At 51.4% G+C, this 69,748-nt stretch overlaps 2 protein-coding genes across 5 annotated transcripts in view; both read left to right on the top strand.

Moving 5' to 3' along the window:
* Window positions 1-35,347, top strand: part of LOC144948348 (hemicentin-1-like) — a 127,411-nt gene extending 92,064 nt beyond the window's left edge. The window contains exons 59-107 of the mRNA XM_078877775.1: window positions 1-134; window positions 547-628; window positions 1,209-1,340; window positions 1,531-1,680; window positions 2,036-2,198; window positions 2,588-2,712; window positions 3,668-3,851; window positions 4,751-4,848; window positions 5,334-5,513; window positions 6,100-6,240; window positions 6,828-7,030; window positions 7,441-7,522; window positions 8,275-8,411; window positions 9,315-9,456; window positions 9,643-9,787; window positions 10,056-10,183; window positions 10,547-10,703; window positions 11,316-11,437; window positions 11,799-11,963; window positions 12,568-12,675; window positions 13,268-13,402; window positions 13,686-13,820; window positions 14,206-14,481; window positions 14,979-15,196; window positions 15,880-16,093; window positions 16,642-16,776; window positions 17,013-17,203; window positions 17,734-17,815; window positions 17,942-18,214; window positions 18,508-18,681; window positions 18,974-19,144; window positions 20,061-20,231; window positions 20,654-20,827; window positions 21,093-21,263; window positions 21,765-21,914; window positions 22,270-22,407; window positions 23,056-23,177; window positions 23,368-23,653; window positions 24,183-24,245; window positions 24,736-24,855; window positions 25,798-25,932; window positions 26,649-26,768; window positions 27,000-27,131; window positions 27,720-27,848; window positions 29,618-29,803; window positions 31,299-31,469; window positions 32,508-32,627; window positions 33,671-33,797; window positions 34,649-35,347. The exon at window positions 1-134 is cut by the window's left edge and continues 81 nt beyond it. Coding sequence (XP_078733901.1) covers window positions 1-134; window positions 547-628; window positions 1,209-1,340; window positions 1,531-1,680; window positions 2,036-2,198; window positions 2,588-2,712; window positions 3,668-3,851; window positions 4,751-4,848; window positions 5,334-5,513; window positions 6,100-6,240; window positions 6,828-7,030; window positions 7,441-7,522; window positions 8,275-8,411; window positions 9,315-9,456; window positions 9,643-9,787; window positions 10,056-10,183; window positions 10,547-10,703; window positions 11,316-11,437; window positions 11,799-11,963; window positions 12,568-12,675; window positions 13,268-13,402; window positions 13,686-13,820; window positions 14,206-14,481; window positions 14,979-15,196; window positions 15,880-16,093; window positions 16,642-16,776; window positions 17,013-17,203; window positions 17,734-17,815; window positions 17,942-18,214; window positions 18,508-18,681; window positions 18,974-19,144; window positions 20,061-20,231; window positions 20,654-20,827; window positions 21,093-21,263; window positions 21,765-21,914; window positions 22,270-22,407; window positions 23,056-23,177; window positions 23,368-23,653; window positions 24,183-24,245; window positions 24,736-24,855; window positions 25,798-25,932; window positions 26,649-26,768; window positions 27,000-27,131; window positions 27,720-27,848; window positions 29,618-29,803; window positions 31,299-31,469; window positions 32,508-32,627; window positions 33,671-33,797; window positions 34,649-35,087 — 7,736 coding nt within the window. The 3' untranslated portion in view covers window positions 35,088-35,347. The remainder of the gene's footprint in view (window positions 135-546; window positions 629-1,208; window positions 1,341-1,530; window positions 1,681-2,035; window positions 2,199-2,587; window positions 2,713-3,667; window positions 3,852-4,750; window positions 4,849-5,333; window positions 5,514-6,099; window positions 6,241-6,827; window positions 7,031-7,440; window positions 7,523-8,274; window positions 8,412-9,314; window positions 9,457-9,642; window positions 9,788-10,055; window positions 10,184-10,546; window positions 10,704-11,315; window positions 11,438-11,798; window positions 11,964-12,567; window positions 12,676-13,267; window positions 13,403-13,685; window positions 13,821-14,205; window positions 14,482-14,978; window positions 15,197-15,879; window positions 16,094-16,641; window positions 16,777-17,012; window positions 17,204-17,733; window positions 17,816-17,941; window positions 18,215-18,507; window positions 18,682-18,973; window positions 19,145-20,060; window positions 20,232-20,653; window positions 20,828-21,092; window positions 21,264-21,764; window positions 21,915-22,269; window positions 22,408-23,055; window positions 23,178-23,367; window positions 23,654-24,182; window positions 24,246-24,735; window positions 24,856-25,797; window positions 25,933-26,648; window positions 26,769-26,999; window positions 27,132-27,719; window positions 27,849-29,617; window positions 29,804-31,298; window positions 31,470-32,507; window positions 32,628-33,670; window positions 33,798-34,648) is intronic.
* A 3,637-nt stretch (window positions 35,348-38,984) lies between these two features.
* LOC144948434 (SUN domain-containing ossification factor-like) lies at window positions 38,985-66,518 on the top strand. Of its 4 annotated transcripts, none has more exons than XM_078877899.1 (21): window positions 38,985-39,209; window positions 44,284-44,374; window positions 44,873-45,033; window positions 45,886-47,285; window positions 48,220-48,335; window positions 49,302-49,369; window positions 49,724-49,831; window positions 51,487-51,592; window positions 52,463-52,483; window positions 54,165-54,220; window positions 55,365-55,453; window positions 56,153-56,218; window positions 56,311-56,379; window positions 56,895-56,967; window positions 57,667-58,788; window positions 59,687-59,774; window positions 60,907-61,011; window positions 62,301-62,443; window positions 62,937-63,022; window positions 64,364-64,395; window positions 64,569-66,518. In XM_078877899.1, exons 1-21 carry the CDS (start codon window positions 39,160-39,162, stop codon window positions 65,010-65,012), a joined length of 4,494 nt encoding a protein of 1,497 aa, XP_078734025.1. In that variant the 5' UTR covers window positions 38,985-39,159; the 3' UTR covers window positions 65,013-66,518. The 4 variants fall into 4 exon arrangements, with proteins under 4 accessions (XP_078734025.1, XP_078734024.1, XP_078734026.1 ...); XM_078877898.1 differs by having other exon boundaries at window positions 55,350-55,453; XM_078877900.1 differs by lacking the exon at window positions 52,463-52,483 and having other exon boundaries at window positions 55,350-55,453.
* Window positions 66,519-69,748: the final 3,230 nt, after the last annotated feature.

Genomic DNA, 69,748 nt, shown 5'->3' with positions numbered 1-69,748 from the left:
TGGCGCTGGAGTGCGCCGCCGAGGCGTCGCCGCCGCCCCTCGTCGCCTGGTTCCACAACGGGCGCCGCGTGGGCGACTCGGAGGGCGTCGTCCTGCGGGAGGACGGGCAGCTGCTGCAGGTGGCACGAGCGCAGGTGAGAGGTGAGGGGGTGTGGGGGGCACGCGGGGTCTCGTTTCCGTGGGCCCCAGCGCGGTGCTGACGTTGATGATGACGATGTTTATGACGATGATGATGATCACGATGTTGACGATGATGATGTTGACGATGTTGATGATGATGACGATGTTGATGATGATGTCGATGATGACGATGTTGATGATATTGATGATGATGTTGATGATATTGATGATGATCACGATGTTGACGATGATGATGTTGACAATGTTGATGACGATGTTGATGACGATGTTGATGATGATGTTGATGATGACGATGTTGACGATGATGTTGACGATGTTGATGACGATGTTGATGATGATGTTGATGACGATGTTGACGATGATGTTGATGATGATGTTGATGCTGATGTCAATGATTACCTTCAGGTGTCACACTCGGGCCACTACGTGTGCAAGGTGTCCAACGTGGCGGGCGAAGTCGACCAGGGCTTCACGGTCAGCGTCAACGGTGGGCAGTGCCGCCCCCTCCAGCGGGCCCGGTCACCAAAACCACCACGGGCCTTGAGTCTCCGTGGTGGGGTGGGTGCGGGGAGTTGTTGAACGTAGAAGTGCCGTTTCCCCGTTACGCTTTAACTCACAAACACAACCGTTGGGGGGGGGGGGGGGGTGATTGGATCTTCTCGACCAGCAACTGATTCCAGCTCCTCACAGTCCATTCGGGTCCTTGCCCTTGTCCACACGTGGGTTACCGTCATGGTTGCTATTGTCGGGAAGATGGAAGGGTCGTTTGGGATGTTATTCTCCGATATAAATTCGTTATTTTTTTGGGAACTCTCAGTTTTAGGGCAGACCAAAAAAACAGAGCTCTCTTTTCACATTCTCGAGACTCGTTGAGGATTCCCTGAATTGAGATTCCAGATGGCGATGAAGGCATAATTACAATAGCTAAAGGTGCAGCCCTGCAATTACTTGCTCATGTTACTGTTTGCTCTCTAGAGCTGCCCCTATCGTTGATAGATGCGTGTCTAACAACACCTCTCCCAACAGTTCCGCATTGTCCACACGGGGCTCTTCGTCTTTGTTTTCAGTTCCCCCCAGCATCGACGGGCCCCCGGAGGAGTCTGTGACCGAGGTTTTGGGAAATCCCACAATCCTCGGCTGTGACGCCGCCGGCGTCCCCCACCCCGCCGTCTCCTGGCAACGGAATGGCTTCTCCATTGGTAAGGGCCCTGACGGAGCAATCCATGTATTTTTTTCTTTCGTTTTTATAAATCCGAGTTGTATTATTATTGTGATTGTATATTTCCTTGTATGAGCCCTTGTACCCGGGTTCTCCGTGATAAAAGATACCAACCGCCCATAGTGTCTCAGTGATGGCCGCTGAGCGAGCGCGCGACCCTCCTTGCGCAGGAAGCACAAACTCGCTGGAGCGGCAGGTGCTCTCGGGCGGCAGCCGCCTACAGATCTCGCGCGTCCACGTGTCGGACGCGGGCGTTTACTCCTGCGTGGCCACCAACTCGGAGGGGGAGGCTCGCAAGCGCTACACCCTCACCGTGCTGGGTAAGCAAAGAGGCCCCGCTCCTGAGAAGGCGGCGACGCGGGATCGGTCGTTCACGCTCAGGACCTGCGCGTGGCAGGGCGGTGGCGCGGTGGTAGCGCCGGTGCCTCGCACAACAAAAGCACATGGGCTCTATTCCCGACTGCGGTGCCTGCCTGTGCGGAGTCGGTATGATCCCCCCCTGTTCTAAATGGCTTTCCTCGGCGTTCTATTGTTTCCTCGCTCACCGATAAATAAAAAAACTAGAATGGGGCAAACATTGTAAATTAACCCATCGCGAATGCCGACAATGACTCGGTTGACCGAGACAGAGCGATGACGAACACCACTGCCGTACTTTGTGCTGCGCGTGCGAAGTGCCGCCCCGCATCTCGGGCTCGGAGCTGCCCAGCGACGTGAACGTGGTGGTCGGAGAGGACGTGCCGCTGCGGTGCTCGGCCTCCGGGCAGCCCAGCCCGGCCGTGCGCTGGCTGCATGACGGGCGGCCGCTCGCCGGCGCCGCTGCTGGCGCTCGCATCCGGTGAGCACCGTGCCGGGAGGTCGCCGCGCGGCTCGGTGGTCGCTAGCGCCGGGCCACTGTAAATGTCTCTCGTCCGCTCCTTGTGTTCTGCTGCGTACGTATGTTTGCTCTGGGTTAGCGTTTTGGGGGGTTAGCGGATCGGGTTAGGGTGAGCGTGAGGCGCTACGTTAGTGAGGATAAAGTTGCGGCCGAACTGATGTTGTTAAAATAACTAAAACTGTACCGAAAGCGAACGGGCGGCAGTTTCACGACTACGTTTGGGAAGTGCTCCGCAAACCCTTCCTCCATCTGACCGGATTGCAACGGCTCGCACCACGGCACGTGGTCTTAGCGTGGCGTCCGGCTCGTGCGGAGCCCGCCGGTTTAACGCACCCCGATCTCCTGCCCAGCATCTCGAAGGACGACGCTGTGCTGACCATTGCGAGCGTGGAGATCTCGGACAGCGGGAAGTACACGTGCGTGGCGACCAACGCAGCCGGCGAGGAGGAGCGAATCTACACGCTGCACGTCCACGGTGAGGGCGGCTCCCCCCCGGGTCTCTGTGTGAAGAGAAACATCAGATGTCGGATGCCACCGCTAAACCACCTGGTGCGGTGGCCACCCTTGCAAACAAGGGAAGCACTTCACTCAATCGTCGTCACGCCACATCTGGTCGCCGCATTCACGAGTGGACGATCAAAGGGAGGCTAGAATGTGACTGCTGAGACCCGACCAAAATCGCAGGGCACATTGTGAAACCGGAGAACGCCTTTTACAGCACGGCGCGCCTTGCGAACCGCAGGGCGCATTGTAAAACCGTGGGGCGCTTTGCAAGCCACTGCAGAGGTCTTAAATTCATCAGCGGCAGCAGCAACAGCGGCAGCAGTAAAAATTAACTCGGCGTCACCTGAAGCCACGTGACTTTCACACTTGAACATGTACCTTTAAGTTGCTATTCATGAAGCCATAATATTCAAAAAGCAACGATTTTTTTTTTACAAGTGTGTATTTTCTTTTGACATCTTCTGCCACGTTGCTCAACGATAACGTGTGGGGAACGTTTCAATTTGCTTGCACCTCCGTCGTCTGCGATAAAATCACCTGGTATGCGCCAGCTCGAGTCACCCTAGATCTCGCTAGATCCGAAGCAGGGTTCAGGCTGGATGGGTGACCACCAATGCATGCCAGGTCGTTCATAGGTTGCGGCGTGCCTAATGTTGTCAGCAGGGAGCAGTGCAGCATAATCCATTACTGCAGCATTCTCCACGTCTTAAGCAACCCTCACTGACCAGGGTGATGGTTCAAATAAAATGCATACCCTGCACTGCCCTCATCCAGCAGTGGATTGACAAAGGGGCACTTATATAGAAACGCCCGCGTTTAACGTGATGTTGTTGCATTCAATATTCGCCTACCATTGTTTGTGCGCTCGTTCGACAATATGAGATTGTTTCCTCTCGTCCGTCCGTCCGTTTGTGCGTCGATGCCAGTTCCACCGGTGGTGGAGGGGGTCCTGGACCAGCCCCTGGAGGTCTTGGCCCCCCTGGATGGGCCGGTGAGCTTGGAGTGCATGTCCACTGGCTCACCGCCCCCACAGCTTTCCTGGCTGAAGGACGGGCTGCCCCTGCCGCTGTCTGCCCACACAATGCTGCTCTCTGCCGGGCAGGTGCTCAGGTGAGCACCAGGCTTTCTGGGCCTCTGATAGTTTTTATTGTTTTTACAAAGTTGCTGAACAGGTCCAGAGGCCAGAAACAAAGAGCACGATCATAGTTGTAAATATATCCAGGAAGTATGTTTTTTAAAGGAAGCTATTTTGACTTCCTGGACCTTGTCTCGATGATGTGTGACATAGTGTAAAATGAAACATCCTATCTGATTGTAAATATCTGGCTGTGAGGCTTGTTCTTCAACTCACTGATGATCCAGAGCAATAATAATCGGTGTGTTAAGTACTCGTGCATGCGACTATTTCATTTGTTTGGATGTGTCCAGGTAATCAACAATGCAAATTTGTCCCAGATTGTGTGTGTGGTGGCCCAACCAAAAATCAGATCTTGCCATTTCAACCCAACAGGCCTTCAGGAAAGAAGGCCCACTTCAAGGAATAATTTCCGAAAGAAGGTTTCTCCTGAGGAAATCTCAGATGGAAAGATCTTTGTTTCCTCACAGTGATTGTAATCAAAATTATCTGCGAATATTGAAGAGCATTTTATAAAAGATACCCAGAAAACATGAAGGCTCTCAAACCACGAGAAGCCACAAGTAATTCAAATACATGGCCCCAAACAGTGAGCAGTGAGGAGGAGCAAGTGGGCCAAATACGTAAACAAAAATAACCAGATTCTTGGTTCTTTCGGTAGAATCACGTAGAAGGAAAATAATAAAATAATATAAATATTAAAAAATACAAATTTTCACGACGTTTCGACTGCAACACAAGAACTAACGAATATGAATCCCTGCAGTCACGAAAGCTTTTAATAAAAAAAAATAACCAGCTTCTAAATTCGGGCAAAACCACACGTCAACATTCTCAATGCCCGTCCTGCGTGGCGTGACCACAACGTGCGCAGGATCGCCCGAGTGCAGGCGTCGGACAGTGGGACGTACACGTGCGTGGCCTCCAACCGTGCCGGCATCACCCAGAGAGAATTCACCCTCCGGGTGCAAGGTGAGCAACAAGTCCCCCATGCTCACCACCAGAGTTGTAATCTACAGAAGCCGGGCCAAAGGCAAAATGGGACGTCGTGAGGGTTCGTTAAACCAGCATCAACCACGTGGCCTCATTTACTTCCTTCTCTCTATCCCCACCACATCTATCTCCACCTACCTATCCGCTGTTGCCCAGCGTCTGATACTGCACTTTCACTGGCGTGACGACGCGCATGCTGTCCGGGTGCGACGATTAAAAAGTAGCTAAAAGCTGTGGTTGAAAAAAATAATCTGTTTTAATTAATTCATACAAGGAATATGATTTTTTTGTATTAGGCACTGTGGCATTAAAAAAAACGATTCCGGTTTAGTGAGTCAGATATGTCGTTCGCAACAATCAATGCCGCAGGGCGTGCGTCGTCTAACCCTGGCACTGCCAACACAGGGGGCGGAGTGCCACGGGAGAGCGGTCCTCAGCCAGCACGTGCCTCCCCCTTTGCCCAGTGCCCCCTCTGCTGGAGGGCGCGGGAGACACGGAGGAGCTGCAGGTGCTGGCTGGCGCGTCCGTCACGCTGGCATGCGAGGCCACCGGCTCTCCGCCGCCGATGCTCACCTGGCTGCACGAGGGCCGGCAGCTCTACCCGCCCGGCGGCGGCGGCGGCGTCGTGTCGGCGCTCGCACGGCGTACGTACGGTTACACCCCCTGCCGCAAGGGGGGGGGGGGCACGGCCAGACAGAGAAGAAATAGCTCACTCGTGCACAAGCACAGGGTGAGAAACGGTTCTTTGATTCAAGGGCACCTTCATTTTTGAGGTGGCTCGAGTGAGAGCACTGAACCCTGCAACTGCTGAGGCCTGGGTTCACATCTAGGCAGTCTTCTGTGATCAACAATGACTCCACGCAAAAAACTTGTCACGTAAAATTTGGTTCTCTAAACAAATTATCTGAATTCCGTCCCTCAGAAGAAAGCAGACAAATTTGACTGCGACCCAATGAGCATTATTCTCTGTAGCTGAGTGGATGGGAAAGTGCTAGCCTCTTTCTGTGTGATCTTAGAATTTGTTCTGTGAAGAGCGATCGGTGTGCGTGTGTAATTCCACGCCAGAAATAGTTCCCTTTCATGCCAAATTAGCGTAATCAGATTTTAACTAAACGTTATTTCCTTTCAGAGATTAAACAAAAACCTAAAACCACTTAAATGGAACGCTTCACCAAACAATGGCATCACGATGAGAGTCTTGAAGCACGACGGTCGTTTCTGTAATTGTAGCCGAGACCTCGGCCTTTCCTAGTGAAGAGGGCCTGCTGGTGCAGATCGCGAACGCCTCACCCGCGGACGCCGGAGTGTACAGCTGCGTGGCCGTGAACGCGGCCGGACAGACCAGCAAGCACTTCCTCCTCACCGTGCAGGGTGAGGCCACCTCGCAGCTCACCCACTCACTCGCTCAACAACGAACAACAAAGACCGCCATTCGTCACTAAGTGGCGGTGACGTCACCACGGCGCATGTGCCAGGCTATGTTCACTTTAAGGGCACGTGAAGTGTCCAACGCCCGCTGGCAGGAGGTCACTGGACAGACCCAGCTGCCATGGCTTGACTGAGATGACTGGCCGATGCATCACTCACCCACCTGCCTTCTCACTCACTCGTACACACAAATTGGTATTTATTTAATGGAGAAAATACATTGAATGTGTTATTATTCTTATTTGAAATGTTGGAACTTTTTTTTAACTATAGATGTTTGGACTGCCCCCACCCTTGGCAGTTTTTAGATCTGCCTCTGCCAGGACACATGGCAAGCTGGCAGCCCCTCGCAATCCGAGAAAACCTCTGCAATTACTCAGCCTTACCCTTCAGAGTTTAGACTCATCGCTGTCACTCTCTCTGTGGTCGCGTGGGGGAGACTCGGTTTGCCTGCTGCGGGCCAGGTGGTTGATTGGGCTCACTGTGAAACCCCCCCTACAAGCTGCTTCCCCTCCTCCTCTTGCCATCAGAGCCGCCGGTGATCGAGGGGTTGGAGGAGGAGGAGGCGCGGGAGCTCAACGTGCTGCTGGGGGGCTCCTTGGAGCTGACGTGCGTGGCCGCGGGCAGCCCCCCACCCAGCCTCACGTGGCTGAAGGACGGTCGCCCCCTGCCTCATGCGCAGGGCCTCACTGTGCTTCCGGGGGGGCAGACCCTGCGCATCGCCAGCGCCACGGTGAGCTGGCGGGCGTGCGGGCAGGCAGGCGGGTGGGTGGGTGGCTGGGCGGTCGGGCTGATGCCAGTATATTTCAGAGACGTCGGGTGATGCCAAGGGGACAGATCAGTGGACGCGTTGATTGGTCCTCCCAGATCAACGTTATCCAGCAGCAATAGTTTAAGTGGCAGGCTTCTTATTGCCATATCCAATATCGCTATTCAGGCCTGCAAGGCACTCCAGCCTCTATGCTCTCTTTAAATATATTGTTTCCAATGGGGTTCTATTTGTTTAAGTATAGATCACTCTCAATGTACGTTTCAATATGCAAAGCCATCCTTCTGTTCGCATTTAATAATTTTTGTATCTTGCTTCCTTTGTTATCGGAATGCGATGACCGCAATAATGTGAGTTTGGAAACTCTCAACCAGGTGGAGCACGGTGGCCGCTATACCTGCCTGGCCTCCAGTCCTGCAGGCGACACAGAGAAGGAATTTCTTGTTCAAGTGCACGGTGAGTTGCACTGTCGATCCATGCTCGTAAGTGACAACCGGGTAAACCGGGTGAGACCTTTTGCAGTTTCCCGTGCAAGTGTATTCATGAATGCACCGATTGGTACGTGTGAATCTACAAATGGCATGGTGGCCCAAGTACATCTGTTCAAGGGTAGAGTTGGCACCGTGTAATTGTTTGTTTGCTTACGCCACGGCTGGTGGAGGAGCCTCCACTGCAGGCCATTCTCTCCCCATTTTTGTTCAACTGCCACCCTGGGAAATGGAATCACGCTGGTGACCTCTGGATAGCAAGTCCAGTGTGCTAACTATCACACCATGGCAGCTGCCATTAAAACAATCTGCAACAAAACCAGTCAAAGTTTTGTGTTCTGTTTTTTTTATGTCGTTGCCAGTAGTGCAAATGTACTGATATCAACAATGCTGTTTCAGGGTTAGAGGAAGGGACACTCAAAAACGATTGAGTTTTATTTCATACAATAATCAAAATAATGTCTAAATCATCACGAACAAAAAGGTTAAGACTAAGATGATGGAGGGGAGGCCCAGGATGGGGCCATTTATGGAAACGGCGATGGTACCTCGAATGCGTTAAAAGTGTCTGGTTGAGTCTACGAAAAGGGAATCAAATCCGCATCCACCCAGCCGGCGATCCCTGCGACAGAGCCCCCGAGCGTTCCGAGGTAGGAGTCTGCCGTGAGAACCGGGGGAGGGGGGTCGAACCTGTCCCTCCGCTCCCTCCCTTCGTTGCAGTGCCCCCCAACATCGCGGGCAGCGTGGAGTTGCAGGACGTGAGCGTGACGCGCGGCGGGCAGGTGTCGCTCGAGTGCCGGTCGGACGCGTCGCCCCCACCCACGCTCGCCTGGCTCAAGGACGATGAACCCCTGCAGGTCTGGACACTGCCTGGGCTCCTGGCCTGGGATCCTGGCCTGGCCTCTTGGCCTGGGATCTTGGCCCAGGCAGCGGCAGGCAAAGGGGAAGGGGGGCCCCTTACGACATCAGAGCGCCCAGAGAAATCCCCACGCATATACTAATAATCGTACTCGAATTGTAAATGTTGTGGGGTTACTCTCACAACCCACCGGTGGGCTGAACTAGTAACAAATTGGTCAAACCTTACTCATTGGCTGTCTGGTGGTGGCGGGCTTAACAACACATTTATATTTACGCGATCTAACCCAAAAACCTCTGTTACGAATAATAATTGTGGTCGTCGGCCATGATCATTCCACTACTGGGTAACAGGGCACCTCCTTCAAATGCGACACTTTCCATGAATTGTGGGACGCCCGTCGCAACAGGATAATACGTTCAGGACGAACACAAATAGGCATCGCAACAACATAGTGTGCCGTTCACAAACATAACATACATGCCGTGTGACCATCGCATTGCACGTACAATACTCTCAGCCTTGTCTAGACCACCAACTCAAGAGATAAAGCAACATGCTAAGCGTGTTCGCAAACGGCAGGAAGACACGACTCCCATTCCTATGCCTTGCTTGTCACGTTGTTATTGCTAAGAAGCACCTCTGCTGAACCGGCACACGTTTCCCGTGCGGTGAACTGACAGTGCATGCTGCCTCGTTACCAGAGGTGGATCTATACATTTACCAAGAGGTTGCGGTCCCAGAATTTTAAGCTCTTGAAATAGAAATAAAATAAACATTCAATGCATATTCTCTGGTTAATATAAATTTCCAAAAACACATGCTGGTGGTGGGCACCTTCCCGCTTGTAACGAACGTCCGTCGCCGCGCCCCCGGTGTCCACGGCTTCCCGGCACGGCAGGCGTCCACCCGTGTGAGGATCCTCGCGAGCGGCCGCTACGTCCAGATCAGCGGCGCGGACGAGGAGGACGCAGGCCGCTACGTGTGCGTCGCCTCCAACGTGGCCGGCAGCTCGTCGCGCACCTTCACGCTCGCCGTGCTGGGTGAGACGCGCCCACTACCCCCCTCCTCCCACCCTCCACACACATACCTGCGGGCTACACGCTGTCTCTCCCTCAATCCATTTTAGTGTTTTTCCATAATTTAATCCTACTACGAACCGTTTTTTTTACACGGTTGCGAAATCGGGTGCCGTGCGATCGACGCTGCATCCGGTTGTGCGCGTGCAGTGAGCCCCAGCGTCGTGGGGGGCTTTGGCGAGGTGAGCGTGCGTCTTGGGGGGGCGGCCGTGCTCCCGTGTGCCGCCATGGGATCCCCGACCCCAACCCTCAGCTGGAGGAAGGACGGGGCCCTCCTCTCGGATGACAATGCCAGGCACGGTTTTGGAACCTCGCACCACGCGACGCTTTGGTTTCCTCACGAAGATTTAAAATTATGATTATAATAACTTACAGGTGTTTGTCAGCCCACTGCTGTTTCAATAATACAATCATTCTCTCAGCTCTCGATAAGAATGACTTTGGCGGCATCCAAGCAAATGCCGTACTCTTGCGCGCATCTCGGAGTATTCTTCTTGTGTAATGGGAGCGGCTCTGCTCGGCACGCGAGAGGCTCTTTTAACGAGCGCCGATGCTCACCTCAGGTTCACGCTGCTGCCAGACGGATCGCTGGAGGTGGTGTCGGTGCGAGCGAGCGACGCGGGGACGTACGCGTGCGTCGCCTCCAACGCGGCCGGATCGGACCGCCTCACCGTCACGCTCACCGTGCTCGGTACTCGTTGCCCCAGGCCGGACCGCGGTGGTGATCCGCGATGTCCCCTGCAATGTGGCTTCCGATCCACTGACTCCCCCACGTAACGTTCACATTTGTTTGTTTAACCTGGTAAAGAGCTCAAAGAGGCCAGGGTGAGTGAGTTCATTTGCAAGTGTGGGACAAAATGTCAAAGGCAATCAAGTAAAATTAAAGTACCGCAATGAAGCAAATACAAATCTAAGGAAAGTCAATTATAACGTACGAACATTTTTGAACTGCAGCAATGCATTTAAAATCTGAGCCATGCCACAATGTTTAAACTTTTAAAGTATGTTTTTTTTTTTCCTTGTCTCACTACTCAACCGAGGTTTGCCTTCTCAGTGCCCCCAGGGATTGCACGAGGCCCCACGAACGTCACGGCCCTGGTGGGGGGCCAGGCCACCCTCAGCTGCGAGGCCTCCGGCCTACCCAAGCCTGCTGTCTCCTGGAAGAAAAACGGCCGCCCCTTCGGTGTGGACAGGCTGCAAATCACGCACAGGTACACTTGCCAACGTGTGGGCCTTCAATGCCAAACAGTCGGCATGTAACACATAATTTATGAATTAATAAAAGTTTTTTTATGCTCATGATATAGATGTGGAATCTTCCGTGGTCAATTACTGATAGTTTCCCAAGCTTACATTGAAACTTAACACTTAGGTTATCACAACCAATATGATTCATATTTGATTTGTAGAGTTCGATCGCGTAAGTAAAATATGTGTTGTAAACCCTCCTCCACCCGACATGGCCAGTTCATGAAGTTGTCACTTGACAGTGGGCTGCGTCGCCTGGAAGAGGGTTGATGACACATGTCTTATGTATCTTCGTGAAGTGGTTCAAGGTTACAAAAATTAGGCTGAACGGATGACACAGACAATATGAATAAGAACATTTCAATGAGACAAATGACAATTCTCAAATTGAATTGTGATCTTCAATTCAGACAAGTGATTAAGTCACAGGGGCAGCAAATTGTTACATGCCTGCCAGATAGTAAATGTTTATCAAATGTAAAATGTATTAGTGGGAATGCTTTATTTTTCTATTCATTTTAAAAAAACCTCACCGTAGATATTTAAATTGCAGAACCATGTGTATTGTGTTCCAGGCTGCTGTCGACAGGATCACTGCATTTCGCGTCGGCAGACCCCGAAGACACGGCACAGTACGAATGCACAGCAGCTAATGAGGTCGGAGAGGAGCGGATCACCATTGACTTCACCGTGCTAGGTATTAGGGCATTGGATCTTCTCCACAGGCACAAAGGACATGTCGGAGCGTTAATAAGGAACATGATAACGGAGTGTTTTATTTTCATTCCTCCCTTCTCCCACGGTTATTATATAATGTTCCTCCTGCCTACGCTGTTACCACCACTGCCATCCACTTCCTCGTCTCCCGAACGGCCGCCCCCTTTCCTACGAGCTCCATTGCTACCCTTCGTAACTGTCTCACCTGCAGCCCCCTTTCCATGTACATCCCCTCCACCGCCCTCTTCCTATCCCCTCTACCACCACCCACTTCCACACTGCTTCTAATCACTCCCGCCCACCTGCCTTCTAGCTGACGCCGTCCTCCCTACCCACCCCAGTGCCCCCGTCGATCGCGGACGAGGCCGACGACCTGGTGGTGACGCACGGCTCCCCCGTGCTGCTCACGTGCCACGCGAGTGGAGCGCCCGAGCCCAGCGTGCACTGGAGCAAGGATGGCACGCGGCTGCCCAACGCCGGCGACGGATTCGCCGTGCTGTCCACCGGTAACCGTGGCGACGTTTTTTTTTATAACAGCAGTGGCATCTCTGTTTAAACGGCCATCACTCTGAGGTCCATGAAAACGATGTTGGTGTGATGTTATCTTCCTTGCCTGGTATGCAGGAGGTCGGGGGTTTGATCCCGACCCTGACGCCTGTATATGTGGAGTTTTCATGTGTCTCTCCTTGTGGTCGAGTGGATATTTTTCCGGGTTCTCCGGTTTTTCCCTCCACATTTATAAACATGCATTGATATTTATCCAATTATTTTGATGCTATAAATGTCCAAATGTTGGGCCACTTTGTTGAGCTATCATTTTTGGCCATTTCGTTTCTGAAAAATAAGTTAGCACCTCAGTGGGCTTTGCCTGGTAGGATGGGGATGGTTTAGTTTTACTTGTATGTGTTTGGGTGATTTGTTTACTTTGTACTTTGCACTACTGTCATGTTTTTGTATTTTTTGGTTGTTGTAACGTTCTTACCCGGTGCCCCTACTGGACATCTGTGAAAAATATCTTTAGAGCTCATCCAGTCTCGATAAAATGATTCCCATTCTGAGTACAGAATGTTGTTGTCCTTGTTGTTGTTGTTGTCGCGCCGTGTTCCCCAGGTACAGTGGAGGTTCCGGCGGCCACGCCGAGCCACGCGGGCCGCTACACGTGCACCGCACGCAACGCGGCGGGCACGGCGCACCGGCACGTCTCCCTCACCGTGCAGGGTCAGTTGCCGCCGCCGCCACCGGCAGCCCACGGCACGTGCCGCAGGGATTGTCGGGATGATTTTGATTCTTTATCCTGGAATCCTCAAGGGGTCGGCAGGCAAGATGGCGCGCCCCTAGGACCCGCCCCTGGAACCTGCCCCTGTAGTCGTTCGTACAAACATATTCCTTCAGCGGCGATTAGATAATTACAGAAAATCACTCGGTCAATTAAATGGGGCAATCTCAGATATGGGCCGGCCAGTGTTAGAGTGAGCCGCTCGCATTGGAGAAGGTTGAGAGTTCAAGTCCCAGATGGGAGTTGACCCGGCCCATTATCCCTCCAGGGTTCCTCCTGTGTGAATAGCTCTTGTTATATAGCTGCTTATTGTTGGGTATTGCAAGTCACTCGGTCTGTTTCTTTTCATTTTGGAGTTAGCCAAATATAGCAATATAGGACCACAAAACTTGTTGGTGCCGGTTCTGGCTGCCTTCCCGCTCGTCTGCGGTTGCAGCACTCGCAAGCGGCGCTTGCTCCAACAGTCTGTGAGTATGGAGCCGTTAATCAAGGACGCATTTGTCTTTGTGCCGTGCCCCCCCCCCCCCTCACCAGGGCCCCCCATCGTGACGGTGCCCCCCTCGGCCGTGGAGGCTATGCTGCACTCGCGCACCACGCTCTCCTGCGAGGCCTCGGGCAGGCCGCAGCCTACGCTGTCCTGGCAGAGGGAGGGCGTCGACATCGTTAGCGGTGAGCCTTGAGGGTTTTATCGGCACGGAGATGGTGGCGAGAGATTTTCACTCACGATCAGTAGCAGTGGCAAATATTTGAACCAGTTCTGGGCCTCCTCTAGGTCGACTCAACATTAAATGAGTACTTGGTGCAGTGTGTAAACATCACCACTGGGGAGACAAATGTGGTAGAGCATGGTGGTAGCCTCACCACCACCCTTGTGCCGTATCACTGATGGCACTTTCCCCAACCGTTTGTTAAAGCTACATTGGGGAACTTTGTCTTTGTCTGAGCATGGCAGGCGGCCGGTTCTTAGTGCAGCCGGGCGGCTCGCTGCACATCTCGCAGGTGGCGCTGTCCGACGGCGGCACGTACGTGTGCGTGGCGCAGAACGCCGCCGGCACCGTGCAGGCCAAGGTCAAGCTGCTGGTGCACGGTGGGTGCCGCGTCGCGCTCACTCACACCACTCACACCCCGCACCCCACTCACCCCACTCGCACCACTCGAACCACTCGGGCTACGCACCCCACTCACACCACGCACCCCACTAACACCACTTGCACCACTCGCCCCACACACACCACATTCATATTCCTGCCAAACCTACCGAGTCAAACGAGAGGCTGCCGACTTTCAAACCTTTTTTTTCCCGCAAACTAGTTTTCAAAGCTCATCGTACGATGTCACTTGCTTCATTATAACACGGCCGCTGAACACAGGCCCAAATGCCCGATCCACGCGACAACGTAATATGTTCGTCTCTGTCCGCCGGTGGTGGCGGTACGGAGGATCGTAACGTCGCCACCTGATGCTGCCCGCAGTCCCCCCGGCGATGAGGCCCTCGGCGCGGGAACCGGTGGTCGTCGCCGGCGCGGTGGCGATCCTCCCGTGCGCCGCCGAGGGCAGCCCGGCACCCGAGCTGGCGTGGCTGGGCCCGGACGGCCGCTCCGTGCGGCGCGACGGTGCCCGTCACCGCCTCATGAGCAACGGCTCGCTGCAGGTGGGGCCGGCGCGGCCCAGCGACGCCGGCCGCTACACCTGCACGGCCTCCAATGCAGCTGGGACTGCCAGCGTGGACGTGGTGCTGACCGTGCACAGTGAGTGGCCGCTCCACGTTTCTGCGCGTCGATGCATCCGAAAGGATGTCCGCTGTGAGGATGGAGCAATGAAATCGGTTTGTGCGCAGGTGCCGGATGGATTATTGTATAGCAAGGTCGTAAGAGGTAGCAGTGGCCAGGTAAGGTCTTCATCCATCAGTAGATTGATCATGGCTGACGGTGATGACTAAGTTTAGGCGCTGTATGAATCTAAATTTTATTGCACTGCAAGTATGAAGTTCTATGTTGAGCCGCATGTTGAGAATTTCATCTCTCCGGCTTTCTCCAGGTACTGCTTACCGCGGGCATCTTCAGATGTCTAATTCGATGCCCGCAGTAAGCAGTGCATGGCAAAATGCTCGAAAGAGGAAATGCTGCTCACGCAGCCCGACCCCAAATACCGTCACTTGGATTACGAGCGGCCGCTAAACGTCACGCGCGCGGTGCGGCTCACGCGAACGTAACCTGGTCACCGCCTCGCTTCCCCATTGCGCCAGCCCCTCCGAGCGTCCGCGGCGCGGCCGGAAGCAGCGGTGGAGGCGGTGCGGGGGCGAGTCTCGTGGTCACCGAGGGCTCGCGCACCGTGCTGCCCTGCTCAGCCGACGGGAGCCCCGCGCCGAAACTGTCGTGGCGACGCGACGGCGATGTCCTCCGCGAGCGACCGGGCAAGTTCACCGTCCTGCAGGCCGGGGACCTCATCCTGGACGACGTGCAGGTGCCCGCGTCGATGCCTCAAAGTTCTTGTTTTTTTTTACTTTGAATTATAGGCCCAGGTAATGCTTCGTTGCTACGTGCCAACCTTCATAGGTGCTCACTAACCGCACTTGCCCCAATAGTCTGTTAAGGCTTTGTTTGACTATGAGAGTAGGCACTAAAAGTTAGGTCTCCACTTTACAATAATTATTGGATCTAGCAGAAAGTAGCATCCAGGGCATTAGCCATGGTGACCTCTTGGCTTGAATGATCATCAATTAATCACAATACATGCATTGACAATTGTCTGCGTAAGACCCTAATTGTGTTCCACAAGAATTGAGTATTTTTTTGTTGCATCGCAACCCCAAATTCGTTGAATCTAAACGCACGACTTTTCCCCAATACGAGTCGGGCACCGTCACTCCGCGTAACCGTCGACGTCAAACCGTGGACCTCGCGAGCATCAACACCACTGCCCGCTTCGATTGCTCGCCGGCAACGATTCAGATACCCGCCACGGGGGCTGCTCGTGAAGCCGGCCACCGTGGCGACGCGAAACACACATCGCACATCGACGACCAACTCTCCCGCCACGCGCGACGGCAACAACAGCAGCTACGACAATCATCGTTCACGTTCGCGAGGCGAATTTCATTCGTAAATCCCAATGCGCCCGACGTGGGACCCGTGCGTGTGCCGCAGGTGGGCGACGGCGGGGAGTACGCGTGTGTGGCGACGAGCGTGGCGGGCAGCGACGCGCGCACCACCCGCCTCGTCGTGCACGCGCCCCCGGCCTTCACGGAGAGGCCCGGCGACGTGTCGGTGGGGCGCGGCGAGCGGCTCACCCTCACCTGCGCCGCCACGGGAATCCCCGCGCCCACGCTCACCTGGAGCTTCAACAACCGCGGCCTGCCCGGTGAGACCGGGGGCAGCACGGGGGCGCGCGCGGCACCTCAAGGTGGACACGTCGATAATTTGAGATGGAGTGGAATCGGCGGGGACTGGCCACGATGGTGACCCAGGTCGCTCCTGCAAAAGAAACTCATCCTTGTCTCCTGAGTTCTCACCTGGTTCAACAAAATCAACTTGAAACTTCACTAGCTCAGGGTTAAAGATGAATGCTCACACGTGTCAAATAGTCCAGGTGGCAAAAAGTGTAATTGTGACCGTAGGATCGTGGCTACAAGGACATTGAGACAAATGTGTATTCTAGCTTCACCCTTGTTATGCATCATCAGTCGCAATATAACCACCATTGCAACTTTGTACAAACCGGTTGCTGTAGACTGTGGATTGTGTAGTAGCAGTGATGCACGTGGCAGCGGCGGCAGCAGCGGCACCGACAGTTGTGGCAGCAGCAGCAGTAGCAGCAGTGGCAGCAGTGGGTCGGCTCTATCTCGTCTGTCATTTCCCGCCCCCCTCCTCCCATCCCCATCATCGCCGTGGCGGCGGTGGCCGGGGCAGCGCGCGTGGACGAGGAGCGCGGGGTGAGCGAGGTCACGATCGAGCGCGCCACCAAGGACGACTCCGGCACGTACGTGTGCACGGCCGAGAACGAGGTGGCTTCCATCCGCGCCATCGGCTTCGTCTACGTCAAGGGTGAGGGAGGCCGCCCAGCGGAGCTTCCTGCTGCTCGTGCGCCATCGACGCCGGCCTCGCATGTTGGGCTCCCGGGGATCTGGGAACGATCGGAAACGGCTTCACGTGCCTCTTGTTGAATTCAGCTTGCGTTGCGTCGTTGCGGATGCCGCGGTCGATGTGTCCGGCCGCGCGCGATGCGACCGCGTGATTTTGATGCTGCGCGGTCTGCCGCCGTTGTTTTTGCCCGCCGGCAGAGGCCCCGGTGTTCCGGGGCGACCTGCACCCCAGCATGGTGGAGGCCATGGGCGGCAACGCCATCCTGGATTGCGAGGCGCGGGGGGACCCCCCTCCCAGCATCCACTGGAGCCGCATGGGGGGCTCCATGCCCGGCAGCAACCGTGTGCGGCAGCTGCACAACGGCTCACTCGCGATCTACGGCACCGTGGTACGTGGTGCCGTCGTGAGCGGCCGCGGCAGTGGCAGTCAAAATTACAACCGCCGGTGTGACGCTCACCATCGCTGTCATCGCTACTGATAGGAGAAGAAGAAGTAGCAGCAGCATCATCTTCTTCAGCAGCAGCATGATTATTATATTCTTGGTTCTTTCGGTAAAGCCACGTGAATTGAAAACAAAAAATCTAAAAATGAAAATGAAAGACAAATAATAAGATAAAATTTCAATGAAAATAATAAAAGAAAAATAATAAATTGAAAATAATAAAAGCAAAAAAACCCATGACGTTTCGATCGCAACACAAGCGGTCTTCTCTCCGCCTAAAGCAGCATGATTGTTTAACAGTCGCGATATAATCCCATCATGATGCATTTACATTATCCTCATAGCTGTTACAGTCAGCGTCGTCCATGCTGGTGAAAGTAGCAGGCACAGCAGTGTCTCGTCAGATAGGAGAAGAAAAGTGCAGCTTGCCGTGCATGACCTCTGCACTCCGCCCCATGTGACCCCGTCCCTGGCAGAGCGAGGACTCGGGCGACTACAAGTGCGTGGCGACCAACGACGCGGGCGCGGTGGAGCGCATGGTCACCCTCACCATCCAGAGTGAGTGAGCCGACCCGCACGGTCGAGCAGGCCGCCACCATCACCCTCACCGCCATCACCGTCGCTTTCCATCGGCGTCATCGCGCGTGACGTAACCAACGCCGCGCCGGCCGTCTCCGACGACAGGGGCGCCCTCGTTCGTGACCGAGCCCAAGGACGAGGTGGTGGAGGCCGGCGGTCGCGTGTCCCTGCCGTGCCGCGCCGACGGGCGGCCGCGCCCCGCAGTGGAATGGACTCGGGACGGCCGCCCCCTCCCGGCCGGCGACCCCCACGTCTCGGTGCTGCCGGACGGCACGCTAGCCGTGGAGGCGGCGCGGCCCGGCGACGCGGGGCGATACGAGTGCGTTGCTCGCAACCTCCTCGGATCGGCGCGCACAGGGGCCACGGTCAGCGTGAGAGGTGCGTGCGAGTGGGCGACCGCCCGCCCATCGTTATTGGCGCTCGCCTCAACCGTCTGCTGAAGGCGATATGGGGGGGGGGGGGGGATCTTTGTCTTTGTGCGCGTGCGTGCACATGGGGCTTCCCCTACACGCGCAGGCGAGCTCACTCCGGCAGGCGAGGCCACGTTGGCCGGGGCCCAGAAACTGCACCCAAGCAGGTTTTGTTTGGCCGGACAGAGGGGGAAAAACGGTCATGGCAAGGGCTGGATTAGAGGTGGGTTAAGAGTTCGAACTCAAATTTTTCCGCTGCAGTGCACGGCGCCTACTCTGCGTGGCAAGAGTGGAGTCCGTGTACGGCAACGTGCGGCGACGGAGTCAGCGAGCGCGTGCGGTCGTGCGACAACCCCGCGCCGGCGAACGGGGGACGCCGGTGCGACGGCCCAGCCTCCGAGACGCAGCCCTGCCATCACGCCCTGCCGTGCCCCGGTGAGATGGGCCAGGCGCCGCCATGCCTCCATCACCGCCTGACACACGCACCTCCGATTATCACGGTTGGCTTGCGTACAGTGCGAAAGAAGTTCAACACGCACGCATACGTGCTCATCACTCGCTCGCTCACTCACTCAATCACTTACTCGCTCATCTATTTGGCTACTCACGCACCCCATGAACGGACAACCACCACTCACTAAATTATTCCCTCGGTGACTCACTCGCCCACTCACTCGGCTATTCACCACTGACACAACTGCCCACGGACGCCCCCATGCATCCACAGTGGACGGGCAGTGGAGGGCGTGGGCCGAGTGGGGAGACTGCTCGCCGGGCTGCGGCCACGGGGAGCGCGAGCGGAGCCGCACCTGCAGCAGCCCCGCGCCGCAGCACGGCGGCCGGCCCTGCTCAGGCCTCGCCCTGGAGGTGGCCCCCTGCTTCACTCGGCCCTGCCCCGGTCAGTGCTGCTCACCCGCCAGTCACCCGAAGGACCGCTCGGTTCCCGTAACTGCCTCCCGTAGCCTCAGAGGTGCCTCCTTGAATTCGTGCTATAGATTTCATTTGCGAATAACTTTCTTTTGGTAAATTTATTTGATAAAAATTCCCGTGATGACCCTCGCGGCGCTCATCCACAGCTCAGTTCCCTCCGCTACACTCCCCCTTCTTTATTCGCCCGTTTAAACCAAACCACAGAGCGAGCTGTATCGCACCTCTTTTTTTTTGGAGCCTCTTTACTCGTGCATCTTTGCCGTCGTCTATTTTCGGCCTGTGCCCGCATTTAGTTTACGACCATCTTCTTGGTTCTTTCGGTAAAGTCACGTAGAATGGAAATAATAAAATAATAAAAAATAAAACATAATAAAATAATTCTCACGACGTTTCAGCCACAACGCAAGCAGCCGTCCTCAGGTGGAGGAACAGGTCTGTCGAAAGAACCAAGAAGATGAATCCCTGCAGTCATGAAAGCTTTAAATCGAAATTTAGTTTACGACCGTTAAACACCTCATTTGTCCGTCGCGCAAATATTTCTTCTCGAGCTCCCTGAACTCGGGGGTTTTTGTCTATGTTTTGCTGCTGCTGCGGCTGCTGATGTGCTCACGTAGCACCGGCGGATTCTCCCGTGGAAAATAACCGGGCAGTTGTGTAACAAATAAAATTGACTTAAATATTGTTTATTTATTTATTTAACAAATACGCATGTACGATACAAATATGCACGTGCAGTTGTTTTATTATTCTAAGTGCGTTCTTGAATCCTTCAATAACATCCGTGTTTTACAGGCAGAATTACTCACTGAACTGTTAAAGTCAAACGTTTCAGACACCGTAGCCTGATTCTCATGATCCCGTCATCGCTGTCTCGTCCCTATAAGTTGACGGCGGTTGGGCCACGTGGGGATACTGGTCGACCTGCACTACTTCCTGCGGCGGAGGAACACGGCGTCGCCAGCGCACGTGCTCAGCCCCAGCGCCAAAGCACGGCGGATCGCTCTGCGTGGGCAGCGATTCCGTGGTGGAGCCGTGCAACGAAGATTCGTGTCCCGGTTGGTTCCAGTGCGACCGTTACAAACCTCGTCATATCCCGTGCCCACACGTGGCAACAGTCGTGAATCCCCTACTGGCAGACCAATTCCCACTGCCGAGTCACCCCTTGTGCCACACAGGGACAGCTGACACTGGGGGGGGTACCTTTTGAAACGTGTTGAGATGAGATGAAAGTCGCTTACCGCGTGTGAAACGCTTTGAGATGACCCCGGGGTAAGGGGGCCGCTCTATCGAAGTGATTCACTCTCCTCGTTGTGTATTGCAGCAGTTGGTCATTCTCGGCGGCTCGGTTGGCCCAGCGTCGAGTCAACCTCGTCATTATTCTCCTCCCCCTTCTTCCCCTCCAACCCCCCCTCCCTCTGCTTCCCCCTCCTCTCCCTCCCTCCCTCTCCTCCTCGTCCCCCCGCCTCTCCCCGCGCAGTGCACGGCGCGTGGGCCCCCTGGGGCGAGTGGGACGAGTGCAGCCGCAGCTGCGGGGGTGGCGGCACGGCCCAGCGGCGCCGCTCGTGCGACAGCCCCTCGCCCGCGCACGGGGGCCGGGCCTGCGCGGGGCCCGACACGCAGGCCCGGCGCTGCGCCACCGAGCACTGCCCCGGTGCGTCCGTACACCGCTGAGACGCGACTCATCACTGATTCTTTTTTTGGCCGTACCTAACCAAAAAAAAAGAATCCATCGTGAATCGTGACATTGGCTGTGAAACCTCCGTGATAAGTTTATTGGAAAAATATTTTGTCCACCAAATCCGCTTGATTTATCGACAAAAAAATACTCAATCGGTGAAACGCAGAACCTGAACGGTAGCTGCGTGCCATAAAAATGGCACGAACACAATTGAACGTCTGCGCGTGTCTGCGAGCAGTGGATGGGAGCTGGGGAGCGTGGCAGAGCTGGGACGAGTGCTCGGCGTCCTGCGGCCGTGGCAAGCGGTCACGCGTGCGCGAGTGCGACGCTCCGCCGCCCGCCCACCACGGCCTGCCCTGCGCTGGCGAGGTCCTCCAGGTGTCCGAGTGCAACCCCCGGCCGTGCCTCGGTACGCGTCGCCCCGTGTCCCTCTGCCGCATGGGTTCGAGTCCCAGCCGTGGGCAACATTCCGCGTGCAGTGTGGCGGTGACGTGGCTCCCGGCGGTAGCGCGTCCGCCGCTTGCTGCGGGGGTTCGCGGTTCGAATCCGCGAGGCCGCCCTGGTTATGACTGCGGGTGTATTGCCACGCGAATAGGCGCTGTCTGCTTCACTCGTAGTTAAAGATTTCCTTCGAAATGCAGACCCCGTTTTGTGCTGCATAATGCTCAAACTTTGACAAATTTGGATCGAATCAGCCTTACATAAGCAACTGCTTTGATGAGTAACTCTTTGCAATGGAGAAACAAATGCAGCCAGGTGTGGTGCTGACCACACCACGCACCGGTGTGCCATGCCGGTCGTAACAGCCCCCTGCAAAAAGCACTTGCCTCTGCATTCTGCGAGGCTGCACGTGGCATCTTTGCATCTGTCGTGTGCGGCTGTGGCCGGGCTGTGGTGTGGTGTTGCCCAGATTACCCGCCGCAAGTGCGGGGCAGCCTCATCGGCCAGGTGAACGACGTGGAGTTCGGCGTGGCCCAGCTGCTCGCCAACGCGACGACGGACGAGTCGAGCGGCACGCGGATCGTGGAGGCCTCCATCTCCAACGTCCCGCCCGCCATCGGTAACGCTCGCCCGTGGAAGCGGTTTCCCTTCGCCAACAACAACGTCGTCCTCATCATGAGCACAGCTGCAGAAACACTCGGAGTATCACCAGCATGAGCTTCATCGTTAGAAGCATAAAAGCATCGCCATTGATCATGAGGATAATCATCATCATCGTCGTTAGCGACAGTAATAACAACCGTAGCATCGCCAGCAGCAGCAGCAGCATGCTCATGATAAAAATCGCCATCGGAAGAGTTATTGCCATCATCGCATGCAGAAGCAGTACCGTCGTAACTGCCAGCAGCTGCAGTAGAAGCAGCAGCAGCAGCAGCATCACAGCTGCCGCGTCCGTGCTGTGCCGCGTGGCGCAGGCCCGGCGCTGCGGGTGCTGGTGACGGTGCTCAGCTCCGTGTACTGGACGTCTGCGTTCGGGAACGAAGGCGCCCGGAACGGATTCCAGCTCACGGGGGGCGCCTTCCGCCGGGACAGCCAGCTCGCGTTCTCCACCGGTGAGGCTATGGCAGAGAGCGTGCTGTCCGTAGTGAGGGTTTGTATTCGTGGTGTTGAGTATGCAATGAGTATGTGAGGTACGGGGCACATCTCTAACCCGGGTCCTACCGCGATAATTTGGAGTTTTCCACCACTGGCTTCGAGCTGCCAATAGTGAGGAGCACTTCCATGCTCATTTGAGCAGGGAGACAGTTTATCTTACTTTTTGGGTCTTTAGGTAAAGTCACCTAGATAGAAAAATAATAGATCACGACGTTTCGATCACAACACAAGCAATCGTCTTCACCTGAAGACTTCACCTGAAGACGATCGCCTGTGTTGCGATCGAAACGTTGTGATCTATTATTTTTCTATCTACGTGACTTTACCGAAATAACCAAAGAGTATGAATTCCTGCAGTCACGAAAGCTTTAAATCATAGTTTATCTTATTATACTGCAACAATTATTGCAAGATAACGATGATAATGATGATGATGGTCCAGTACAATTATTATTGCGGTGAGTGTGTTGGAGATAGTGATACATTTTTTTCCCCTTTAACAATCATGTGGATGATAACCAATGACGGATGATGAAGTTGATGATGTCGTTGTTGTTGATGATGTTGACGTTGACCATGGTGTGGCGGCGGTCGCGATGCTGCAGGGGAGACGCTGCGGCTGACGCACGTTTCTCGTGGGCTCGACGCGGACGGCACGCTGCTGTTCGACTTGGTCCTCAACGGCTACCTCCCTTTGCTCACCTCCTACGACCAGCTCTGCCCGTCGGTGCGTCGATTACCGTTGCTGTTTGTTCCCTCTCCCGTTTGATTCCGCTCTTGCTATCGCTGGCGCCAGATCGTCGCGCGGCCCAACCCAAACGTTGATAATTATGAATCACAATATTGGCTGTGAAAACCTACTACGTGTTGAATGCTGGTTGCGAACACTCCGCTCATCCTCCCTTCACCCGCATCAGGAATTCAGTGAGGAATACATCCAGACGGGGCCCGGCAAGATCTTCTCCTACTCGGACGGCTGGCCCGGGGGCCCGGCCATCGTGAGCCAAGACGAAGCGGCGCCGGGCGGCGACTCTGATGCCGAATCGGGCGTGACGTGCGCATGGAACCACACGACGGCGTTCGAGCCCACGCTGGGCCTCATGACTTCGCCCACGCAGACGCTGCGCGTCTCGGCGATGGACTCGCGCTACGACGCCACGCGACAGCGGCTCACGTTCTCCCTCCAGGCCACGTTCGGCGAGGGTGCGACGAGCCAGCGGTCACGGCCCAAACGCCATTGGCTTGCCTTCTTGTAGACGCACTGTTAGGCTGCGTGTCCGATTCTGCCAGACACGAGTTTCAAAGGCGGGTCAATGAGACAGAAAATTCACCCTCGACCAAGAGTTTATATCATGGCCCGGCTCAGGCTTGGTTTCGGTTCAAGTGAGCTGACTCAAAGCCCACGCTTCACTTGAGTTGGCTCTGAGCCAGGCCCCAGGCACGGTCAGGATTTCCCTGGAGCTGAGCCTGAGACAGACCACAGCTGAGCCACTCACTCGCGCAGCTTTGGAAGCAGCTGAGCGGCTCAAGCCTGGGCTGAGTCTAAATGTTAGAGGCCGAACCAGAGCAGAGCCTTGACTAAGAACACGACCCTGAGTGACTTGCCACTCGGCTGATTTACCATTATTATTAGTCCTTTTCTAACTGCCTGGAGAACTAAGAACAGCAAGAACAACAACAAAACTAGGGAAGAATACTTGTTTTGAATTAAAATGTTGTGTTGTTTTGGCAGGAGAGAGCACGGATGGGTGTCCGCGTGGGTTTCTCTTTGACTCGGAGGGCCCCTACTGTGGAGGTGAGTGGCTTTTATTTGACCACATTGTGCCACCTGCCATTCTGAGTTGACGAAAACAACAATGCAAGTCTTTTGCACCGTGTGTAGCAAATCCCACTAATCGGAAGATTAGTGGGATTTGCTACACACGGTTAATTCTCAGAAGCCATCAACCAACAATTGTTTTGTTATTGGAGCAATTTCTTCAGAGTAAATGTAAATGGTAACACGCAGTCCCAGTTGAAACAATGAGATATTCATCAAATGTGTAGATATGTATATATGAGCTGCTTCATGGCGTTAAAGACATCGATGCCAGCGAGCTCGTTCTCCATCTTTCTAACCCTCCTGTTTTTCATAGCCGATGCATCATGCCGTGACGCATCGGGCCCCGCACATTGCCTCCAATATATATATTTTTCAAAAGACATCGATGCAATACAAGGTGACATTTTCTCACCCCCCCCCCCCCCACCTTGTTCCTCTTTCTCCGTGCGTCCCCCCGGTGCAGACGTGGATGAGTGTGCGCTCGCCCCTCCGTGCTCCCACCTGTGCCAAAACGCCGTGGGCACCTTCTCGTGCACCTGCCCGCGCGGCTACATTGTGGCTCCGGATGACCACACCTGTGTCGGTAACCACCCCCCCTCACCCCCCCCCCCTCCTCCCCTGCACGCTTCGCGATCCGCCAGCAACGTCTGACGCGTCTGCCCCGGACGTGGGGGTTGAATCGCGTATCGGCGAGCGTTGTAAAAAAAAAAAAAGGGGGGCGACCGCTGAACCGGTAACCGCTTTCAGAATCGACGACCGCTTCGGAATTTTAGGAACCAGGAGGCGATTCCACTGGAATCTTGACGACGAATGCACCGATTGGCACGCGCAGACACACTCTGCCCTACGCCACGCGCGACCTACATAAAGGCAGCGGCGGGGGGGGGAGGCGTTGAAGTAACTTTGCCCCCATTGTCTCAACTGCCGCCACCAGGAGATAGACTGCAAGTCCAACGCGCAAACCACTAACACCGTGGCAGCTGTAGATATGTTACATTTATTGTTAGAGACGTATCCGATAACCGGTAATGCAAGAACAAAAGATATTGTTTTACCACTGTGGTTTTTTTACTGGGGGTCAACGGCGGCTCGTGACTCCAGGTCGAGGAGGCTTAAAGAGTTCCCCAGATTTTTCCAGTCTCGGGTGACGAACCCGGGTGGATTAGTGGAACACGTGGAATGCAATGGCGGTGGCTTCATCGGTGATTTGCTGCTCCGATGAGCATCGAGGCGGTGCTCTTCTTTGATTTCCTGAGCCAGTGGTGGAAATTCGACATGTATATGGTGGGGAGTCTTATCCATAGGACATCTGCTGTTAACTACCCCACAAAGTGGTCACTCCATATAATTGACCCCAACCAGGATTTGAACTCGCTGACCCCGGGATTGCCAGCTGGCCGGATCGAGTGCATGGAATTCAGCCCAACGCCGGAGCATCATCATCATCATTATCATCACGATCATCAGCTTTAAAAAAACTAGACGCAAGCCGCCGTTATGTGTGTGCGTGTGTGCGTGTGTGCAGACGTGGACGAGTGCGTGGCGGGCACGCACATGTGCCACCTGGGGCAGGACTGCGAGAACTCCGCCGGCTCGTACCGCTGCGTGGTGCGCTGCGGACCGGGCTTCACGCGGACGCCCGACGGCACGCGCTGCAGAGGTGCCCCATGCCCACGCCCCCAAGGAAACCGCCCCGCCGTACAGCCGCCCTTACGGGCACCGAGCGTGCGATGATGATGATGATGTGACCCCTTCCCTCCAATTTGATCTTGTTCCGCAGATCCCGCCCGTCTGCTCAGTAGCGACGATCGGGTCTGAGCGAAGCCCGGCCATTGCCGTCTGTCGACTGCAAATCTCACGGCTCGGCTCGTTGATCAATTCCCTCGGTTCTACGTCTTTCTTCACGTCGTCAATCCAGCGAAATTGTTGTCTGCCCCTCCTCCCCCTCAATCCCTGCACTCTGCAGTGTATGTAGTGTACAGCGTATCTGCAGTGTCTGTGTAATGGCATTCTGTCAGGATCCACGCACTTACCCTACCCCACGTGACCAGCTGATTGACTATCCCTGCTGAACCCCATTCATACTACCGGGTGAACAGAGGTGGCGGGGGGGGGAGGGGGGGGGAATTTCAGAAACTTGCCGCTTATTTCAACCGCCGCGCCGGGAGATGGAATCGATTTGGCGACTTCTGCGTCGCAAATCCGGTGCGGGCTTCTTCTCCCGAGATGCCCATCAACGCCCCCCGCCCCACCCCCACCCCCCCCCAGCGTAGTGAAAAATCCCAGTCCCTCGTGTTCCGCCTCTCCTAACGTGCGCCGCGCCCTCCCTCCTGCTGCTTGGCTTCTCCGCGACTGCGGCCGCCGCCGCCGCCGCAGACGTGAACGAGTGCGAGGAGCTGGCGGAGGCGCCCTGCCAGCAGCGATGCCTCAACGTCCTCGGCAGCTTCCGCTGCGCCTGCCTCCCGGGATTCCTGATGAGCGGCCACAAGTGTGTGGGTGCGTATGCGCGCATCGCCACCGCTCTTCTCGCGCGGAGGCAAATGCGTAGCGGTTAGGGTTACCGTTGGTTAATGCGGTTAGGTTGGTTATGGTTAGAGACAACGTTAGAGCGAATGCATTAATTATGTTAAAGCGCGGAAATTTGTGAATGAGTGAGTACACCATTTAGCGGCTTGTCGATCGAATGACGGAGCGGCGCCGTGCGGTCCCCCCCTCCCTGTCGCGCAGAGGTGGGAGAGTGCCGCGGGGGCCGCTGTGCCTCCAACCCTCTGTGCAAGGCGGCGCGTGGCGGCACGCGGTGCCTCACGCCCTCCTCCTGCCCCGCCGGGACGCTGCGGGACCACAACGGCACCTGCCAGGGTGGGCGACGGGCGGTCACGGCCGTGGGGGGGGGGGGGGGCCCACTCATTGTGTTTGCTTCAACCAGCATCTCCGACGTGATGAGTTATATTTTATTACTTCCGCTGTGCTGCCGGCGTCGTGCCCTGCATCTCTCTGCGTTAGAGAGCCCTTCCCATGATCCTTTATCCACACAAGGGGCACTGCACTTTCCCACACGCCTTGCTGTCGAGATGTTAATTGAGAATTAACTTTTGAATTGTCAGAGCTGGATCCTTTGACATTTAAAGTTGTGCTGATGATGATGTTGATCGTTATCATCATCATCATCATCTTTACCCAGACCCATGCATACCCACTCAGACCACACTAACAACAACAATAATGATGACGACATATCAACGGTAGTTTCCCTGTGACTATACTCATCCCTACCATAAGAATGTGGAGTTTGCAGCACCACTTCAGGACCGTTCGTGGAGACGAGCACCACTCCGTGATCACGTGAGCATGGGGACTCGATGGCTGTCGCTTGCTTCGGACTATTATTACATTTTCTGACGGAGCTGCACTGCGTCGAACGACGCCCTGCCTGTGGTTGCTCGTCAGACGTGGATGAATGCAGGGAGGGGACGCACAGGTGTGCCTACAACCAGGTGTGCGAGAACACGCACGGGGGCCACCGCTGCAGCTGCCCCAGGGGGTACCGCTCCCAAGGCTCGCGCTCGTCCTGCGTGGGTACGCACGCCACTCCGGGGCCCCCCGACACCCACGCTGCTCCGTCGCTGCGACCGTAGTCATCATCGTCATCATCGTCGTCATCATCGTCATCAACACCGTCATGATGATATGTGGATTATCATCATGTGGCTGCCATCAATTTCCACGTGATGATAAGCCGCTTCAGAGAGCTATCATTTGTTTCCATGTCACTTCTGAAATAAGTATAACCAGTAAAAACAAAGTTTTTCACTATAAATCCTTTATATGCGTGGCGGCTAGAGTCCTCTCGTCCTCTGGCTTGAGATGGCTGCCACATATGGGTCAGATGATTGCATTGCACCATTAAGCAATTGGTAATTAAATATAATATTTTTGTCCTAAAAAGTGTCAAATTTGGGGAAAAAACTTTTTCACGAACATTAATTGTCACGCACAACGAGTCTGTGTGGAAAATGTCAGCTCGATTAAATCACGGGAAGTGGGTTAAAAAACGACCGAAAGATTTGCACGGTCCTAAGCAAGCAAGCGAACTTAATATAAAGGATTTAAAAAGAGCTATATAGCTCGGTGGGCCTGACCTGGTAAGGAAATTTCAGCAATGCTTAAAAAAGGCACGAAAAAAAACACGTTTAGGATTCTAGATTTGAAGCTTTCGTGACTGCAAGAATTCGTCCTCTTTGGTTTTTTTCGGTAAAGTCACGTAGTTAAAAAATAAAATAACTGAAAACAACTAAATGAAATCACAACGTCGTGATTTTATTTGGCTGTCACTTGCTTCAGATTTAATTTAGTAGTTTTAATTAATTTTATTTAATTTTTTACCAACGTGACTTGACCGAAAAAAAACAAAGAGTACGTTTAGGATTCTTAATAGTTCTGCACATTCTGTTTTGCTGAGCGTCATTCGTACAAATATCTTTTTTTTTTTTTACTTTTTTTTATAATAATTTCTAACTCGCGCAGTTTTTTTTCCGCACAGAGGCGTGGGAAACCGTGAATGGGAAGGCGGCCAGAATCGGCGCCAACAAATGCCCAAGCTCTGTGGTCCTATGTTTGGATGTTTGACCAAATCCATTTGTGCGCGTTGATACTTGTGGGAGGAAACCGGAGTGCCCCGACGAAAACCCACTCGTGCGAGGAGGGGGGGGTGGGGGGGAGCAACGCTCGATCCCACATGATGGAAATCCATTCACGTGCCGTGCGCCATCGTGCCGTGGCATTGTCGGGAGATGGGCAACATCCACCAACCCTCACCGTCACGGTGTCTGATTTATAGTCGTGCGTAGCCACCAGCGCCCCGGCAATTTTGGTTGCTTGTTTTACGAACGTCAAAGGGCTCCCAACAGGTTAAAGCGATAGAGGTTTTTTTGGGTTAGATTGCGTAAATATTTAAGTGTGTCGTTAAACCCGCCACCACCCGACACAGCCAATTAGTAAGGTTTGTCACGAAAACAGAACGTGGCCAATTCGTTACTAGTACAGCACACCGGTGTGTTGGAGAGCAAAGCCACAACATTTACAATCTGAGTATGACGGTTTAACGACACATTTAAATATTTACGCGATCTAACCCTAAAAAACATGCATTACGGATGATATTGGCCGCGAAAGCCTACGTGTTAAACAGGTTAAAGCAAGTTTATCGGCGATCCTAAGGGTAGTGGCAGGAACGTCCCAAGCCGCCCCGCGCGGCTGTCCTGTCGATTTCCTTAAAACGCAAACTGCCGTGTGCCACCTACACCCCCTCCTTCCCCCCCCACCCCCGTGCCCCACCACGTGTCCAGACATCGACGAGTGCCATCAGGCACCGCGGCCGTGCAAGCACCAGTGCCGCAATTCGCCCGGCAGTTTCCACTGCGTCTGCCCCCCCGGTCAGCATTTGCTCCCCGATGGGCGATCCTGCTCTGGGAGGAACGGCGGTGGTGGCGGCAGCAATGGAGTGGGTGGCGTCGTGGACGTTCCAGCGGCAGGTGAATGATCCGTTTGTTCTCGTGGCCGCTTTCCTGTGCATTGCCAAATGTTTTTGCCCCGAGCTAGAAATGAGGTCATTGTTACGCAGAGGAAAGAGCAAATGTAATCTCTTCGTAAATGTTGCTTCCTGAGAAAGATGTACACATACGCATTTGTGAGATGTTCAACAAAGTCCAGGCTCAGCGGATGAATCCAAACATTCGGTGTTGCATTGTCTGCTCATTCAGGCTTTCAAAGGACATAACGTTTCTTCTATCACAACACTGCTAGGCGACGCATAACCCTGAGAACCTAAAACGCCATTGTGCAGTTCTGGTTGAAGTGTGCTGCCTGATCCTCCACACAGCCGTATCTGGCACCCAGACGTTAATCTGGGTGGCTCATTAAAGGGATGATTCATGACGAACACTTCCTGCAAATGATGAAAAAACCCATCACAATAGGAACTGAAAACACAATGTTTGGTGGCCTAAGCAATAATACGGCCACTCCTTCAGCTCCTTTAAGCCGATGGCTTTGACAGGGCCGAGGGCACTGTGCCGTGCAGTGTGGTGGTCACGATATGGGGGCCGTACCTGCCTGATGTTTGTGAGCACACTTCTTTGCGTGTTGTTAAATCAACATCTACACAAGAACATACTTATTGTGATTTTTATTCCACTTGTTTGACCAGGAAAGCCTCGTTGAGTCTAAAGGCTCTTCTTCAGCAGAGTCCTGCCGAGTTTTTCGCAGCAGTGGGGCAATGTTGCCATTTGTAATCCCGATTAAGTAATTTGCAGGCAATTTTTCAGCATTGGGATGTTTGGTTCAATGCAAGTTGCATTGTTTTTTGTTTAGCGATGAGAGGAAACCAGAGGACCCGGAGGAAACCCATGCAGAACATGGGGAGAACGTGCAAACTCCACACAGCAGAGTGCCTGAGCCGGAATCAAACGCAGGCCCTTCTTGCCGTGAGGCGCGAGTGTAACTGCTGCGCCACGCTGCTGTACAAAAAATACGCCTTAAAGAATGGCCTACGTGGAGCACACTTTGAAAAATTACACTCATGCACAGGACGCTGTTCGCAGATCTCTGCGTGGTGCTGATGTGTGTGTGTGGGGCGTGTGTGTCCAGCGCTGATTGTGTGTGTGTGTATGTGGCGGGGAGTGGTAGTGTCGTGGTTAGTGCGCTGCACTATGAACCCGGCGACACGAGTTCGATTCCCACTCACGGCCAACACCAGGTCACGGTTATTTAAGCCGGTCCTGAGCCTCCCCTAGGTCGACTCAGCCTCAAATAAGTACCTGGTGCAATGCGTAAAAATATCGCCACTAGCGAGACGAAGGCGGCCGGGCGTGGTGCTGGCCACCCACCCCATCGTGTGCCGTGCCGGCCTTCATTGGTGCTTGCTAACAGCACTTGCCCCTACAGTCTGTTCAGGTTATACGGGGGATCTTTGTTCTTGTCCGGCGCTGATGTGTGTGTGTGTGCGCGGGGCGTGTGCGGTGCACGCAGTGTTGACGGTGCGGCAGGACAGGGGCGACGTGGTGCAGCTGCAGAACGCGGGGCAGCTGCTGGCACTGCTGGGCTACGGCACGGGTGGGGGAAGCGTCCGCTCCGTGTCCACGCGCACCGTCGCCGAGCAGTGCCCCGAGGGGTACCGGGAGTACGGCACCAGCTGCCTCGGTACGGCGCGCCTGCCACACGGTGCACACCGCGCGGCGCTCCTCTGAGCGTTGCCTTGCCGCACGTGCACAGCCCCCTTGATGAAAACTTGCGCTGAGCGCAGGCCCAAAGGCCACGTGGGGCAGTGAGGGATGGCAACAGCTTGAGGAGGGCTTTAATCTGCAGTGGATTGATCATGGCCGATGATGATGATGATGAGACCTGCCTTTAACGTGGGAATGTACTTTCGACACAACATTTCAACCGCTGGCTTGGGGCTTCATGTGAAAAATATTGAGGATATACAGCATCATGTACACAGTTTGTAAAGCACTGGTCTAAAGGTCCAAAACATCTAGTAGCCAGCAATAAACAGGACAATAGAAATTGTAATAGATAAGAGATATGAGATATTTCAATAAGAGCTGATGCTGCTAAAATTGCGAACTCTCAGAACGCTGTGTAGCTAATGGGATCTGTAAAATACTTTATTTTTTTTACGTGAAGGGAATGATACGTGACGGACGGCATTTAGTTTGCTTATTTTGTTAGATATTAGCAGCTGGCTGTGGGACTCAAACTGATCAACTCATCAGTATACTACCATCACCATCATCAGCCATGATCAATCTACTCCTGGATGAAGGTCTTTCCGGTGGCCACCACCACTCATAAACCCGCAATGCAATGGTCTATCCGGCACATGCACACACACTGATCTCATTGCTCCATCTCTTTCAGACGAGTTCCATTCCTTGGCTGCCACTTCCTTCATTATGCTTGGCCATCGCCCCCTCTAGCGACGTTTCCTGTCCAAGGGTGCTTATCCTAGTTAGGATGCAGTTATTAACCCACGTGGGTCCTCTCTCTCTCTCTCAATGTAACCGCAAGCATCCATCCTCTTCCCTGGTTGTTTTGCACACCTTTCAGCTGTTTATTCCTCCACTAACGACCGTGTTCCTGAGCTACGAGTCGCAGGCGGGCGTGCTATGAGGCTGCCGCGTACAGACGGTGGGTGCTGCTGTGGCTCTCACCCTCCTCCGCCCCGATTCTCTGCAGACGTTGATGAGTGCCGGGAGGCAGACAGATGCCAGCACGAGTGCAGGAACTCTCCCGGGAGCTTCTCCTGTCTCTGTCCTGGCGGCTACCGCCTCGCCACCAACGGCCGGACCTGCCAGGGTAAGTCACAGCAGCAGCAAAGACGAGGAAATGTATTCGCTTGGGAGTTGTTGTTGCTTTAATGCTGAGTATCCGTGATGTATGAACGAGTGTTGATTTAGGCCACTTAATGGGAGGTGTGGGGCTGGGTGGGGAGGGGCTGGTCACCCCGTGGTGCACTTATAAAACTCAACGTTTAACCTACTCACGCCGGCTTGTGCCCGCCCTCACAGTCGGCCATATTTGCGGAATACACCACGCCGCCGTTGACCCTGGCCATTGACCGAGCAACCCAACGTTCCTACCAGCTCCCTCCGCAGGAATTTGTTCACGCGGTTTACGAGCTTTTCACTACGCGCTGCTCATTATAACGTAAAAGAACGGAGGTTAATTTAAATATTGGCCGAGCATCACCTCCAACATTGGTGTATCAAGTGCTGTGACGGTTCCACCTGAAGACGGAAGCTTGTGTTGCCTCCGAAATGTCGTGATTTAATTTATTTTCCTTTTTTACCCACGTGACTTTACCGAAAAAAACAAAGAGTATGAACCCTTGCAGTCACGAACGCCTCAAATCTAGAACCAACGGTTTGCACATTGCACTATAGTCCAAGCAATCGAGATGTTATTTCTGTCGATCATACAAAACATCCGTGCATATTGGTATCGGTGTGTTTCCCTGTGCCTCCGCTAGGTAAACCTCAGGCCTAAAATAACCATTCTCGCAAATGTTCCAACATTAGAACTGCAGATACAGCGGCGTTCGCTCGCAGCACTCTCCGCAGGAGTCTACACGAACAAGTGGGGATGTGTTTGTCTTTGCTGCGCATTTCATACGCGTCAATAAGTGAACGGGGTCACCTATTGACGCGTATATGCATGCAGAGCGAACACGTGTCCATGGCGTGCAGTAAGCCAGCGGTTCTTAACCTGGGGTGCACGCACTCCCTGGGGGTGCGAGATGCCCTTTCTGAGAACCAATGGAGTGCAGGCTACAGTAAAGGTGAAGAACCACTGCATTAAGTGAACGTGGGGGGGGGGGGGTCACCTGTGTGTATCGCCAGATGTGGACGAGTGCTCGGAGCAGAACGTCAAGTGCGGACCCAGTCGGATGTGCTTCAACATACGGGGCGGGTACCAGTGTGTGGACACGCCCTGCCCGTCGGGGTATCAGAAGGACTCGTCCTCAAGGTGCACAGCACTCATCAGCACGTCACCTGCAAGGAGTGATACTCAAGTCACCAGTTCGTGCTGCTGCTGTGCACGTGCATTGATTCGTTCACCCCGTGTTGTGTCTCACCCGTACTGTGTTCAGCCACTATACTGCAGATCACAACAACACGCAAACTCGCACAGTCACTCACCCACTAACTCACCCACTAACTCACACAGTCACTCAGCCATTAACTCGCACCGTCACTCACCCACTAACCCACCCACGAATTCACGCAGCCACGCATTAAAAGATAAAATAATGTTTAATTATTTTTTATAATGGCATATAGTATTGGCATCAGTATGACGTAAGTATACCAAGTTTGCAGTCGATACCACATTGGGAAGTGGGTTAAAATTTAGTTTTAAGATTTGAGGATACAACAACAATGACAACAACAACAGACAGAGTGAGGGGGTGGATGCCCAGCACTTTGCCGGACCACCTTTGTCTCCCTAGTGGCAATGTTTACACTTTGCACCAGCTACTCATTTGAGGCTGAGTCAACCTAGGAGAGGTCCAGGACCAGTTCAGATAATCATCTGATAAATTATCTGAACTTGAGTGCAGTGGGGTTTTAGATAATTTCGGACTGCGTGAGAAATGTTCAGAGCTTACGCACCTGATTCAGTGTCAGATAAAGCTGCTTTACACCCAATTCTAAGCTGCCGAACACCTGCACATAAATTAGTACCTACGTCTTTGGATTCCAGATAATTCATTTAATTAACGTATTTTTATGCTTAATTAAACTGTGAGTGTGCCCCATACCCATTCTTATAGCCCTCACGTTGACATTGCCTCCCTGTCCCCCTACCCCGTGCAGCCACTGCGTGAGGTCCTGCCCGAGCGCCAGCGACCTGGAGTGCACCTTCGTGCCCTTCGTGCTGGAGTACAAGCTGGTGTCGCTGCCCGCCGGAGTCCCCGCGGGCACCGACCTCATCCGCCTGAGCGCCTTCACGCGCGCGGGCCGACCCCACACGCGCACCTCCTTCTACAGCATGGAGCACGAGGCCACGTCGCCATTCGGCGTGCGCGAGGAGGGAGCCTCCGTCGCCTCCGTCTCGAGCTTCTTTGGCTCGGCCAACGGCGGTGGGGGCGGCAGTAACGGCGGCGGCCGCGCGATAATATTTGCGCGCAAGGCCCTGCAGGACAACCGCATTTACCGCCTCAAGGTGCGAGCGTTGTCCTTCAGCGAGACGGGGAAGGTGGACCATCAGACCACGTTCGTGGTCATAATATCCGTGGCTGCCTTCCCGTACTGAGGTCGTTAATGCCACGCAGCCGGATTCTCAGGAGCTTGCTACAGCATCAGGAGCTTTGCTGCCGCAAAGAGTGGCATAAATGGCGTGGTTTTATTGTAATTTTTGTCATTCACGAAGGGAGTTCTTTATTAAACTCAGCAATTTGATTATGAGTTTGAGCGCTCCGAAAATGTATTCCTTGAAACACAATTGACCTAGAAATTGTAAAATGACAAAGTATCCCTGACACTAGGGTATTTATAATTAGTGCCTTTATCATGTCTGCCATCGTGTATTTTTTATTCTTTGAACCCAATTACTTTTATTGGTGTCTTTATCATTTAATTTTTCATTCAATTTCATTTTCTAAAGTTTTATATGAAAAAGAAACCAATGTGATGAATGGTGTAAAAGTGTTTATATCCTTTTAAATCCCAGGTTACAAGGTGACATGCCAATTTCACCATTCAGGTTTATTAATGTATGCTTTTACTAAGTATTAGTGGCTTTCGTTTAAAAATTGTGCTGTGCGTTTGCAATGGTTAAAGTGGATGGGCAATGGGAGCTTCGGCTAACCAAGGGGTGACTTTTAAGCCAAGTTACCTTGGGTACTACTTGCAGAGCCCACTTCCCCCAACAGTTTCAGTTTGAACTCTAGGTTCGCCCCCCAGCCCATTGTTTCTATTCAACAGCTTTAGTTTGAACTCCATGCCCACCTCCCAGCCCACACCCCGCCCCCACACTCACCCTGGCTCCTCCCCCCCTCTCCCCCCGCAGCTATATCATCCCTTGTCACAGCCATTTCTTAGAAATACTTAAGCGATTGTTTTTTCGCTGTTTGTCCCCACATGAAGATAGACGCTTGTGTTGCGCCCGAAATGTCGTGATTTAATTTAGTTGTTTTTATTTTATTTTCACCTACGTGACTTTACCGAAAAAACCAAAGAGTATGGATCCTTGCAGTCACGAAAACTTCAAATCTAGAATCAAATCTAGAATTACTACTCGTAAGTTAAGCAAAGGGATGGCACACAGAGATATTGCTTCGTTCATTTGAGAGACTTTGAGGTAGTGCTTTTTTAATTAATGCGAATCACATGTGTTTTTTCATTGAGGCAATGCGCCGGACCGTTACATTATGTCGTGACGCTCGTACACACCGTCAACATAAACTAAACCGGTTGTGGGGAGCGGGGGAATGGAAAGGTGGGGAGCAGAGTCACTGTCCCAAGTGAATCACATTTTTTTTAAAGACAGCTCGTGCAGTGAAAGGTGATTATTGTATGTTTTTTGTATAATTACCATCTTATTTACCCAGGAGAGCCCCATTGAGTCACAAGGCAAGGTCTTATTGGACGATTGTCAAATCTATTTCAAGTGATAATTCTGTTCTTATATGAGGAGACAGGAGTGCCTGGAGAACACACACACACACAATAGAGAACATCCCAAAATAAAACTACGATCTCTCTCGTATTTTCACTTTCAGCCTTTGCTTGGTCTAAACCGGTCTTAGAGCAACCCTCTAAATACCATAAATGGAAGAGACAAAAGCACTAAAAAATCCTTATGTGTGCGTGGGGAGGAGGCCAGACATTTGTTGGGTGGAGCACACAAGCCAAGCAAATGCTGGTAGTCCTGTCTCAATTAGCCACACTCTGCAATTAGTACCAACTCTCCGACCCTCACTTATCTCGCTCCTACCTCCACCTCCACAACTTTTTCGTTTCCTTTTCACTCGCAGCGCAGACGTGGTGGGATTGTCGTATTCACATGTGGCAAAGACGCGTTATTGGTGATTAAAGATGTATTCAAGTCCGGTTATGGCCCACTTTGAACCCCAGCCACTGCAAGTCTGCAATATGTTTTACATTAATGGTGCTACGGATTATATGACGGATACCCCAAAAGATGCATTCCTTGTATCTTTCTTGTATAACTCTGCATGTAACTGATACAAACCTTGATTTGTTTATGCATGGAAATGCCATGAAGATTTTCTTTTTTTCAACAGTCTCCGTCTTATTATATATTTTGCACATTATTTCGTCACGGTGAAAAGTTTCACCAGCATCACGTGAACCATTTGCTAACGGCTTCCTTACAGCGGTACCTTTTTAAAATGACACTGCAACAGGAAGCCAGCCTTCAAAGGGGCCAAACAGGTCAATAACATCGGTCAACACACTTTTTCTGGCATAAGGTATTCCAACGGTTTTAAGGTAATTTTGGAGTGCTGATTCCAAATCTGGCATCAGTTTTTGAGATATCAAATATTGCATTTTCAATAAAAACTGCAGAAGATAAATATTAAATAAATGTGGATATCTACATAAAATTATATTATAAACACACTATCCTAAAAATACAGCACCATATTTTAACACTAAAGCAGTCACTGACTCGCAACAACTTGCAATCATATGTGACAGAGTTAATTGCGGGTAAAATCAATGAAAATGGGGTATGCCGATAGCATAAAAATGAGATGTGATAGAGCAAATCTGAGATCAGACTTGGAATCAGCACCCTGAAATTAGTCTAAAACAGCTGCAAAAGTCCAGGCCAGAATATTTTTTTTTGTTGACCAGTGTAATAAACAGAGCTTGCCAGATATGGGGTTGTGTGGTGGTGAATGGGGTGGCACAAGTCCAGCCAAATTGCCATGGCCGCTGACGTCCTTTGGCTTGCGAGTGGTTCGGAGTTGATGTTGTGAGTGGGGGGAGGCCTCTTGCCATGCGGACACACGTGCATGAGATTCGTGTCGTGGAATATCTAGGACTTTGCATCGGTTTTACGGGAATTAATGAATTGAGATAATAAGTAGGGGAGGCATTACTTTTCGGCTATTGTAATATAACACTGTGGAATTTCCCCATTGAATACAAGGCACAGCACAACTATACATTTTTATACATCATTTCATTGTAACGTGGAATTTGTATAATATATTGTTCAGTTACCATGTTTTAGTTTTGTACCTTTAATAATGGATATACGTGTGGTTTGTAATATTAAACACGCTTTATTGTTTAACGTTGTTTAGTTCTACTGTTTATGCCTCGTTACTATTATCGTGCACTCATTGAAGTTTAAACTATTTTTTGTTCAAATGAGCAATGTGGCGGTGCTGATCTGCTGTTGTACAGCCCTGAAAGTTGTGGGAATTCTACATTAATATGGCCGGGTGCAAGTATATCCATAAGGCAACCACTGTTGACTTGCCCACAACGTGGTGTACGATTTGATAAAACACGAAGATTGCGTAAAACTGTTACAAAGTGACGGCATAGCATGGGGACTTGCACCGGAATGGGTGTAGGTGGCAGTGCCTACACCAAACCCCCATATCTCTTTAGTGTGCTGTGGCTATCACGTGGGCACTAAGAACTAAGGGGCAATGCACATCCACCGGAATCGGTACACTCCTTCGCAATTGGTGCACACCACCGAAATCGGTGCACACCGCTAGAATTGGTGCACTCCGCCGGAATCGGTGCACAACACTGGAATCGGTGCCCACCGCTAGAATTGGTGCATACCGCTAGAATCGGTGCACACCACTAGAATTGGTGCACTCCGCCAGAATCGGCGCAATCCACCGGAATCGTGCAAGCCACCGGTATTGGTGCACACCACCAAAATCGGTGCACACCACTGAATCGGTGCACACCACTGAATCGGTGAACACCACTGGAATTGGTGCACGCCACCAAAATCGGTGCACACCACTGAAATCGGTGCACACCACCGAAATCGGTGCACACCACTGAATCGGTGCACACCACTGAAATGGGTGCACACCACTGGAATTGGTGCACGCCACCAAAATAGGTGCACTCCACTGGGATTGGTGCACTCCATCGCCTCTGCCGTTGCCATGGTAACGCTCAGCGCTGCACGGCCCCCCCCTCACCGAATCCGGGAGATGCTCTCGTCGTGACGTCATCGGCAGGCGTGGCGGATCAGCTGTCCACAGGGTGGAGGCGATGCCTGCGTTGAGCAACATCAGCAGCAGCAGCACCATCAGCACCACCACCATCAGCACCAACCCGCCTCACCATGCCGGCTCTCAGGCGACCTCACCGGCCGGATGATGAGAATTAAAGGCCTCGAGTGCGTCATCTTGGTCGTGTTTCTTTGGTGAGCACAATGCAGTCATATTTACACACACATACACACGCGCGCAGACACCTCGGGCGAAGATAGTCCCCGTGTTGCATTGATGATGATGGTGGTGATGCTGATGATGGTGATGCTGATGATGGTGATGCTGATGATGCTGATGATGGTGTTGTATCTTATGGTGAGCCGTTTGCAGAAATGTTGAATGTTACGATTGCGTGCGGTATCCGTGCTGTTCACATCACGCCGTGTTTAAGGGGCCGGCCATAAATGACGTCACGCACCTAGCGGGGAGGGGGGGTCAGACATTTGTGACGATGCGTGACGAGGGGGGGGGGTGAGAAATGTGACGACACATCAAAATGCGGTACCTTTAAATAAATATAGACAACACGTTCTACTTAATTAAATAGACGTTTTAATAAATGGTTTCTCCTACAACATCAGAGTGCAGCGCCACATTAAATACGCACTATAATGACAATAGCTTAAAGCGACGTGAAGCATGGTTTGTTTTTGGGGGGGGGGGGGGGAGCAGAGCTTTGTGACGTCATATTTGAGGGGGGGTCTGACTTTTTGTGACGCCGTGTGACGAAGAGAGGGGGGGGGTCAAAAATCGTCCAAATCGCGTGACGTCATTTATGGACGGCCCCCCTACCTGCCCACCTCCCACAAGTACTCAATCGTCCCCCTCACCTCAAATTCACGTCCATGCAGTAAATCAATCTTTATTTGACGTGCGAATGTCACCCGCAATCACATCCGCATCGGTGCACATCGCAGCCCCAGGTGCATCTCAAAAGCTAAGCAGCCGTTGAGGCCGGTTAGCACTGGGATGGGGGGAGGCTGCTTTGGAGTGCGGTGTTGCAGGAATGGCCTGTGATGTGGCTAAGAGATAACAGAAGGTGGCAGTACAGCAATGGATTATTGAATCGTAACTCTGGAGATATGAGTGTTAGCCCCAGAGTGAACGTGGATTTCACGAAGCCAAAACACTTCGTAATGGCATTTTACCCAAATGTCTAAACTGAAGTACACTCCTACAGAACAACCTTGACCCTCGTTAAGTGTGGCTTTTCTGGGTAAAGTGCCTTGTTGTATTATTTTAAGGGCCTGCACTGAACCGTGCTGTGAAAACCAACTTTGGTAACCCTGCCTTTCATTTAATTAGTACTCTCCTCTGCATATCCACTGCTGGATGAAGGCCTCTCTCACCACGCCGTGTCACGCATGGGTGTTGTTTGACCGTGCTTCGTCTTGCTGGTCAGAGCCTGTCAGGAGCCCAGCACTGCTTGAGGTGTGGAATCGAGCTCAGCTTAGTGGGTCTCGTAGCGTATCGTGCAAACCCCTGCATCACCACTCCATTCAGATTGAATCCATATGCCCAAGTACCTTTTGTACAATTCCAGATCCGATGCGTCACATACAGCAGCAGTAAGAGTTGGACCTCTTTGATTGTAAACCCTTGTGTCACATGATGCATTACCAGGATGTCGTAGGGCACGTGATTTCCACATCTCCCGAGTGGAACTGGTGGCACGATGTGGCTGCTGGGTTCACTGCGATTGGTGGACACGGTGTCACCACATGAGAAGGGCAGCATTGTTTCAGCTTTGAAACCCCAAAGAGTGGAGGGCCAGGCAGGGATTGCCTCGGCTGTGAGGCTGAATCCACACAGTGGCAATTAGTTGAGTCAATAATCCTGCCATTGGACATACCTGGTGCACGTGCTTCTTTGGTAGCACAGCTATTTGTAGATAAGGACGTTTGGTTTTTTTACCCTTTTAAAAAAGGGAACATACTTAATTTATGTAAAACGTTATTTCCCTGGCATGAGTGCGCATTATATCAAAGTTTAGGGTTTTAAAGAAATATTGAATGTATGTGGTGTGTCTGATTGGAGGGGCTGGTGGCCCAGTGGTTGGGGCACTACACTGACCTTGCGATTGAGTTTGGCTCCCGGCCATTAGTAAATACTGCATCTAAAACATCTTCAGCTCCCCCCCCCCTTCCGCCTTCACCAACCTGTACTAATCAGTACGGTGAAGTATGGTCAAATAATCCCCAGGACGCCCTCATCCAGCAGTGGAATGACAATCGATGTACCGGTGAATGCGATAGATTTCACTCGCAGCGTATAAAGACACCACCAGCATTTTTACGCGAGCGTCATATGTTCCCTCAAAAGCAAACCATTCCCAAGCCGTGGGCAGAAAGAAAGGGCCTGTGTGGTCACACTACATTTGAGCTCGTGAGATCTCATCAAAGACAACCGTGTGTGTGACTGTGTGTGTGTGTTCCTCTGGCCACATCATGACATCCACGTCCTAGGGGCTCAGTGTATACATAGAGCTGTATCTATTTGTCTGAGGGCTCAATAGTAGTAACTGTTGCGTGGCATTCCACCCCCCCCCATGTCAAATTAGTTTTGTTTGCAATAGGGACGCCAGCATACTGTGCAGAGGCATTATTAACATTATTATGGAAAGGGGACCGCTTTTTGACACAGCCTTCACCCTTTGGAAAGGCGGGATGCCTCTCATCCTTTAGGAATACGGGTTCGGAGTGGTGGCACAGTGTTAGTGCGCCGCGCTGAAACCCGGTAACCTCAGTTCAATTCCCAGCCATGGCTAATGTCTATGTTGCAATGTTGTATTCCTGCTCCTTTGCGAATGGTTTGGTGGATGGAAGCGTAAAGCTCCGAATCTGAGTGTGAATGCCACGCGATGGCTTCAGGTGATGCTCAGTAAATTGCTGCTGCTGCTGCTAAACCTCCTATGAATTTGCCACCGCTGCAATGGTTTGCAATGCGCTCTTTGGTTTATAACGCACCCTGCGGTTTACATTGTGCCATTGGTGCCCAGGACACACTCTCTTTGGTTCAGAATGCACTCTGGTTTGCTGGTCGCTTTACGGTTTTGGATTTTGGGCTTGAATTTTTGCCTTTTGTTGAAGGTAGTGACCAGACCTGGCGTGCGATGATGGGGTCGCGCGGAGTTTCGGGCCGGGTCATGTGCCCCATTGTTTTCGGGGGATGGTCCGGCACCGGCCGGCTCAGTGGCGGGATCAACTATGAGATGTCTTCACTGCATGCATTCATCATGAGATAACATTTTTAAGGCCCACTGATCCATCGCTACAAAAGATATTAATGCGCGGTTGCATTGAGTGCCGCCGTTAAGCGCATGTTTCCACGGCGGTCTTTCATCGTACGTGGCCAGCGACGAGGATTGAGTGGATGGCACTTGGCCACGGTTGTTTCATTCGTGAGTGGTTCCGGCACAGGGAGGCGACCGATAAGAACCCTTGCCCCAGAGGTCGGTGCTTGCCGTCCTCTCATCCGCACCTAACAGGATGCTCTGTGTTTGCCCAGTCACTCGAAAGCAATGTCAACCCCCAATCCCAGGCGCAGGCTTACAATGCCCATCAGCTCTTCACAGCAGAGTTTCACTATAGCGTTTTAATGACTGCTTTGTCTTGCCTGAGTGTGTTGCAAGTGCTGTGTGTGCTTTTGGCGAGTAGATTTGTATCAGGAGTCCAGTCTCGGAATGACATCGCTGGGTCACAAGGATTGTTTTCAGGAAGATTCTACATTGAGATGTTTTGGCCAACCAAGCGTCATCAGCCATAAACAATCTTTGCCTAAGCGTACATTTAGTGTAAAAAAAAAATCGGCAAGGATTGATGTACTTACGTAATTTATACTTAATGTTTTCTTTATTTTAGTTTCAAATATTTTGCACTCCTATCGTTTGCCGCTGTGTTTTGGAAATAGGGAAGGAATAAACCTCGCTCATCGCAAGCTAGGACGGACGAACTATCCTCCTCCGAGCCGTTCAGTGGCCGATCTAGCTTCCGCCACCTCCCACGCCCGGGCCCTCTCAACTCCCTCGGTCACACGTGGCACAGTTGGGCAAACAGCCGCTACAAGCGGCCGTGTGTGGCGAGCCACGACGCATTGTGTTACCGTGGCGGGCGCATGTGCGTGCGTTTTACAGGTTCACAGTTGTTTAGTGCCCTGTGCCATCGGCTGTCGAGCTGAAAGTGTCGTGCGCGAAGACCGACCGAGCTCTAGAGCGTGCCGTGGAGTGAAGGGGTTGAGAAGCACTGGCCAAGAGGATCACATAGCTGAAAGGGATGCCACCACTTTAACTAATGAGTATTTGCAAAGTTTAATAACGCTATGCAATTGCATTGGCAATATTGGTAAATGTGCAAAAGCTGTACTACAATGGGGGGCATTAGGTATGACATTTGGATAATTGTGCTCATTGTTCAGGAATAGGCTTCTATTTATACAGTTCCACTTAAGCCTGAAATGAGCACTTGGTAAGGACATCATCTAGGTCGACTTGGCCTGAACTGTGCACTCGGCAAAGAGGTAATTGGTATACGCTTGGTGTCGGAATTATGAAACGATGGGAGCTGAAAGATACACGTGGTGCAAGGTTAAGTCGAGCAATGTCGATCCATGCTGACATGTTAAACCGCGATGCAGGGCTGAGCCACTTTTCATGAACGAAGGGTGACCAGGATGCCCCCGGTGGTTGGCACAGCACACTCGCATCTATGAGCAGCGCTGGTTGGGGGGTAGCTGGATCGCTTAGAGATGGGTAAATGTGATCACTGTTGGTGAGTAATCCTGTATTATTACTTTTCAGTGCCTAATTAGATTACTATTGCTGAGCATGTGCTAGTTTATTTATTTTTTGTCAATCATTTTAGGTTGTTTTCAGCAAAAAATGTAATAATGACAAATGATTTATCCAGAAAAGCCTTGCTGAGCCTTAAGACTATTTTTCAGGAGTCCTGTGTTGGGATATTTGGCCAATACCATAGTTTTAGCGTATTAGTGGAGTGCTGTGTATCTTTGAGAGTAAACCAATGGATCACATATCAGAATCCAAATTGTTGTTCTGGAGAAATCCGATGAGCTATGAAGCTTTTTCACAGATGTCCAATATTTCACTGGCCACTCACATAAGCCACATAAGCCAGGCATTAAACTCCGGTTGCTAGGTTCACAGCACCTGCCCATGAAGCTGTCCACAGATTATTATTATTGCAAAGTCCGTGGTACACTTTTCCGCAGGTACCCGCTGCAGAACGTGTGCTCGCAAGGGGATGAGGACCACCATTTGGGAAGCGTCTTTCTCGAGGCCAGCAGCAACGTCCTCCACACGGTGAGAGAGGGCTCGGCCAAACCCAACAAAAAATAGATTTTTTGACTTCTGTGATATTAGGATTCTACGGAAACATTCCTCGAAATGCCGTACCAAACGAGGAATTATCAAATTATGTTAAATTCTGTGTTCCCCATGCTCAAATTATTGCGGGCAGCAGTTATGAGCCAGCGGTGAAATTCTTACATTCTTGTGATTGGGTCGTTTTCTCTCCGTATCACCTCTGCTTTTGTCTTCCCAAAAAGTGGCACTCATTTCATGTTTGGGATGAACTGACCCCAGCCATGAATTCAATTCCGTTCGCCATGGTGCCACTGTAAGCCATCGGCAAAAATCATCACAACCAAAACATTTGCTGTGCAGTGCCTTGAGATGGATTCTGACATTCTAAACACGCTCATACTTTCTAAGCAAGGGAAATATTCACCGCTTTTCGCAGTCAACAAGTGCACGATTATGGTTTCTGCACGTTCAATTGTCTCTTGTACTCCTTTTCAGGCTTTTACTGCTCAACCGTCAAATCGTGGAGATGATTCCCCATCCAGAAAAGACTCCGAGGGCTCAGCTGCCGAATGGTGGGACGGCACGGCAGCCATCCCTCTGGCTGACGACACGGCACAGAGTTCTGTGTTGGAAATCAGTGCTCCAGTGCACACCAGGTAGGCCTGTCTACAAAGCTGTGCATGAACCTCGTACATCATTGTTTTTGTGACAATGTCAGTTGTGCGACCAGTTCAATGGCTCTCTCTTCAGCAACCCACACTGACCAGCGTGGTGAAGTATGGTGGGACAACCTAGTGACTCGCACGGCGTGAAAAAGCCTGCATCCAGTGGTGCATTGACAAAGCACCCTAAAGGAGATTATTGTGTGGAGGCTCTCGCCACCAATTATCAAGATTCTTAACGAGTTGATTGTGGGGTTAGATCGTTGTGTCGATATAATGTAAATGTTTTGCTCTAAACCCCCCTCCACCATCCAACAGAGCCAATTCAATCAACTTGGTTTGTTTTTTTATTCCAGAAAAAAAAACAGAGAAATGTTGAAAAGCCCAAGGAATATTTGACAATTTTGTCCGAACGTTTTGCAGGAGATTGCAACCAGCATCGTCGTCTGTTAACCAAAGCTCTGCTTTCGCGTGGATGTAATTTTGATTAATATAGAGGGCAGCCTCAAATTTTTGGCAACCACAACTGACTTCCCACAATGCTACTAAGTTTATCAAGCCTAGAGTGATGAGGTTACTTGACTAGGATTGATTGTAAATTTTTGCGCTCACAGTGCTTGTTACCACCAAATCCGACAGCACACAATCCGGGTATTCTTTCTGTGTTAATTTCATCCAGTTGAGAATAAATGTGGAATTTTCATCACTGGCTCAGGGTTGCCAGTAGATATGAGCTCCACCTCAATGTGCTTTTCAGCAGGACCTACTCTGACTTAATTAATGAGGGCAATACCGCCCGGCACGGGACTCACATCACCCACGCCTGCTGTCATTTGTTGAACGCAGCTCGGAGGACGGGAGCATTGGAATCGATTGCGCGTCAGAAGGCCCGCTCGGCAGTCTGCAAGCGGACGAACCTGCGACATCACGCCAAGCTACGGCGAGACGAGGCGACGCCACAATGACGGCCGAGGCATCGTGCAACGGACGAAAAACCCCCCTTAGCGACGCGTCACGGTGGTCCTCCGAACCCAGCGAGGTGCCGCCACCACCTTCCTCGCAGCCACCATGCTCCTCGGAGGTTCTGCCGCTGTCGGACTCGGGGCTCTCGTCGCGTCGAGCGGAGGGCGGCCGCGCTACCACGACGGCCTCCGCTCGCATTGAGGCATCGTTGCGCTCGATTTCCTCGACGGAGGGCAACCCGGCTTCCCCTCGGATGACGGACGCCTGGTTTTATTCCTCGCGGCGTGCGACCGAGCCACTGCCCCCGCTGATGTCCACGCCCTTGAGGCAGCAAACAACGCCATCGGATGAAGCAACGGATGAACTTACGAGTGCACGGGGCACTGAGCTGTCGAGCGAAGAATCGGTCTCACCGGAGGACGATGGGAAATCTCACGGAGAAATAGGAATGCACGTCGATGAGAACGTTGTGGATTTTAATGGATTCCCTCTGGAGGAACTTGCGTTCAAAGATAAAAAAGTGAATCGGGAAGATGTGTTATTAATTGTGCATGGTAATGAGCTGAGTAATGAGCAGATGTCGCAAGTACAAATCGTTCAACCACCACTTCATCAAGAAATGTCGGTCGGAGTACAACACTCTTTTGACGAATCTGCACCTTTGGCTGAGCATTCAACACAGGACGACACGTCACCTTCCCAGAAGCCTTTGCTTTCGGAGGTATTGTCAGTCCCAGAAGTGACGTCACTGCCAGAATGTACACCGTCTGTTGTTAAAGCGGATCAGAAAGATTCAGCAGTGGTGGAAACGTCTTTGGTAACGGCACAGTCCGTTCAGAAAATAACACCCTCGGTGGTGCAAACGGAACAGCAGTTTGCCTCGCAAGAGGTCCTCTTGGAAGCAAAGATGCTTTCTCTCGAGCAGATGATGGTTACAGCCGAAATGGACGCTGAGCAGGATTTACAGGCGACTCGTCTGGACGTTGAACAGGCCCTGGCGACACCGTCCCCGTCTGCAGGAATTCACGCTGGTGACACACTCCCGGCGTCCTCTCTCACCAGCGTCGTCGCCGCCGCCGTCATTACAGATGACCACCCAGGTGAACACAACGAGTCGCTGCTGGAAACCGTGACGCAGGAGTCTGAGAGCTCGTCGAGCAGCGAACCCACGGAGGTGTTGACAGCGGCCGATGGTGAGGAGGGACAGCTGCTCAAGCCTGAGGACATCCCGTCGTTTGACGAGTGGAAAAAGAAGGTTCTGGAAGAAGAGAAGGAAAAGCAAGGTGAGCCGTGTTTTTATTAATCAAAATCGCGTCGTATGTTTATCCAGGATGGAATCGCTGAGTGTCAAGACCTCTTTTCAGGATGTTTATGCTTTGAGTTGTTTGCCAATATATATTTTGAGTGTCTGTGCACATTGGCAAAATCTCGAGATGCAATTCGTTCAATGAACCTTCTCACGGCCAATCCGTCTGTTCTTGGGACCCAGTGATGCCCTCCTGGGGCCGTGAGCGAATATTGGGTTTGTTAATGGGCCACACACACAATGATGTCTGCTGTTATCTCCTGGCTAAATCTGTAAATTAATGTATTAGCGGTACACTGGTGGTGTGCGGTATACAAAAAAGATTATTTTTCGCAATAATTTTTTATTTTTCCACCGATCCGCAACCCAGGTCAGAAAATCTTGCGGGTTGGTGGTGCTGCTGCATCAAAATCAGTTCTCGTGATGTCGAAGCAGTCTTAAGACGAATGTCGGTTCAAAATTTATATTTTAGACTTTTTTATTGGGACAGGTGTGATATGTTGCACCGGTGTACCGCCAAGACGTCCACATGTAAAATATTGCACGAGGAAATAAAACAGGGGTAATGCTCCATAGATTTATTTTTAAAATGTTTAACAAAACATTTCAAGCTGAAATTCTAAAAGTTCACAGAATAAAATTACTCTAAAAGAATTAATATATAATGTTTAGAAAATTATACCTTTCTTGAAAAACATCTCATTTGATTTGAAACATTTAACTTTAAAGATTTCGTTTTGAAATAAATGTATGACCCAGTGAAATTAGAACAATTTCATTTTCTCATGCTCATGGTAGAATTTGCCCTACTAATAATTGAATATCCAGTGATGGTTGTATTTGTTTGGCTTTCTGAGTTGGATTAATTTTCTCGGTTCGTAATCAAATCGTGCCCATGCTGCGTTTTCAAGACCAAGTGCTGCCTGCAATTCCCGTTCTGCTGCCTCCGGTTGCCAAAAAGTCTCTTAACAACTACGCGTCGGTGGAGTGCGGAGCCAAGATCCTGTCTGCCAACCCCGAGGCGCAGGTGAGGGCTGCCCCCCCGAAGGGCACTGGACAACGAGCAGTAGCCAGGAGTCAGGAACGCATCTCCTGGGGTACCGGCCGCTGGGACCTTGAGGCCAGGCGTTGTGGCTCTTCGGAGGCCTTGTGGCGCGTGGGGGGCGTTGTGGGGGCATTGTGGGGGCATTGTGGGGGCATTGTGGGGGCATTGTGGCTCGTAGGGGCGGTGACGTGGCGGCCTGCCCGGCTGTACATTTTTCCGCTCGTTGCAGTGGTCCGCGATCCGATTCCGGCAGGCCACCCTGGTTGATACCACGTGGTATATTCACCGTAACTTGCACGCCATCTGCTTCACAGTGGATGTTAAAGTTGCAAAGACGTCGGTGGATTGTGTGCTAAATTGTCAAATTTTAAGAATGACCTCCAATTTGATTTGGATAACGCACAGCACATCGTTTCCTCCTGGGAAACTACTGCGGGCCCTGCCTGTCAAGCAGCGTTTTTGCAATTGCCCTGCACTATAATAATGTTATGAATGCCAAATATAATTATAATTATGGCTGATTCTGTGTGGACATGGCATGACACAATATAAGGAGGTGTAATGTCTGCTTATTATGTTACTTATATTTACAACCAACTAAGCTAATTATTGTTTAGTAATGTCTGGTGTGATATCCGACGGTCTAGGCAGTATATCCAATCGTGGAGAGCATCCTTGCCTCTGACCATCTATCTTGTCAGTTCACCAGCATTGGTTTTAAGCAAGTCTGACTGCTGATGAGACGCATAATGCTGTATCTGCTTACATTAAACCAAATCTGGCTGAAGAAATCAATCCTCAGAATACCGTGTGGCCAACGGGCTGTGTACAAAAACGACTTTACATTTTTATTTAGAGAGACAGACATGGGAACGAGGTGTACTGTCTGCTCATTTATTTTGCCTTGCCTCTCATTCAAGAGCTGAGTGTGTGTGTGTGTCATTACAGAGCACCTCCACCATACTCATGGAGAACAAAGACTTGTACATGCTGAACCCTTGCAGCGCAAAGATCTGGTATGTTGGACCATGGCAATCGGGATTTATACTCGCACGAGCACCACGCACGGCCTTTGGATGTGACCGCCCACCTGCCCATCCTTCTCTCCCTGCCAGCCAGCGGAGTGGGGGAGACCGTCCCTCATTCAGCAGTGAATTGACAAAGTACTCTTTGGTTTTCATTTTTATTTTATTTTCACCTACGTGACTTTACCGAAAAAGACAAAGAGTATATGGATCCTTGCGGTCAGGAAAACTTCAAATGTAGAATTAATTGAAAAAGTGGTGATTCAAGTGTGTACTAATGGGTCTCCTAATGTTCGATGCGGGAATCTGTGTTTTTCTGTGTGTGTTTGTGTGTGAGCACTGCAGGTTTGTGATAGAGCTTTGTGAGCCTGTGCAGGTGAAACAGATCGACATCGGAAACCTGGAGCTCTTTTCTTCCACCCCTAGGGACTTTGTGGTGTCCATCAGTGACAGGTCAGAATGCACGCGGATCAACTCGTACTGCCGGCACTGATCTGTGTCTAGGGAATAGCAATTAGTGCTGAAAGGCTACGTAAAACGCTTCACACCTGTACAGCCGAAATGTGGCATTGCTTACAGATCTGCCAGTATATTGTGTTTTTGTTCTACTATCGTGTTTTTGTATTGTTTGTTGTAACGTTCTTACCCACCCCTACTGGACATCCGTGAAAAAGAGCTTTATAGCTCATCGGATTCCTCCAGTTTAAATCAATATTCTGAATCTGATATGAGTAGGCCATTTCCTCTGTGACAGGGAGTCGAAGCGACTCCCTGCTCAAGTGAGCATTGAGGCGATGCTCATCTCCAGCCGACAGCCTTGAGCCGGTTTTGGGGAATTTTTCTCATTCCTATAGCAGGGGAGAATGTCCATCTCCAAAGGACAACCATTTCACACGTCCACAGGGTGACACGCATTTTATCGACCCTGGAGGGATGATGAGCCGCTCGCCAAACTCGTGGAAACCACCCCCGGGGGTCAGAGGTTGCAACCGGGTACCCGATACCCGTACCCTACCCGATACCCGGCTACCCGTACCTGGCCAGGTACGGGTAGCCATTTGCGACCCTGGTGCGGCCGGGTACGGGTAGGCCGTGAGTCACTGGTGAGTAACCGTTTGTCACTCATTTCAGGTAGGGTACGGGTACAGGTCGCAAATGGGTACCCGTACCCGTACCCGGCCGGGTACGGGTACGGGTACCCATTTGCGACCCTGGTGCGGCCGGGTACGGTTAAGGAATCAAAACCCGTTTGCGACCTCTGCCGGGGGTCGGCCACGGCAGTCTGCCTCCGCACTCCTGCCTTAATTTTCCGCACTTCCCTTTCATGGTCTCTCTGGGACTCCTACCTTGCCGCAACATTCCTCTAGCATCAATCTCAGACACCTGTAGTCGAAGACACGCAATTCATTTCGATTTAAAGCTTTCGTGACTGCAGGGATTCATCTTCTTGGTTCTTTCGGTAAAGTCACGTAGAAGGGAAATAATAAAATAATAAAAATAAAACATAATAAAATTATTTTATTATGTTTTATTTTTATTCTTTCATTATGGAGCTTCTTCTTTTGTATGGATTAAGAGCAGCGGATTTAAGATGTAATTTTTAGATGTTGTTATCCACTCGATTGTCTGTTCAGACTCGGAGTGGATCTCGTCCGTTCCTCCTTTAAAGGAGTGAGGACAGCAGTGGCGGGGTGTTTACGATGGCGGTTGATGGTTGGGGGATTGGTGGCAGCACTCACAGGCCGCCGAATCTTTGACGTGCCATTTGTGCATCAGGTGGCCGCATCGGCCACATGTCCTGGTCCCGATTCGGTTGATGGTCGACCATTGGCGGCGTGGAAGGTTGAAACCGGGAGGTTTGACGGTAGGGGTACTGTACGAGATGTTTATTTTTGTCGTAGGCCGTGGTCCAGACTTGCTGCCATCTCTCGCCTTCATTTGTATTTGTGGCGTGGAGTGAGGCTGCCGCTGCTGCTGTGATCCAAAAGGGGCAGCGTGATTTTAGGCAAACAAGTGGCTGATTTAACATTCAGCACTGATCCAATATGACCACACTCCACGTCGAGATATCGACAACAAATAATACCCCATCTTGTCCACCTCACCAGGTATCCCATCAGGGAATGGGTAAAGGTGGGAACCCTGCATGCTCGAGATGAGAGGATTATCCAGAGCTTCCCTCTGCATCAGAAGATGTATGCGATGTTTCTCAAGGTGAGCCGGCGCATTCAAGCACTGTGGTTGAATTGGACCTGCCGACATTTAACTTATCGTCTGATTGTATAAGAACGCTTGCACACGGCCGCACTGTGTTATCACCTTTCCATGTAATGATATATCAATTCTGCAATTGAAGTCAATTATTATATTCGCGTAAATTCATCTGATTGTGAGGGTAAAAACCAAGTTTAAAAATGTTAAATTATATCGACACAAGTTTTCACTGCATCCGAAATGCAATTATTTAAACAATAGATAAAGGAGGTACATTTTCATCCTGTTTGCGAGTCGGGTTAGTTTTTTATTGTAAAGACGTATGCACAATATTGTCCGTCGTGTTTTTAGATCAAATAATGCTCACTTATACAGACAGAAGATTTAATCAGAGCCCCGGTCGCTGTGGCTGTGACACAGAAGCGTGTCTGGGATTGGCCTCCGGGAACTTTGAAGCCCCCCCCCACCCCCCGTCGTTCCGAGGCAGCGTGCTGGCGACTTTGATCCCTTCGCGCGACGCACCCTGCGGAAAAATGACCTTAACATGTGGAGACTTGGCCAGTCGGTTGACAGTTTTCCCGCTAAGCTCATCAGAAGTCAAAGGCGCACCGCTTAAACCGGTTGGTTGTCTTGGCCATGGTGTGGCTTTTTATCCCTGCGATGGCGACGCAGCTTAAGGTGGCTTTTGTCCCAGGTCGCCCCTGCCCAGGTCGCCGGTAGCGCGTAGCCGTAATCTTCAATGGCCGTGCAATCGCAGCCGGTTAAAGGGCGGTGCTGTTGTGCACCCGAGGAGATGATGCTGAATGAATGATGCAACTTGTATGTTGCATCTCCACCGCTGATTGTTCTCCCTTTCCTGTCGGCATCCAGATGTTCACCAAGTATGTAAAGGTTAGGAAATGTGCCCCCTCTGCCTTGCTGTGTGTGCTGTGTCCCTGCTGATGCCTTTTCCTCATTCTCGTGCATGCGTGCCCGCTAAGCCACCGCTTCGGCTGGCACGCTTACGTTTGCGGTGTGGGGTCAAGGGTTGAAATGGTCAAGTCGCCACTTTGGTTGAATGGAACTTTCCACAGAACAAATGGTGAAAGGTTGCCACGCAGCCACGCAGACTCATGCTAAATTACTGCCGTGCGGTATTTGAAGTGGTCCATTAAGAATAGTAACTTAACGTTTTCTAAATCTTGCACATTATTGTTATTACACTTGTTTATCTAGGGAAAGTCTCAATGAGTTTCAAGACTCTTTTTGAGGAATGGTCCTGCGAAGCCTTTGAAGTAGGGGGTGACGATTACGATGCGTTTCCCCATTGGGTAATTTTGGGAACAATTTCTCCTATTTTTGACCGTGATGCCGGCACACGAATGGTCTAACTCTTCTTTGAACGAAGTCACAGGATTATTTTTCACGTCCAACGAAGCAGACGGCACGCGTCTCATGGTTAAATACACCCGCAGTATTGACCAGGCCTGCCGGAATCCAAAAAGTGTGTTACCTGCAAAACGAGCGGCGAGCTGCACGACCGATTAGCTGCATTGTCGCCCTCATTAACTCCTCCCTGCTTGGCCGGTTCATTAACAACGGGACAGCGGCTTGCCCTTTCACAGTTCGAGACGCCCTTCTTAGCGCGTTTATGCGCCCACTCTCGATTCACTAACACGTTGTGCTCCCCGACCCGCAATATGAAATACTAACAGAAAACTGCTAATGCGCAACACATCATGGGACCTCCTTTGCCAGTACCAATATATGAGAATAGGTTTTCTCCTTTTTTCTGGCAACAAAACAGGTGTTAAGATGTTAAAACACCAAACTGAAACCTTTTACAAGGAATCACGTCTGCATTAACCACAATACTTGTGGTCAGAATGCAAACAAACAAAAAGCATACTCTGATAATATGTGCATTGTCTTTGAAACTGATTGGTCCACACCAGAGACAGCTTTCTTTGGAGCCTTGTCTCAAAACGGTGTTCGATCAGAGGACGCCAAAAGGCGTACAGCACAAAGACAAGCACTTTCAGAGTAATGAGAGCTCGGGGTGAGCAGCTACATCATGGGACCTCCTATGATAATAGGTTTTCCCCTTTTTCTGGCAACAAAATGCGCAACACGTTATTTAGGGTCTGGTCTATGGAAGGACCTCTTGTCAATTGGGATGTTTCGATTTTGATTTCCCTAAAATAGGGGGAGTGGTGTCACCTGCGGATAGGGCACTTTGATTTGGTCCTTTTGATTACAGACCAAGGTTCAACATCAATGGAGAAATGATGTCTGAAATGGGCCCGGGCTCCCCTTTGATAACCGTATTGACCAGCGTAGGGAAGTATGGTCAAACAACCCCCATCACCGACACGGTGTAGAGGGAGGCCTTCATCCAGCAGTGGATTGACAAGCTGACAACTATAAGTGTGTGAATTTTTATAAATTTTCGGGCTTAATTTGCCGCTCATGTTTTATATTTTTCTTTTTATTACACTAGATATTAAGTTTAGATTTGTATGATGAATACAAATTTACGTAGTTTTTACTGCGTGTAGCAGTGGCGATGTGCGGTTACTTGTGTTCGTTTCAGGTTGAGCTGGTTTCCCATCACGGATCTGAACACTTCTGTCCAATCAGCCTCATAAGGTAACTCGAGCAAGAGCGTTCTTGTGCAACGCAGCACTTTTGCATTTTTCTCCACGTGGTCGTCGTGCAGACTCCTGCAAGTCCTTTGGTTAAACAGAACGCTCTTGTTGCATTTCCCAATCCGGCAGGGTGGTGGCACTGTGGCAGAGCGCCACTCGCAGTCGGAATGTTTTCCGTTCCGACTCGGGTGTGTGATGGCGATTGTCTAGTTCAGAGGCATGGGTTGGTGTGTCACACTGATTTTACCGGTAGGAACCCACTGGTTCCACCAGCCCACAGGGGGTTATTGTGCCCGTCCGTCGTGCAGGGAGGGGCTGGGTGGGGAAGGAGGGGCTGGGTGGGGAGGGAGGGGAGGGTGGGGAGGGTGGGGCTGGGTGGGGAGGGTGGGGCTGGGTGGGGAGGGGAGGGTGGGGAGGGGCTGGGTGGGTAGGGTGGGGAGGGGCTGGGTGGGGAGGGGCTGGGTGGGGAGGGTGGGGCTGGGTGGGAGGTGGCAGGGGTGGGGCTGGGTGGGGAGTTTGGGGAGGGGCTGGGTGGGGAGGGAGGGGTGGGGCTGGGTGGGGAGGGGCTGGTCACCCCGTGGTGCCCTTATAAAACTCAACGTTTAACCTACTCACGCCGGCTTGTGCCCGCCCTCACAGTCGGGCATATTTGCGGAATACACCACGCCGCCGTTGACCCTGGCCATTGACCGAGCAACCCAACGTTCCTACCAGCTCCCTCCGCAGGAATGTGTTGTGAGACTCCCTATGGAGAGCAACGCGAGAACAGAATTATCTTGACGTAACACTCATTGTAGTCGAGATAGAATTAGGGAGCATTAAAAGATGGAAAACACAATAATCATAGAGACAATTTGATCACCTCAGCCATCGCCTCGCACTGCTGCGTGCACCTCGTGGAGTTTATTGAGCTCCAATCCACCTCGTGAAGGCGCCCGCAGCCGTTCGTGGCGAAAGCCCGACAAAAGAATTGCTCAACGTGCAGCCCAACTCGGGGGGAACAAAGAAAAAAAAACGCGCTAGGATCGTGCAGACGGTGTGTGGCCCGTGCCCCCCTCGCCGCCGCTGCCGCCGTCCGCCGCGTTACACTTGCGTGGACCTGTCCGTCGTCGCTCCCTCCGTGCTCCCAGGGTGCTCGGCATCAGCATGGTGGAGGAGTACGACGAGATTGACGACGTCGACGAGACTCGCCGCTTGGGGCGCGCGTCCGACGAACTGCACGACGAGGACCGTGGTGAGGGCTCCTAATCCCCCCCCCTAAATCCCCTCCCCCCAATTCCCCCCCCCCCCCCCCAATTCTCCCCCCCCTTGTCCTCGCCACTTGCCATGGGGAGTCGAAGTTCACGGAACGTTGGGACCCAAGTTCGGCATTCATCCTCCCTCATGTGGGGCGGTGACGCGGCCCGACAGTGACGCACTCGGCGCCTGTTACGAATGTTTTCACTGTTCGAAACCGACGGGCCGCCCTGCTTAATACTGACCATCAAGTACCGTGCGCTGCCCGCGTCGCTCGCGGTCGACGTTAAGATCTCGTGACGTCATTTGAAGAAGAGCAGACCGTCGCGTAGCCAGCATCGTGGGGTCCAATTTTTTTGCCAAATTTGAAAAATTCCACCGCAAATTATTTTATTAGGATTGCACGAAACGATTGCTGCCCCCCCCCCCTTCTCATACTTTGCAGAACTTTACAGAACCCTCCTCAAAAGAGTCTTGAGACTCGGTGAAGAAATAAATTGGCCCCGTTATTAAATTGAGAAAACTCTCATCATTTGTGAAAGCACCTGCGATTAGCACGGTTGGCTACATATGGTGCGAAAGAAGTTCAACATACATACACACGATCTCAAACATGTAAACTCTTCAACTGTAAACGATGAGCATCCTTAAGTGAAAACTAATGTTTGTGTCTGTTGTCGCCCCAACGCACTGTCAGATATCGCCATTGGGTTGGGAAATCCCAACGAGAACTCTTCAGACAACCTGCTGGGGTCTGCCACGAGTGAGTTGACTTGCACCAGCACGTCGCCCACCACTCTGCTGTGACTGTGGTGTGCGTGACCCTGACTCATTCGCGATGCGTTGCACCCTTAGGTGCCATTCTGAGCATGGTGAACATGGCAGCCAAGGTGCTCGGAGGCAACAAGGGGGACAAGGAAGGCCGTAAGGTTCACATTTTCACGGACAGAAATTTTGTCGGTTTATCATTTTATTGGCCAACGACAAGAGAGTCTGTCTAAACATAATGCTACAGTTTAGACCTTCAATTTTCCACATTCAGTACAAAACTCTAGAATTGTATAAATACCTCACTCTTTATACCCGGCAATCCAGCAGCATTTATACAATTAGTGACACTGCTGATGAGACTTTACCGAAAGAACCAAGAATATGAATCCATGCAGTCACGAAAGCTTTAAATCTAAATTTATGAGACCCAAAAAGTCAACCTTTTCCAGATGTTAGCCGCTTAAATAAATGCACCTGCATATATTTGGTCTGGAAGGGCCCATGAGCTGACGGACAAAACTTCATCACTTACATTTTACTCGGAGATACAGACTCTGATACATGTATTAGCCCAAAGTCCTGCATTGTCGTGCGTGTATTTAATCTTTAGCATTGGGGTGCTTGAGAAGCTGCCTGAACCATCGCTGTGCTTGCTGTTCTGCTTGCAGCTGGAGTGGCTCTTCGAGATCAGCATGCGGTGCGGGAGAATGCCTCTGGGGAGCCGGAGACAGCTGTGAATGGGTACGACGCCATCCCATCTTGCGTGGGGACACCCATTCCAATTTGGAGTGGCTCCACAGGTTCACATCGGCTCTCTCAAACTCCCAATCGTTATGCGTGTCGCATCGACTGCCCTTAGTCTTCTTGCATTGCGTACGCGCTTGTTTATAAATGATGAGCCAGTGGTGCGGTGGGTTTGTCTGCTGCGCTCTGCACCCTGTGGATAATACTATAGGAGCAAGAGATACCGGACGCGATTTCAAAGTGGTGCTCACGTTTAACTAACAGGAGTCCGAGTTTATAGTATTCGATTATTTTGTTTAACCAGGCAAGAGCGACTTGGGTCACCAAAATGACAAAAGCAGTAAAACCTAAGTACAGCAATGAACCAAGTATAAATCGTGGCCAAAACAACCGCATTACAGAAGAAATGAAAAACGGTGAAGAAATGTAGTATTAAATAAAGTACATTTTCTTAAGCAAAAGTTTGCTCGGTCATGTTGCGTTGAAAGCTCATAGTTAAATTAGATTACATAAACCTCATTATAGCTTAGGGTGGTTATTATCAGAGTATATAAACAGACAAAACGACAAATTCACGGCCTAAGTGTTATTAACCTTTGTTTCTGATCATCTGTTACATGTTTGATGACATCATTTAGTATTGCACCAAACACAATGGAGTCAAATTGGGCTGTTGCGTCCGTTTTTTTTCTGCAGACCAGACCAAGCCGAACTTCCTGAGGTGCTCAAAGATAAAATCGCAGTCGTTCATGACGAAAGGAGGAGACCCGGGGTCACAACTTTGGATGACCACACACTGACCACCGAGTGGAAGAAAGAACTGACAAAACTCATTCTGCCCAACAAAGGCCCTTTCAGCAAAACCGACAAGGGACAGTGCGGCGATTATTTGGCACAGAGCCATCGGGTAACTTTTCTGGAAGTGGTGTTGAAGAAATGCCCGTGGCACGTTCCCATCGATTACACAGCAAGTGTTAAGTACGAATCATTGCCCGTTAGCTCCCACTTGGTCCTACAAACGCTAGAGTCTCCGACCGCGTCGAATTTACCAGCCAGCGAGTCGGTCGCTACGTTGGCTCATGAATCCGCCACGGTCCTTCTGCCATCTGTCGTTACGGCCGATATTAAAGCCGATGCGAGCATGCCTGCCTCGGATCGCATCAGTCCCGCGCCCTCGGACGCCGTCATTTTCTCCGCGCGCCCATCGACAGAGGAGCCGCTCGCCGCGGATCTCCGCAGCAGCGGCGTTATCTTTGGAAGCCTGATCGGCGACGGCACCGAAACGAGCAGCATCAGCAGCGACGCTCGCCATGAAGAGGAGAACGCATCGCACGTTGCGTGCACGGCCATCGCAGGCCACGCGTCGGAGGGCGACGAGCTTTTCACCGTCGGCGTGGAGCCGTCCGTCACAACGTTCATGGAGGCCGGCGCTCGGCCCGACATTTTACAAACGCACGACGGCAAAGAGGCCACGTCGGTCGCGCCGTCGGCGCAAGCCGTCGACGCGCTCGAGGCTTCGGCGACGATCTCCGACGCGGAGCAACCGCTTGACCGGGACGCCCGCTCGGAGGAAGGAAAACCGAGCGAGGGGGACGCGCGGCCGCCGCCCGCGGCCAGATCCGGCGAGGAGGCCAGGGCGGACGCGGTGCACGCCGACGTTTACCCTGAAGCCAGCGACCTCTCGCCCGCCCCCGCCGGCGCGCTGGCTCTCGGCTCGGCCCAGAAGGAGTCGGTCTTCATGCGTCTCAGCAACCGCATCCGAGCGCTGGAGCTCAACGTGTCCCTGAGCAGTCGCTACCTGGAGGAGGTCAGCCTAAGGTATTGCATTCCTCTTACCTGCAAACCCGATTGCCCTCGGCCCAATTTTAGCCGTGAAAAATCCTAGCATTTTATCCGTGGTCCGAGGCTACGAGTCACATGGAAGCGGTCCCTGTAAGCGCTGAGTTCCCCCGTGACCGTAGTTATTTCGTCCAAATTCCTCATCGCGTACGGGAGGAGTATGCCTGGATAACGAGTTATTTCAGGAAAATATCTAACAAAGTTGATGCGTACGTGAAAAGTTCCTGGTTAAGCAAAAAACGCGTTCAGCGAAAACTATTTACCCACAAATAATGTAACGACAAAGATTGTCGAGATTACGACGTACGCACGCACAGTGAGATGGCGGGACAACTAGCTGAGCATACGCCGCTGCGTTCCTGTGTCATTCCACGTACCGTATCGCTTTTTGCGAGAAGTGTTCCCTCATGGAAGAACCTCGTCATAGCGAAAAACGCGTGATAGTGTGAAAGCGCGTTAAGCGAGGACTTGCCCTAGACAAGTTTTACAGGATTTGCAAATAGCGCCCCCATATTTCCACGGATAAAATTGCCGTCACCGTTTATGAATGGTCATCTTTACCCAGAAAAGCCTCAGTAAGTCAGGGATCCATGTGTTTTTCTCTCTGTCTGCCAATGTAATTCCAGAATTGCATCTCTATGTATTTCTCTGTGCACTTTTCAGCTTGTGTTCCACTTTCTTAGTCGGTGTCCATGTTTATAATCAATGCCATAGCAGACATTGCACACTGATAGAACACTTTATTTAGGCACATTGCTTAAAATAATACAAGTAATTTTTTGCTCGACATCGTTCGGATTAAACCTTTTCGCGGGGTTACTTACTCGTATATTAATTTCCACCAAATGTGCTGTCCTGTGTGCACACACACACACAGGTACAGACGCCAGATGGAGGAGATGCAGAAAACCTTCGACAAAACCATCGCCAAGCTGCTCAACTCCTCCCGCATGGCACAAGAGCAGGTAAAAGAAATGTGTAATTCATGTTATCCACACACAAGTAGTGATCACGAGAGTATTGTGGTGTGTGCGCTGTATAATAAGGCTCGTCACTGTGCGCGATTGTGTGTAGCCGGGTGGGAACTCGCCAGACGAGGGTAGGAGTCACATTAGGAAGTGTGACCAGGGTCACCGCAATGACAAAAGCGATGACGTAAAGACAAAGTGCAATAATGGTGCAAATAGAAATTATAAATTAAAACGACCACGTAGAAGTAGCATTACAGACGAAAGCAAAAATTCTGCACGGACAAAGATGAATTTGAAATGAATGTATGGAATGGAAAGTGTCGCTTGGTCAAATTACAAAAAACATCTTCATGAACATAGTTTTGTTCACGTAAATTCACCGTTTGCAGCTCTTTTGGAAAGTGCACTCCATAGCGTGGGCGAGGGGGGGAGCAGTTGCAAGGTTCTCAGATGCAATATCTCCTTTCAAGGCCTTGATCCAACATGGGATGATGCACTGCCCTGCTGTCCTTCCAAATGGAGACGTCGTCTTCTGACGTGACATCGAAAGTAACATTTGTAGAAAATGTTTAAATAGATAACAACAGCAAGGAGGAAATGTATTAAATTTCGATTTAAAGCTTTCGTGACTGCAGGGATTCATCTTCTTGGTTCTTTTGGTAAAGTCACGTAGAAGGGAAATAATTATTTAAAATGTATTCATTGGTTTACGGTACATTTGTTATCTCTTTGTGAAGTTGGGTACTGCCAAGGTTGGTGGGATACTGCCCGAATTGCGTGTGATAATCGCGGTAGTGGGGAGCGGTAGTGTAGCGGTTAGCGCACAGCACTGCGAACCTGGCGACCCGGATTCGATTTCCGTGCACGCCCACCAACACGGTGACTATTGTCAGAACAAGTCCTGGACTTCTTCTATTCTCGACTCTGCTTCAAATGACTACCTCGTGCGATGTGTAAACGAACATCGCCACTCGGGAGACAAAGGCTGCCATTCGTGGTGCTGGCCACCCGCCCATCTCAAGCGTTGTGCCGACCTTCATCGGTGCTCGCTAACGGCACTTTCGCCAACAGCCTGTTAAAGGCTACATAGAGGGGGGGTGTCTTTGTCTTTGTTGTGATATCACAGGTGGTGCAGCACGAACATCTGATGGGAGAGTTGTTGTCGAGAGTGGAGAATCTGACCTTGGGTCTGGTGGCCGTCACACAAAGTGTGCAGCAGCTGAAGCAAGAGGTCGGTCGATATTCCCATCTGAGCATCGTGCACATTGCCCTCGTCATCCGCCACACGGCTTTCTCACCTTTCATTTAACCATAATATCCATAATATTTATTGTCTGTAAACCCGCTTTTGCTGATAAGCCAAATCACTTGGTATGCAGCAAACCCTTGCCCATCGTGGGGAGTTACATTCTTGAAAATAGTTGCAATCGGCAAATTCACGATTCGCAAATTCAAAGGCAAATAGGAAATTATGGAAGCATTTTGAATGTAAAATATTATCATTATTTTCTGGTGTTAAATATAACCGTACTCGAGTGTTAACTATAACTTGTACAGTAAATGTATTGAATGAAAAAAAGTAAATGTAGTGTACAATACTGTACACGGTTCCATGTACAGTACTGTACACTACTGAAGAAAAAAAATCGTGCAACTGAACCTCCCTGGAGGCTGGGAACACCACGTGACCTGGGAACACCACGTGACCTGGAACCCGCCATGGGCCGCTTGGGAGACAACACGGAGGCCAAGACGGCGCCACGTGTGTGTTCTCTCCGCAGCAGCAGCAGCATCATCGCGAGCAGTGCAGTCACAATGCGTACAGGAATCTCGCGGCCAACCGCGAATGGTCGAGCCGCTACAGGGGGGCGGTGCGATCGCCGATCTGTACCTCCATAGATTTGGTGCAAAGCCGCGAGAGCTAAACCCGCCAGATGGAAAGGTTTGCTTTGTTTGACCACGTGGCTATTTGATTTTGATTGTCTCCGTCAGGTGGTGAATTGTTCAAAGTAAAAATAAAAATTGCCGTTATACCTCGACACGATCTAACTCAAAAGAAACTAATAATTAATGAAGATTGTTATTTTGAAGCACACTTTTTTCCCCCGGGAAAACCTCACTGAGTCTCAAAACTCCTTATCTGGAGAGCCCTGATAGGTTTTCTTGCCATGCGTTTCCCAAGCAAAGTCATTTTTCAAAGTTGGACCGTCACATGGGCGCAAAACCGCCCCAGTCGTCTTCGAATGATATCACGGGAGCTCTAACGTTCGCCGCGAATGAGGCGGCTAGTACACCAGCGGTAAGAATCACGACGGCCTGCCCTCCGCAACGTGTGGCGAACGCACTCCCGCCGGGCCCCACGTCGCACCTCGCTGCCCGAGATGACGTCACAGGATTACTCACGTGTTGCCCATTCAAAATGGCCTCTCTCACCAAACATGGAACGGACTCCCGCGTGCCTTTTTCGCCGCGTACAAAATCATCGGTCGCGGCGGTGCGTGTGTGCGCGTCCCCCCTCAGGTGACCGCCTGTCACCTGTACCTGCTGCTGACAAGCGAGGCGCTGGGGCTGCTGCTGCTGCTCGCGCTCTGCCTGTGGTTCTGCAAGCGAGCGCCGGACAGCGTGCGCGCCGTCGAGTCCCCGCTCGGCGACGTCGCCAGCAGGTGAGGGGCGCCGCCTCTTGTCCGCCCGCCACTCCTCTCCGCGCACACTTCGGCCGTAGCCTTCCAACTGGTTTACCCGTGTGCACGTGTAGGCGTGAAGGGGATTTTGACAATCTACTGCTGGATGAGGCCCTCGCCCACACCGTGCGGGCCGTGAGGGTTAATTGACCATAGTGCGGGTTGGTGAGGGGAGGGAACCAGATCCGGTTTAGGTATAACTCAACTGAAGGTGGTTGCCGTGGCTGCGAATCGAATTCTGGTTGCTGGTTTCAGCTTCAAATGCGCTACTTACTATACCACCACTTCTTACAACGTATCTTACTTGGCGCGGATCTTCATGGGAAGCTGCGAGCTAAAATCCAGGTTGGGGGGTTGACTCAGCCCATCATCCCTCCCAGGGTCGATACAAATGCTTCTACATCCTTGCATGAGTGGGCACTGATGACTTAACAAATGCGATACCCGTTGTGCATGCCACCCACGTGTGTGCCAGCATCATACCGGACACCGGCATGAAGAATTCCTCCTCCAACACCGAGCCTTCCGATGTAACTTCTTCGTCAAGCCAGACCGTCGGAGGTATGGGCTTAGAAACCATTCACTAGATCAATCGCAACGGTGTTTCCCCCGCCTTACAATCGTTTTTTATTTCCTCGATTACCACATTGTAGTATCTGATCAAACAGCTGGACCATTCTAGAATTACTGTCTTTTGTGGGCCAGCGGCTCTTGAGATCAAGATGTCAAATTAGAATTCCAGATTGAGAGAGCCTCCCGAGCCAGTTCCAGAGTTGGTGGACTTTGAGGCGCGTATTTATTAGCCACGACTTGGCTCGGGCTTGAGCCGGCTCTGAGTCTGGTCCCAGCCAGGCTCAGGATTTACGTGGATCTGAGCCTCTGAGCTAGGCCACGGCTGAGCCGCTCGTGCATCTTTAGAAGCAGATGAGCGGCTCAAGCCTGAGCTGAGCCCGAGTGTCAGAAGGCTGAGGCAGAGCCGATCCGTGACGAAGAACACGGGCCCAGGTCACGTCCGTGCTTGTTTTGCACAGCAGAGGGCACTCTTGCTCCTGTTGAATTTTCTGAACCGGTTTTATTTTTCGCCCGTGTGGGCGTGTGTGCTTGTCATGCAGCGTCTCAGTCATTTTAGTTTTAATACTGGTAGGAGCCTCCTGGTTACACCAGCCCACAGGGGATTATTGTGTCCGTCCGTCCGTCGTGCATCCAAAAATGGGAGGGGTGGGGCTGGGTGGAGAGGGGAGGGTGGGGAGGGGCTGGGTTGGGAGGGGAGGGTGGGGAGGGGCTGGGTGGGGAGGGTGGGGCTGGGTGGGGGGTGGGCGGGGTGGGGCTGGGTGGGGAGGGGCTGGTCACCCCGTGGTGCCCTTATAAAACTCAATGTTTAACCTACTCACGCCGGCTTGTGCCCGCCCTCACAGTCGGCCATATTTGCGGAATACACCACGCCGCCGTTGACCCTGGCCATTGACCGAGCATCCCAACGTTACTACCAGCTCCCTCCGCAGGAATGTGTTAGTGTCGTATACAGTTCCTGAAAGTGAGGTATAACATCCTAAAAGTTGTCGTTCTAAACCTGGAATGGTTTATTATCATGCTGTATAAAGTATTATCATTCTTAGGCTACTCTATCTGGCTGTATGTCACAGTGCTTAGAGTGCTTGACTCACAATTTGTAGGTTGCAAGTCAATTTCAAATCCCACGGTCAAGGAGTCATCTGTCATGGAAACTCAAAAGCCCTAGAGAGAAACGAGAGGGCGGAGATGATGAAACTTTTCAAGCCAAGTGCCACCATTTCACAATAACGACATTTCTGATAGCTGCGTCGAGTGAGATGCATTCTTCCGTGTAAGGCACGAATGTCTGAAACGTTTCTGCGTGTTTTGTGACTTCTTTTCTCATTGCAGTTGCTGTAAAATCATCTCCTTCTGGCAAAAAGGTAAATTACTTGCAGTAGTTTGTCTTTGGAACTGTTAAAAATATATCAGTCTGGGAGTCCTACCTACAACAAAGTAATTATATCTCTTATTCCCGCTTAAAATTAATGAGATTTGGCACATTCGGAGTGATTTGATCTGCGAAGGTCTCTCCCGTCCCCTTCCCTGCTGCCAGGCCTGCGGAGGAGCAACACCCGACCGCTCCAAACGGCGCAATTCAGCGCTGACGACTCCTGGCTTCGCCCTCCTGCCACCCCCTTTGCGCACGGCCACTGCCGCCGCCGCCGCCCCCTCAAGCGCCGCCGCCGCCGCCATCCGGTTCAGCGACTCCGAGTCCCCGTCGTCGACTGACGAACCCGACGGCCCAGCCGCCCGGGGTTCGTACTTCTGCGGGACGCGGAACGTGGGCACGTGCGGCGGCTTGTGCGGTGGCGGCGGCGGCGAGAAACGCCCGAGCCGGGCGAATGCGCGGGACCGGCAGGGTTGGCCTCGGCACGGCCGCCCGGCACGGACCGAGCCTTGCGCGACGATCGCCTCGGAGCGCCGCAGCCAGCTGCCGGCTCGCGGTGGAAGCTTTCGTAACATCGCCAAGGCCAATGGCGGCGTCGCGCATGAATGACACCGGCGCAGCTGCCTGGACGCCGCCCGTGCGTTTACACGGCACACCCCAAATGTAACGCATCCTATTCTTTCAGTAACTGTCAGCTCGTCCGATGCACAGTATTAAATATTCATTGGACCGTCGTTTGACACGTGGCACAATTCCTCCTCCAAACACGACAATGCCAGGCCATGCATAACCCTGAGAACAGATGAGACCGTTGCATGCTGCCCCATCCGCCTTACAACTCGTGACTGGCAGCCTCATTATTGTTGTGACGCCGCTGTAGAGAATGCTACTTGCAAACGGTCTGTCCACCTTTTCACGGTGAAGGATTCCTGACGCCGGTTTCATTTTGGACGCATGTGCAGAGCAAATGACGGAGGCTGTGTTTACAACGGCCAAAATGCTCATGACTTTTCCAATAATTACTATCTAGAACGCTGTATGTAGTGCAATTCAAAGTCATTGAGGAAAGTGGAGGAGACACTCTTGTAGGATATCCCTGGTATATACAGCACATGTGTTTATATGTCAATATGCATGGTGCTCAATGTGTGTGTGTGCGCGTATATTAATATTATGTATAGGCATAAGACAGCATATGTATCGATATGTTTGTGGGCATGTATATAGTGTAAACAGGGGAGCAGTGGTGCGGTGGTAAACGCTGCGCAATGAATCCAGTTCGCCGAGTTCGACCCCCGGCCACGGCTAATATCCGTGGCTCGTGATATCCTAACCAGTCCTGCAACTCCACTGAACCAACCTACATTGACCAGCGTGGTGAGGTATGGTCAGAACTCCCATGGCGGACGGCACGGGGAAGTCGCCATGCAGCAGTGGATTGATTGACAATGAGGCTGTTTATTCAAAATACAATTCCACCTGTAAATATACAGGTCTGAATATACGCGTGTGCACTGTATATTGGTCTGGGATGCATATTCATTCGTAAAGTCGCAGAGCTTCCAATCATCAGAACATGAGTTGAATGCCTGACCAGAGTCAGTTCCAGCCAATCATCGTCGATCTTCATCGTTTCTCTGGGGGTCCGATAAAATAATGAGCACGAGCCAGCAAACGAGCGCTCCTCGCCATAGCAATGTGGAGATTTTATAAATCGGTTGCAGACCCCCCCAACAACAAAGTGACACTCGCCAGTGTGGGTAGAGCGTGGGCAGAGCGTGGGTACACAGCACTGCACGGAGGCCCCTATTGGGAGCCCACTCTGAGTACATTGTGAATGACTGTGAATGAAAGTGAATGATGGTGCAGAATGATTTTGGTTTGCTACAAGCGGATAACGCGAACGAGACGCCTGCCACCACCACATTCGGAATATAACAAATACGTTACTGTAGACGTCGCCTATTTGGCCTTTATATCTTGGTTAAGAGTAATGATTTTTATCACCGCAATGTTTCGCTGTAGATTTTAAAATTGTTCAACACATTTCCAGCGCGTTGAACGTAAGTGCAACACGAGCGCACTTGGCTTTGAAGTTCTGCATTAAAATTTTCAATTATATCCTGTATGTGTCTGCGTGCTGTTTTGAAGTCAAAGGTTGTCTATTTAGTACAAAGATTAACATCTGATTTAATACATCGCCAGGCGTTGAACTCGACATGAAATGCCGATGCCTCGTGGGTCAAACAGTGTCAAAGTTAATCATGGCTTGGATAAGCTCCACCAAACTTCGCAATTTAAATAAAAAAAAATGTTGCCCTAATTGGCATATTAACAAGACAACAACAATTTACAACTGCAACTCCCACGGGCAACTGTGACATCGCCAGCCCACGTGTCAATGGTGACGTCACGGCTCGGTGCTCCGGGCTTGAGCCACCCCCCTTGAGCCACGCGTCCACCGCTCTCTCGTTGTCCACCTCTCTCGTTGTCCACCTCTCGTCGACCACCGCTCTCTCTCTCGTCCACCGCTCTCTCGTTGTCCACCTCTCGTCGACCACCGCTCTCGTCCACCGCTCTCTCGTCCACCTCTCTCGTCGACCACCGCTCTCTCGTCCACCGCTCTCTCGTTGTCCACCGTTCTCTCGTTGTCCACCTCTCTCGTCGACCACCGCTCTCGTCGGGGCTACCTGGTGAAGCCCTCCCTCTGCATGTGCCAGCCAAGCCCCTAACATGCATGTACAGTACATTGCTCTGAAAGACATCATGGCATTCGCCGTTACCGGTGCATTGTCCATGTTTATTTAATGCCTCAATTTGTCGCCTTCAATGCGCACAAAGCAAAGCGATCGCTCGCCAGAGCCGCGGTCTATTGTCGCGTGCCGTGAAAAGTGAATGTGCCCCCCCACCGCCGCCCCGCTTAACCCACTTTTTGTTTTACCTCTGTTTAAAACATTGTTCCGTCCGTCTGCTAAATGCCATCTGGCGTCGTCACGTTACACAGTGTGCCTGAGCGAGGTTCGGTGAGCAGCGTTTGGCAAACGCGCAGGGGGGAGATGTTGAAAACTTTAACTCGCCAGCTTTTATTTCACCGACTTTGGAATAAATTTCTTTGGATGCTATTTAGGGAAGCGTGACCATTTGAAGTCATTGCTCAATATGCGAGCCCACCTGATGTTCCCATTTTAACGAAGGCTTAACAGTGACGCTAGTGAGTTATAATTACACTGGTCAACAAAAAAAAAATTCTGGCCTGGACTTTTGCAGCTGTTTTAGACTAATTTCATGGTGCTGATTCCAAATCTGATCTCAGATTTGCTCTATCACATCTCATTTTATGCTATCGGCATACCCCATTTTCACTGATTTTACCCGAAATTAACTCTGTCACTTATGATTGCAAGTTGTTGCGAGTCAGTGACTGCTTTAGTGTTAAAATATGGTGCTGTATTTTTAGGATAGTGTGTTTATAATATCATTTTATGTAGATATCTACATTTATTTAATATTTTTCTTCTGCAGTTTTTATTTAAAATTCAATATTTGATATCTCAAAAACCTGATGTGATAGACAAAAACTGATGCCAGATTTTGAATCAGCACCCCAAACTTACCTTAAAACCGTTGGAATACCTTATGCCAAAAAAAGTGTGTTGACCAGTGTTATTAGTTTACACTTGTAGAGCAACCCCAAATTTATTTTCTTTCACGGAAAGGAGAGTCGCACTGATATTAGGCTTGCATTAATCATTCCCTCTCCCACCGGTAGTTTGATGAATTCTCACGATTTGGGGTTGACTCAAATTCACCACTCACTTAAATCAGGTCGTCGATTTGCACGGTCGTAAGCTTGCTTGCTTACGACCGTGCAAATCTTTCGGTCGTTTTTGAACCCACTTCCCGTGATCCAATCGAGCTGACATTTTGCACACAGACTCGTTGTGCGAGACAATTAATGTTCGTGAAAAAAAATTCCCAAAATTTTACACTGTTTAGGGAAAACAAATTAAATATTTAATTACCAATTGCTTAATACTGGCAGACAATCATCTGACCCATAGGTGGCAGCCATCTCAAGCCAGAGGACGAGAAGACTCTAGCCGCCACGCATATAAAGGATTTATAGTGAAAAACTTTGTTTTTACGGGTTTACTTGTTTACCGAATCGGCTGGAACCTGCATTGAGGAAGCCTTCTGCGACATGATGCACAATCGCGCACAGCAGCGAGCGCTGATCTGGGATGTCGATCGAATAATGCCAGCAGCATTCTAGATTTGAAGCTTTCGTGACTGCAAGGATTCATACTCTTAGGGTTTTTCGGTAAAGTCACGTAGGTAAAAAATAATAATAAAATAATAACAAATTTAAATAACTGAATTAAATCACGACGTTTCGGAGGCAACACAAGTCTCCGTCTTCAGGTGGGACCGTCACAGCCAAATTTCACTTGATACAGTAAATTTAGCTTTGACAGTCAATTTGGCTGTGACGGTCCCACCTGAAGACGGAGACTTGTGTTGCCTCCGAAACGTCGTGATTTAATTTAGTTATTTTCATTTATTTATATTTTATTATTCTTTTTATTTTTACCTACGTGACTTTACCGAAAAAACCTAAGAGTATAATGCGAGCAGCACTCATCATTACTCGTGTCAGGGGCAATGCTGCATTCGTGTGTGTTGCATGCAAGCTTCCGGCGTGTCATCTAAATGTGATATTCAATGGACACAGCAGGTTATTCACGCGAAGCGGTAAGCTTTTAATCGTGCATGCTCCCATTACAGAACAGCGTTTGTTTCGACAATACCGTGTATCTAATGTAGACACGTGGTGCGCATACAGCTGGCGGTATTGAGGATGCGACACCCAGTAGGTTAAACAATGCACTTTGTTTGTCAGGGCGAGGTAGATCGTGGGCGCGGGGATTGGCAGATGTGTCAAATACTGATACCCGAGTGCATGATATTTGCAGTGTCGAGGGGTCATTTCAGCTGAATTTCAACTGTCTCATGTTACAAAGCAGCCGAGGAATACACAATGCATTTTGTTCAAGTACATTGTGCGTTGACGAATGATATCCTGAAATACAATGGAAGGCAATGCCTTTATTACCTGTTACAATGTCGATACAAATGGATTCAATGTGTGAGCAGACGGGAAGCTAATAGTTTTCGCATGAAGTATCCCGCTTACAATCCTATGACTAGTCACTTTCATCGTTTTAGGTCGTCGATATGGCATAGCAGCAACTTGCGTGAATTAATTCTATTCCAAGTGCCAGCACATTCAGGACGTTTTTTTAAATAACACATTCCTGCGGAGGGAGCTGGTAGGAACGTTGGGT

This window comes from Lampetra fluviatilis, chromosome 49 (assembly GCF_964198595.1).
Source record: "Lampetra fluviatilis chromosome 49, kcLamFluv1.1, whole genome shotgun sequence".
Classification (NCBI taxonomy): Eukaryota; Metazoa; Chordata; class Hyperoartia; order Petromyzontiformes; family Petromyzontidae; genus Lampetra; species Lampetra fluviatilis.
Note: the sequence above shows the minus strand (reverse complement) of the source record. Positions and strands in the feature narration are given on the sequence as shown.

What these genes read in the sequence shown, in the direction of transcription:
- LOC144948434 (XM_078877898.1), top strand. Translation starts at nt 39,160, where the DNA reads ATGATGAGAATTAAAGGCCTCGAGTGCGTCATCTTGGTCGTGTTTCTT. An exon ending in AGTGCTCCAGTGCACACCAG is followed by an intron (nt 45,034 to 45,885) that starts GTAGGCCTGTCT and finishes TGTTGAACGCAG; the next exon opens with CTCGGAGGACGGGAGCATTG. An exon ending in CTGGAGGAGGTCAGCCTAAG is followed by an intron (nt 58,789 to 59,686) that starts GTATTGCATTCC and finishes ACACACACACAG; the next exon opens with GTACAGACGCCAGATGGAGG.